Genomic DNA, 69,428 nt, shown 5'->3' on the forward strand with positions numbered 1-69,428 from the left:
CCTCAGCCCTAGCCTCCTGATTGGTGGGTGGTGTCACCTGACCAGGGCTGACCAATCAGGGAGAGGCGAACCTGGGCTGGCTGCTGATTGGTTGCTGGAGTCAGCTGACTAGGCTCAGCCAATCAGGGGCTGCCCCTCAGCCCTAGCCTCCTGATTGGCAGATGGTGTCACCTGACCAGGGCTGACCAATCAGAGAGAGGCTAACCTGGGCTGGCTGCTGATTGGTTGCTGGAGTCAGCTGACTAGGCTCATCCAATCAGGGGCTGCCCCTCAGCCCTAGCCTCCTGATTGGCAGATGGTGTCACCTGACCAGGGCTGACCAATCAGGGAGAGGCGAACCTGGGCTGGCTGCTGATTGGTTGCTGGAGTCAGCTGACTAGGCTCAGCCAATCAGGGGCTGCCCCTCAGCTGACACCAATCAGGGAGATTTATTGGCACTTTATTATTATTTATTAATTATTATGAATTATTAAATTGTTAAAGGAATCATTAATAATGAGTTGAATTTATGGGCAACAATGTAATTGCAACATGGTTGGTTACCACCCGTTTTACCATGGCTGCAGACGGATTTGAACTCACGAACAACGGAATGGAAGTCCAACACCTTAACCACTACTCCAGGTCAGAGATGATTACCCTAAGGCTCACCACGTAGACCATCTTGTCTCTGCCCGTACAAGCCACCATTCTTTTGTTTATTTAGTGTGTTTGTTTGGAAGTCAGGCCAGCTATAGGACTGGGGTGAAAAACTAAATGATTATTTTTCTGACCCACATATGTCTGGTCTCTGTAGCCTAATGGCTAAGATGTTTGGCTTGGTGTCTTGAGGACATGAGTTCAATTCCCCGAGGCTCCAACTGTGACTGTTTTGTTTTTAAGTAAGTACATATATTCGTTAAGGCTTATTTTTTACGTGAATTACCATGTAGACCAAAATTTAAGACATCTTGTCTCTACCCCTACAAGCCACCATTCTTTAGTTTATTTAGTGTATTTGTTTGGAAGTCTGACCAGCTAAAGCACCGTATTGGGGTGAAAACCTAACAGATTATTTTTCTCCACCCCTTATGCCCTGTCTCTGTGGCCTAATGGCTAAGTTGTTGAGCTTCATGTCTTGAGGTCCTGAGTTCAATTCCCCTAAGCTGTCTGTTTTGTTTTTAAGTAAGCACATAGATTCACTAAGGTTTATTTTTTACGTGAATTACCACGTAGTCCAAAATTTAAGCCATCTTGTCTCTACCCCTACAAGCCACCATTCTTTAGTTTATTTAGTGTATTTGTTTGGAAGTCTGACCAGCTAAAGCACCGTATTGGGGTGAAAAACTAACAGATTATTTTTCTCCACCCCTTATGCCCTGTCTATGTAGCCTAATGGTTAAGGTGTTGGACTTGAGGTCTTAAGTTCAATTCCCTTAGGCTGTGTCTGTGTCTGTTTTTTTTTTTGTTTTTAAGTAAGCACATAGACCAAAACATAAGCCATCTTGTCTTTGCCCTTACAAGCCACCCTTCTTTATTTAGTGCATTTGTTCGGGAGTCAGGCTAACTAAAGGACTGTAAAAACTAAAGGATTGTTTCTGTAGGGCCTTATACCTGTTCTTTGTGGTGCAATGGTTGAGATGTTGGATTTTGTTTTTGAGGTTCTGGGTTTAATTCACTCCAATTGATTTATTTGGTGTGTTTGAAGGCAAGCTAGAAGATTGCAATGAAGTAAAAAACCAATGGATTGTTTGCAGGGGACAGGTTTGCTAGTGTCTGTAGTGTACATGCTACCCTTCTTTCGTTTATTAATGTTTATATTTATTTATCGTTTATTAATAATTATACAATGTTTTGTTCAGTATAGCATAGGTATGTAATCAAAGTACAGATTTGAAACATAAGAAAATCCAAAATGCCCGTAAGTACCATGTTAGATCAAATTTGAACCATTGTATGGTTTATACACTGATAAATATGTGAGTGTCACCAACACTCCCCCAATGAGGGAGAGGCGAACCTGGGCTGGCTGCTGATTGGTTGCTGGAGTCAAATGACTAGGCTCAGCCAATCAGGGGCTGCCCCTCAGCCCTAGCCTAATGATTGGCAGAGGGTGTCACCTGACCAGGGCTGACCAATCAGAGAGAGGCGAACCTGGGCTGGCTGCTGATTGGTTGCTGGAGTCAGCTGACTAGGCTCAGCCAATCAGGGGCTGCCTATCAGCTTTAGCCTCCTGATTGGCGGGTGGTGTCACCTGACCAGGGCTGAAAAATCAGGGAGAGGGGAACCTGGGCTGGCTGCTGATTGGTTGCTGGAGTCAGCTGACTAGGCTCAGCCAATCAGGGGCTGCCCCTCAGCCCTAGCCTCCTGATTGGTGGGTAGTGTCACCTGACCAGGGCTGACCAATCAGGGAGAGGAGAACCTGGGCTGGCTGCTGATTGGTTGCTGGAGTCAGCTGACTAGGCTCAGCCAATCAGGGGCTGCCTATCAGCCCTAGCCTCCTGATTGGCGGGTGGCGTCACCTGACCAGGGCTGACCAATCAGGGAGAGGCGAACCTGGGCTGGCTGCTGATTGGTTGCTGGAGTCAGCTGACTAGGCTCAGCCAATCAGGGGCTGCCCCTCAGCCCTAGCCTCCTGATTGGTGGGTGGTGTCACCTGACCAGGGCTGACCAATCAGGGAGAGGCGAACCGGCCCTGGCTTTTGATTGGTTGCTGGAGTCAGCTGACTAGGCTCAGCCAATCAGGGGCTGCCCCTCAGCCCTAGCCTCCTGATTGGTGGGTGGTGTCACCTGACCAGGGCTGACCAATCAGGGAGAGGCGAACCTGGGCTGGCTGCTGATTGGTTGCTGGAGTCAGCTGACTAGGCTCAGCCAATCAGGGGCTGCCTATCAGCTTTAGCCTCCTGATTGGCGGGTGGTGTCACCTGACCAGGGCTGACCAATCAGGGAGAGGCGAACCGGCCCTGGCTTTTGATTGGTTGCTGGAGTCAGCTGACTAGGCTCAGCCAATCAGGGGCTGCCCCTCAGCCCTAGCCTCCTGATTGGTGGGTGGTGTCACCTGACCAGGGCTGACCAATCAGGGAGAGGCGAACCTGGGCTGGCTGCTGATTGGTTGCTGGAGTCAGCTGACTAGGCTCAGCCAATCAGGGGCTGCCCCTCAGCCCTAGCCCTAGCCTCCTGATTGGCGGGTGGTGTCACCTGACCAGGGCTGACCAATCAGGGGCTGCCCCTCAGCCCTAGCTTCCTGATTGGTGGGTAGTGTCACCTGACCAGGGCAGACCAATCAGGGAGAGGCGAACCTGGGCTGGCTGCTGATTGGTTGCTGGAGTCAGCTGACTAGGCTCAGCCATTCAGGGGCTGCCCCTCAGCCCTAGCCTCCTGATTGGCGGATGGTGTCACCTGACCAGGGCTGACCAATCAGAGAGAGGCGAACCTGGGCTGGCTGCTGATTGGTTTCTGGAGTCAGCTGACTAGGCTCAGCCAATCAGGGGCTGCCCCTCAGCCCTAGCCTCCTGATTGGTGGGTGGTGTCACCTGACCAGGGCTGACCAATCAGGGAGAGGCGAACCTGGGCTGGCTGCTGATTGGTTGCTGGAGTCAGCTGACTAGGCTCAGCCAATCAGGGGCTGCCCCTCAGCCCTAGCCTCCTGATTGGCAGATGGTGTCACCTGACCAGGGCTGACCAATCAGAGAGAGGCAAACCTGGGCTGGCTGCTGATTGGTTGCTGGAGTCAGCTGACTAGGCTCAGCCAATCAGGGGCTGTCCCTCAGCCCTAGCCTCCTGATTGGCGGGTGGTGTTACCTGACCAGGGCTGACCAATCAGGGAGAGGCGAACCTGGGCTGGCTGCTGATTGGTTTCTGGAGTCAGCTGACTAGGCTCAGCCAATCAGGGGCTGCCTATCAGCCCTAGCCTCCTGATTGGCGGGTGGTTTCACCTGACCAGGGCTGACCAATCAGGGAGAGGCGAACCTGGGCTGGCTGCTGATTGGTTGCTGGAGTCAGCTGACTAGGCTCAGCCAATCAGGGGCTGACTAGGCTCAGCCAATCAGGGGCTGCCCCTCAGCCCTAGCCTCCTGATTGGCAGATGGTGTCACCTGACCAGGGCTGACCAATCAGAGAGCGGCGAACCTGGACTGGCTGCTGGAGTCAGCTGACAGGGAGATTTATTGGCACTTTATTATTATTTATTAGTTATTATGAATTATTAAAAGAATCATTAATAATGAGTTGACTTTATGGGCAACAATGTAATCGCAACATGGTTAGTTACCACGCTGTAGCCGGATTCGAACTCACGAACAACGGAATGGAAGTCCAACAACTTAACCACTACTCCAAGTCAGAGATGATTACCCTAATGCTCACCACGTAGACCATCTTGTCTCTGCCCGTACAAGCCACCATTCTTTTGTTTATTTAGTGTGTTTGTTTGGAAGTCAGGCCAGCTAAAGGACTGGGGTAGTGTACATGCTACCCTTCTTTCGTTTATTAATTGCGTTTGTGTGGGAGACACGCTAATTACTATTCCTATATGGATATGTAGAGTAATGGTTAAGGTGCTAAGCGAGAGTCCTTAAGGTCCTCGGTTCAATTCCTTTGTGCTCCATCTTGAGCTCTCAGCTCTCTTTTACATTGTGGTTTTTGTTGTTGTTTGGTGAGGGAAAAAAAAAGCTATTGTTAGCAACCAGGTAGACCAAAACACAAGCCACCAGTTCATGCATTTAAATTGAATGATTTAGTCAAAGGGATTTGGGTCACTCTGTCAGCATTAGCCATTTTCCCCACATTTGGATATTTACATCATCATTCACAGGCCATACAAAATCATCAACTTAAAAATTACCCCTGCATTGTATATTTATCCCACCAGACAGCCTCACATTGTGTATTGATTTATGTGATGCCCCTCAGCCAGCCCTCCATGTAAATGAATGCCCCATTGCCCCCCACACCCTTGTGTATTGTCCTCATCCATTTTCTTTGAGAAATCCAGGTGCTGTGGTTGCAGTTGGATGTGTCTGATTGGCTGGACCTGGTCAAGTGACTCCAGCAGCCAACCAGGCATTAAGATTGAGACCCAGGGGGATTTAAGCTTCACTTGCAGCCCTTAGTTCTTTTAGTTTCTCCTCTTTTGAAAGAAACATTCCTCCTGTGAGTTGTTAAATGACTTTAAGGATTTCAAGTATTGATCCTGATCCTGAGCCTGCCTTATTCTTATCTATAATGGTAAGTTGAACATTTCCTTTCACTGTAACTCATCTAGTACTCAGTTTCCTCAGAGATTTGTGTTGCTTCTTTACATGTAGAGATACATATAGTTTATTGGTTTTGAATTGCCGTTTCAGCGTTTCTCTCCTTTTTTTTTTTTTTCTTCTTTACTTTTTTTTCTTTTCGCCATTGTCTTCCTCCTTTTTCCCAAGGCATCCTACTCTTCTTAAAAAAAAAAACAAAATACTGTCTGCGCTTCTCACCCTAATAAAGTTGGCAACAAATATATAAACATAATATAAATGAGAGGTTTTGGTTATATGAATTGGCCAAAGCATAATTAAGCTCACCCGCCACGTCAAGGCACACTCTCAATAGGGTGAGATCCTACTCCCACCTCCTACATAGTGGGCACACAAAGCAGTTTATACTGCTACCAAAACCTTATTAATGTGTTGGGGGAGGTGCAATTAAACCTCCTCCCTATTAACCCCTGGACAGCAAGCTGCAACCAGACTGATGAGGAGCCAACAACCTCAAATATGTGGCGGGTGAGCTTAATTATGCTTTGGCCAATTCATATAACCAAAACCTCTCATTTATATTATGTTTATATATTTGTTGCCAACTTTATTAGGGTGAGAAGCGCAGACAGTATTTTGTTTTTTTGTATACATTGTACAGCCAACACACTGTATTTGCAGCATGCTCACACTGTTTGGTAGGCCTCATATTATACATTTGTATTTTTTGAGCCTGAGACTAGCTTAGCGCACCGACATTTTTTCTCATCCTACTCTTCTAGCCTATCCTCTCTCATTGTTTTCCTCCTATTACCCATATTCTCTAGTTTGCAATTCACTTTTTACCCTTTTTTTGGCTTATAACTTTTTGTTGTTGAGGTTTTTTTTGTTGTTGTTAGAATCTTGTTGGATCAGCATGAGTTAATATTCATTGTACATATTCCAGATAATGAAACATGTCACATAAATTATACAATGTTTTGTTCAGTATAGCATAGGTATGTAATCAAAGTACAGATTTGAAACATAAGAAAATCCAAAATGCCCGTAAGTACCATGTTACATCAAATTTGAACCATTGTATGGTTTATACACTGATAAATATGTGAGTGTCACCAACACTGCCCCTCAGCCCTAGCCTCCTGATTGGCGGGTGGTGTCACCTGACAAGGGATGACCAATCAGAGAGAGGCGAACCTGGGCTGGCTGCTGATTGGTTGCTGGAGTCAGCTGACTAGGCTCAGCCAATCAGGGGCTGCCCCTCAGCCCTAGCCTCTTGATTGGAGGGTGGTGTCACCTGGCCAGGGCTGACCAATCAGGGACCAATTGCGTGTAGACAACCCCTGCTGCTACCAGGCACTTCTGCCGAGGGCTTCTATGACAAGCACCGGAAGGTTATGTCACACCGGCGCTCCCTCTTAAAAGCCCCGGCAGAAGGGGTGGGCAGCAATGGAGGTTGTCTGCGCGCATCGTGCAGACGTCCACCGGCTGCCAGGGAGGAGGATCCAGGTACCCTGCAGTGCCCTAGAAGCGAGTGCCCAAAACCAGTACTGTCTGCAAAAACTGGGACTGTTTGGAGGTATGACTGTAGGATAATTCTCAGGGATGAAACAGGAACTAGTCTACATGTTGCTCACAATATAAGCCACCTGACATCTCCCTTACTGGGATGTTTTCAATAAAATCTTTGACTGAATACTGATCTAAGTTAAGTAGTGTACATGAATTACATACAATTCTCAGGGGATGCTAGTGGTGAGAAAATTCTGAGCATTTGATTACTGGCAACATAGATGTTTGTATGTTTTGGATGTCCGAACATCTCTTACACTCCCACAGGCACCTCTCTGACCCCAGCTAGAAATATAACATGATTTTCTGTTAAGTTTTGTTTCTTGCTGTGTGTAGTTGCTCTGTGACTAAGCCCGCAGTAGTCATAGCAGAGATTATTATTTTTTAATATATATAGTGGAGATGTATACAATTCATGTGATTGTCAGGGAATTTGGTAGTTAATTTATCATGTATAGAAACATACAATCTGTCAACAGATAAAGACCATACTGGCAATCTAGTCTGCCCAATTTCACAATACTTTCCTTAATCCCTGGCTTTATTTCATATCTAAGCTCCCCATACATCAAATTCAAACTTCTGACCCTGACCTACAGAGCCCTTAACAGCTCTATATCCCCCTATTTCTCTACCCTCTTCATTCCTCTCATGGAATCTCATATAGCTTGCTTTCATGTTGACTGTTGCTTAGGCCCACTCAAGTTGACTGCAAATAAGTAACTGAGTAACAATCATTAAAATGAACGTAACTATGTTTGAAGTTGACTTCCAACTTACAGTGGGTTGTTATGAAAAGCACAAAATACTAATTTATGCACAGAAGTTGCTGTTAAGTCTAGTTGACACTTCAGTTAAAAAAGGCTCAACTCAACAAAATGAACTCCTAGGATGAAGGCAAGTTGACCCAGAACATCACTAAACTGAGCTCCCCAACTCAAGACCAACTCAAGACCAAGACAACTGACCTCACTGACTGATGGATTTGAATGATTCTTAGTACAATCAATATAAAAGTACCAGAGCAGAGTAATCTGTCAATTCTAGTCTTGAATATATGTAATGTAAGAAGCGCTGCATAAATTGTTGGCACTATACAAATAAAATATAATAATAATACCAGAGTTTAACTAAGCTGTAGCTGAGTTACTTCAACTCAGCAGCAATTTAACTCATTTCACCAGACATAACAGCAACTTGTCTTTCTATGAATATACAGGTTGCTTTTTGAATGTACTTTGTCAAGTTTAGTTACTTTTATAACTTGAATGACTAATCATGCCTTTGTGAATTAACCTAATTTTAAACCAAAAAACAAATGTTTTCTACCATTTTGTGACAACGTGAGGCAGGGAGTACAGAGCAGGGAGTACAGAAGGTATTCACTACACTTTGATGCCACCTGCTGGCATTATCTGGTTATGTGTCACTTATTTACGTTTAGTTTGAATATTATTATTATTTTATATAGTGCCATCATATCCTGCAGTGTTGTACATAACAAGTAGTGCATCACATAACAATTTGTGTTTACAGGAACAAAAAATGAAAAGGTCCCTGCTCAAATCAGCATATATTACTGGAAATTATATATTTCATTAGGAATGTGGTATAATCTGTAAAACAAATATTAGCTCACTTTATGTTAATGGTATTCTCATACTGCCATTTTTCCAGACATATTTTTTTACAGTCCTGATTAGATGCTAAATGTGTTGCAATTACATTGCGTTTGTGAACATTTTCTAATTGCTTTTTTATTATTTGCGAAGTGAAAACATTGGGGACATATTGGAGGTTTAAAACAAAATAACTGATGTTTTATTTATTGCAAATTTAGTTTTTGGTAGTTTTTACCTTCGGCGTCCACCAAGCCGGCAACCGCCTGCCTGCCCGCCAACCTCCTGCGGCATCCACTGCGCATCGCACCGCCAATCTAACACGCCGCCTGCGGCATCCGCCACGCACCGCGTTCCGTTACGGGGTAGGCCATGTGCTGAGGACAGGGGGGAGCATGTCCTGGCCTCCGTGGACCCTATCTCATTGGCAGAGATAGGGGAGGCAGAGAGAAAGGTTGGTAATCCCTTAGGGGAATTGCATAGCTCTACAGGTAAGGACACAGGTGAGGACAGGAACACCTGGGAGCCAGAAGAAGGGGCTCTACCTGTGGACCAATATAAAAACCCTGCACACACTTTCATCAGTGCTCTGCTCAGACCCAGTCCCTTCTGTGTTTAGCCTATGCTACTTGATTGACTTCCCGGCACCCGACTTTGGAATCGTTTTCTGGACTTTGTGTTTGTCTCCTATCCTGACCCGGCTCGTTACCCTTTGTTGCACCATTGCCACCTGCCCTAATCCTGTTTTGCCTCTCGGACTTCGCTTCAGAATCTGGCCTCCTGTTTGACCACCCTGCTCTATACTCCCAACCTGCCTTGCTCAAACCTGACACCTAGGCTCCTCTAATTTAAGAATATTAGCATCACTACTAGAGGCTTCTGAACTTTTTTACTTGTTAATCTACATATTGTTACCAGACTGGAGATGGGGTGCAAAAATTGTCCCAGGGCCCCCAAATTCAGTAGGTGGTCTGTGCCATCATTGGCCCCAAGCAACTTGTCTGTGCTTTCTTTTACCCTTGCGTCCCCCTTTCAACATACACTCTGGCACACATATGTAAACACACAAATTACACACACTTACTCACTAAGACTCCATCTCACCCCCACTTACACATACATTTTCATACACACAATTACACATCTGTACTCACACACAGACAATTACACATCCATGCTCTCACAAAACACAATTACACATCCATGCTCACACACACACAACTGTACATTCATGCTTACAAACACACAATTACACATCCGTGCTAACACTCAACTACATATCCATGCTCATAAACACAATTACACATCCATGCTCACAAACACACAAGTCTTTAAAGTGGGGGTGCGGCCTATATTCGAGGTCTAGCGCACGTCCCGGGCGTCGGGCAAGTAGCAGGGTTAGGATACAGATCCCCCGCAGCGGTGCAGAGGACCTGCATCCTACTCTCTGATACGCTCAGACAGCCTCCCCTGCCATCACTTCCCACGGGGGAAGTACCGGCACGGGAGGTTGTCTAAGCGCATCGCGCAGACGTTCACCGGCAGTGGCGATGTGCGTAAACAGCCTCCGCTGCCGGCACATCTGCACGATGTGTTTTAACAATCTCCCTTGCCGGGAATTCCCACGGGGGGAGTCCCGGCAAGGGAGATTGTTAAAGCACATCGTGCAGACGTGCCGGCAGCGGAGGTTGTTAACGATTGCATCGCCGCAGCCGGTGAACGTCTGCGCGATGTACGCTAACAATCTTCCTTGCCGGCACTTCCCACGGCGGAAGTGCCAGCACCGGAAGTTGAGTATGCGTACTGCGTAGCTGTCCCCCGCCGGCCCTGCAAGACCCCGGGGAGTTTGATTGCTTTCTCTGATGTTTTATTGCACTGTAGTCGATGAGACTACAGTGCAAAAAAACGCCAGAGAAAGCACAGAACAGAACTGTGCTCCCAATCGCTACATTCTGCCTTGGGATTTTTACATACCAAGTGCATTATTTTACATTTATCAAATTAAACTGCAACTACTATTCTCTCTGCTATACAGTATTGGATATTCAGTCAGATCTGGGCAGAATGCCCAGAATTTCAGCTGAAAATCTTAAAATTTTAACCCTTTAACAGCCTGTCATGCACATTTTATGCAGCAACTAACAAATGTCACAAATGTGTTGCAAAAATGGCTCTAATACTGGTTGTCATGAAAACTTTGACTTTTTATTTTTTAAAGATACACTTAATTGAGTCACCTGCATTGAAGCAGGGATATCAACCATTGCATACTGGGAGCAAACACACCCATTGGGAGTCTTATATATGATCACCGCAGGGTAAAATAGGAAGGAGTCGGCCCCAGACTCTGGGAATCTGCCCCTTCGTCCTGAGACCCTGAGATTGGGGCAAAAATCCTGAGAGCTATGGTCAAACCATGACAACTCCCAGGTATGCCCATGATCCTGTACTATTTGAGAAGCTAGTTCCTGTGACTTGAAAGGCTTTTGGAGATCAGAATTAGGCAGATATTGCATCGCACCTGATGCACTGTGTGATGTAATCATGCAAATATATATATATATATATATATATATGCTACCAATGCCATCAAACTTCCTTCCCCAAACTTGATGCAAACACAGCAAAATGCATCTGTATTTTCGAGACTACTTTTGCTTCACATACAGCACTATAGCTCAGGCTATACTGCTGTGTAATGTCCTGCTATGAAAGGTGACACACAATTTCAGCAAACACTGAATGTATTGCATATAAATCACACTGGGGAAAAACAGGAACTAAGGAACACCCATGCAAAACTTTATGTAAGTTTTTTTGCTCTTCTGCTTTAAGTAAAACAACAACATACTTAGCCCACATTGGTAAGTAACCTAATAACAATATAAATATGCCACATTCAGTGCCGTCTTAATGCATGGGCACACTGGGCTGTTGCTCAGCAATGTGATTCCCCACAGAGCCCCTAGAACAGTAGCATATCTATAGGGGGGACGAGGGATGAGGCTGTCTCACCTGGGATGGTCTTCAGGGCCACCATGCCAAGGGAGGTGTGAAATTGTGATTTCCCCAACCAGCCCTGCTCATCAGGCAGCAGTGAAACTCGTGGATGGAAGACAGAAGATGGAAAACAGAAGATGGAAGAGGAGAAAGGTGAGAGATGGGAAGAAAGGTGGGTAGAATATTGGGAGAAAGGGGTGCTGTAAGGGCAAGTATGACCCATTATGTTTGGGTATATGGGCAGTGTATTTGTGTGTATATGGGTAGTGCATATGTGTGTGTAATGTATATTTGCAGTGCATACGTCTGTGTAAGGGCAGTGTATGTGTGTGTGTATGGGTAGGTGTATGTAAGGGCAGTGTGTGTGCATATGTGTGTGTAAGGACAATGTACTGTATATGGGCGTTGCACACGTGTGTGTAGGGGCAAGCAAGTTTAAGGGCAGTGTACCAGTAGATTATTAAACCTTGTCTGGTATGTCCCTGGAAACACTCTTGAAGTGTGACTTTCAAGTTGAAGAGCATGTGTCACTCTAGAGAAGGGTTGATTAAAATAATAAGTGCATATCATACAGTATATGTAAAGGGGTGGCTGAAAGGATCAGCTGCCCAGTTTGCTATAGGGAGCTGGGTACCCTGCAGTACTACGCCACAAACCCTGGTAACCAACAAATTGTGACCTGTGTATATCAGTATAGCAGCGATTTTAGTAACATCTGTACTGTTACAGTTGTATATTAAAAAAAAGGAGATAGATTTGAATATTTTAGTACTTCAAATATTTTAGTCTCACTTCAGTTTTTCAGTATGATTTATATAGATACAAAATGAATTAAATTTTCTGTACAAAAGGAAAAATATCCGACATAAGGTCTTTTTTTTCTCAACATACTCATACCCAAGCTTTTATGCATAGAGCTAGGCCACAGTTTCATTTGATATTGATTCCACTCATCTGTATGAGATGAACTCATAAATAAATCATCCACTAACAAAAAAATTGACTCATTATTCTTGTATTTTATTTTTAGTTTATCAGATGTGTATAATTAATAATATAATGTAACTTAAAGATCTTTTAAAAATAAAGGTGTGGCATATCAAGATGTAATTGACTTAAAAGTGCTCAATTATGCAAATTATGTTGAATTAGTGTTTTTAGATGGGCCTGCTCAGATGTACTGCAGGATAAATGTTCCCATTATATGAATTATATGTAATTATTACGGAGAAAAATGTTGTTAGCTGTAAATAATAAAGAAGCACAACAGACTAAATGTAATGACCTTATTTTCTGTTGTAATCTTAGGGATCAAATGATCATTTACAAAAAAGAAAATGCTTAATTTACCCTCTAACAGAACCCATCAATATTTGAACTAGAAATCATAGCACGGTTAGGGCATGACATGTTTGAAATGGGAGAGAGCAGAGGGAGTAAATCAGTTGAGAATTTCTGAAGAGTGAGAGAGCTGAGGTCAGGCGAGGATGTTGGGAGGAAAGGGAATGAGTGAGAGGCAAGGTGAGAGCAAGATAGGAAGTGGTGGTCAGAAAGGGGGAAAGGGGGATTAGAGAATAAGTAGTCTTATCACCATATCAACTGATGAAACGTACCTGATGCCACTGATTGCTATAACAATAAGACCAGCTTTCAAACTGTACCAGAAATAATTTTATACATAACATCTGTATTAAAAGTTTTTGTTTTTTTAAATTGTACTGATTATGTCATAAGTAATAAAGTGCCCAGTGATAACAAAGGTCAGTGAGGTTCTCGTTTCATAGGACCTATCATTCATAGACGGCTTAATATTTGGTACGCTTTATGTGAAGAACATCACCTTTATTGCTCAAGCCAAATTGCTAGCAAATGCATTGATCAAAAACATTTTTACCTTCTGTCCCACTGAGTGAAATGCATTAACAACCCGCTCACCTAGACAATAAACACAGATGTAAGCATAATGTATTTTGATATATTTATGCAACACATGATGTTTTGGCAGGAAAATGTATGGCTTGCTTTTTGCGGGTGATCCTACGATACCTGCTCTTAAAGGTCCAATTTCATTAACCAAATAATTGCATCAAAACAATGGATATATATCAAAGGTATTATTATATGATATGAAATGAATAACACTTGTCTTGTTTTCTGAATGATACTTGGTCAACAAATTTCACAAAAATGTAGGGCACACAGTTTCTTGTTGAAAGCTTCCGGCGTCCAGCTTTGGAACTGGTAAATCCGCTGATCTCAGTTAAGATTTTTTAGAATCCAGTCAATGTAGCTGGACACATCAGTGTACACGCCAGGCTTATTTTCCTCACCGCAGCCAGACCCCCAGCTTACGATACCATGTAACTCAATTTTTCCATCTACCTCACATACAAGAGGACCACCAGAGTCTCCCTACGGAAATACAACACAAGATACATTGTAATCAAGGCATACATGTGTAATAAAATTAGCAATCATAAATTGTAATGCTATTTACTGTTGGGTCAAACACTTGTTGAAGGACATTTTCTAATAAGTTCTTAGAGTATTCTTGTGCACGCTCTCAATTCATTCATCTGGTGGTTTGGTTCAGCATTGCAACCATGGGCCACGTCGCCATATTATTATTAAACCTTTTTCCTTTAGGTGGGAATTATATTTTAAATCTAGCAATAAATTATTTGTTTCTCTATGATATGCTACTGAAATTTGACAATTAAACATCCTCATTTCCACGTCCCCTCACCCTTTGTATCCTATATCTCTTTAATTATTTTCAAATGACTTTATTTACAAACTATGTGAGTGATGTGCTTATGTGGAATAAAATGCAAGTTTGACCTAGTCGGTCACTGCTTGAGGGGTTTAGCTGTCAAATCTCTATTGGAAGCTAAGGGGTTGTCATAGAATAAGGAAAACTGAATAATGCATTAATGGTTTTTGCTGGAGGGTATAATCGTTATTTCCCTACTCAGTATGGGAACTGTCATGTTTACAACAACAAATTAGACCACAAGCCAAGGCATCTCACATTTACATTTACAAACATAGGGTTAGATTTAATACTGTCTACTGTAAAAGCAGGAGAAAAATGACCCGTGCTAATGCATGGATTCTGGGGTCACTTAATGCTCTCAAAATGTACTTGATTACTGCGAGTTTAAGGACAAATTGTCATTTTTTTCTTCTTAGTTTTGTTGTTCCATGGAACTCCCATGTATTGTATTGTTGTATTCGCCAGGGTTCTGTAGAGTGGAAGGTGTTCAAAGAAAGGTCAGGTGACTAGAAAAGGAGGCTCTTTTCCCATTGAGATATCAAGAGATTAAGGACCCACCACTAATCCAAAGAGTTTAACCCCTTCGTGACAAAGGCTGATTTTACTTTTTGTACCCTTAGTGACAATGGCCTTTTTAACATTTCTGCGCTGCTTGTGTTTAGCTGTAATTTTCTTCTTTCCCGTTTACTGAACCCACACACATTAGATATTGTTTTTTTCAGGACAAGAAGGGCTTTCTTTAGATGACATTGTTTTGATTGTATCATATTATTTACTATTAAAAAAAGTATAAAATATGGTGAAAAATTTAGAAAAAAATGACTGTTTCTAACTTTTAGTTGAAAAATCTTTTACTCATCTATAAAAGGTAATGAAAAAACCTGCTAAATAGATGCTACTATTTGTCCTGAGTTTGGAAATACCCAATGTTTTTATGTTTTTTTGCTTTTTTCTACCCATTATGGGGCAATAAGTACAGGTAGCGTTTTGCTATTTCAAAGCCATTTTTTCCAAATCTGGTAATTCTTCCCCCCATGTGCCATTTCGGGTATCTTTGAACCCGGCCAATGCAATTTACCCCATCAAATCATATATTTTTGAAAACTAGAAACCCCAGGGTATTTCAAATGCTGGTATTTTAACTCTTTCCATGCACTTATTCTACCAGCAGCCTATGTCAAACTTTATGGTAGTCATTTTTTTGCATTTGTTTTGCCACACACATTTTATTTCAGGTATGAATTAAAATGTTCTCGTTTATGTCACTAACACAAAACACCCCAATATGTGTTCAGCAACATCTCCTGAGCGCAGTGATACCCCACATGAATGATTTTGCCTGGCTGTTTGGGGGCAAAAGGGCCACATTTGGGGCATGCACATTTTTCTATGTTGAACTTTGGCATTTGGGGATCCACTGCCCATGCCCTATTTGGTACATCTTTGAGCCGGGCCATTTCAGTGTGCCCAATAAACCCATATATTTTTGAAAACTAGACACCCCAGGGTATTTCAAATGCTAGTATTTTAACTCTTTCCATGCACCATATCTACCACCAGTCTTTGTCAAACTTTGTGGTAGTCATTTTTTTGCATTTGTTTTGTCACACACATTTTATTTCAGGTATGAATTAAAATGTTCTCGTTTATGTCACTATCACAAAACACCCCAATATGTGTTCAGCAACATCTCCTGAGCGCAGTGATACCCCACATGAATGATTTTGCCTGGCTGTTTGGGGGCAAAAGGGCCACATTTGGGGCATGCGCATTTTTCAATGTTGAACTTTGGCATTTGGGGATCCACTGCCCATGCCCTATTTGGTACATCTTTGAGCCGGGCAATTTCAGTGTGCCCAACAAAACCATATATTTTTGAAAACTAGACACCCCAGGGTATTTTAAATGCTGGTATTTTAACTCTTTGCATGCACACATTTTACCACCAGCATTTTTTCAAAGTTTGCAGTAGTATTTTTGTGTGTGTATTTTTCCCACACACACCTACTTTATGTATGAATTTACAGCTCCTGGTATATGCCGCTGTCACACGACACCCCATAATGTGTTCAGCAACATCTCCTGAATGCAGTGATACCCCACATGCATGGGTTTGTCATTTTTTGGGGGAACTAAAAGGCCACATTTGGTACGTGTGCATTTTTCTAATTGGAAATTAGATGTGTGGCCATCCTTCCCCCGGTGTTAATTGGGACATTGTTGAACCCGGCCAATTCAATTTACCCCATCAAATCATACCTTTTTTAAAAGTAGACACCCCACGGGCATTTAATATGCCAGTATTTTAACTCTTTCCATTAGAATTGAGCTAATATGCTAATTTTAGGATTTGCTCACAAAAATATATTTTTGATATATATATATTTTTTTTTTTTTTTGCCTTTTTTTAATTTTTTTTTTAACATTTTTTTTCAACTTGGAGGTTCCCCTGATAGTGACATCAGTGGGAAATGATTTTTACATTTTACTGTTTTTTTACTATTTTTTTCTAATTATTATTAATTTTATTTTTTAATTTATTTTTACTAATCACACTGTGATTAGAAAGCTGGGCTCCATTGACTTGCATGGTGAATGCAGTACCTGTATTCAACCTGCAAGTGGAGCCAGAGTTCTCTAGATGGTCTGGAGACTGTCTAGCGAACTTTAAAACTTGTTTGTTTCTCTTGCAGGGCGGCGGCCATCTTGGTTGATGGCGAAGATCACCGGCAGCTGCGGCTGTGACCGCTCTCCGGAGCGGTCACAGCCCATCGAAAGGTAAGTGTTTGGTGTCGCTGGATGCCTCCTGATCGAGGCATTCCAGCGACACCATTTAAGTTTAGGAGGCGATCGTTGATCGCCTCCTAAACGCTTTTAAAACGGGCGTCCGCCGCCATACAAAGTATGGCGGATGTTGACGCCCCGTGGAGGGGCCAGAGATGGCCCCTTCGTGCCAATCGCGACGTTGCTGAATGCCTCGAGGTTGAGGCATTCAGCAACGCTTTTTGGGTGCAGAAAGCGAAAGTAGATCGCTTTCTGCACCCGTTTAAAGACGTGCCGGTCCTGGCACGTCAATTGTCGTAAAGCACATGCTTTTCCGTGTCGTGCCAGGACCGGCAATTGTCGTTAAGGGGTTAAACAGTAAACAAGGTCTGTCCAAACCTTGACCTTATGATCATAGAAAACTGACACGAGTGCTTAAACATAAGTGTGACTCCTGTTGTCCCCGGAATCACTTCCAGCACCAGTCAGCATGCGCACCTTGGAACCCTGCTATGTGTACCCAATAAGTAGACACAACTACCTTGGACTGAGTACAGCAGGAATGAACAGTTTATTGTAGTAAAACATAGACTGATATAGCCACAGAACTTCATTAACATAAATTAACAGATACATGTATTCAACCCAACCTTTAATCCCCTTTAGCTACTGAATATCCCCCTGGTAGCCATCCGGTAATGGGATTACTTTACACAATGGAGTTCCTGCCTGTTTGGCAGTCAGGCTGGAGCCATCCCTGAGTACCTTGGGCCCCTGTATGACAGCTCATTCTGTCACAATAAGTGTGAGATTTGTTGGCTTTCCTATAATTTGCCTCATGTCAAAGGTCTAGACTTTATGAACTGGATCAGTCTGATATACTTTTGTTAATTTTACCTCTGTACAAAATGTAAGAAGCCCCTCACCATGGACTCTTTATAGAGTAAGATATTTTGCTTTGATTGTTTTTGGTTGAGTGAGTGTTAGCCAGATATGCAAGTTTAGTTTCTGTTTGATTGTGCACACTAGTATGTTGAGCAAGTCAATATAACAGATCTGTTAATATATTCTTATAATTATTATTTTTCTGAAAGTTGAATTACATAAAAACAACATGGAAACATTTAAGATACCTTTTAAGTTTTCATGGCAACAACCTTTGAGTGACAACATTTTTACCTGAATTAACTGTCAAAGGTCTGGGCATTCTGCAGTACTAAATGGTGTATCTATTTACACTTATTTACAGATGAATTAAACACATATGTACTGATGTACAGTCATGATAAATCTTTGTCACAATTGCTAGCACCACCATTGTCGCTGCCTGTGCCCTGATAAACGTTCCTCTGATTGACTGTCTGTGCAGACAGGGAGATTTCAGGACAGACAAGCAGTGGAAAATGGGAAAAGGTAAAACAGAAGACCTCACCATATCTTACAGCTGAAACTAAGGAGCTCATATGCAGCTGCACCCTGCCTATTTTCTTATTGCAACTAGAAACATCTCCTTCTAGTTAGAAGAATGACACTGCTGATCACACAGGATACTCCAACCGTGGCTAGGAGCCACTGAGCAAGCTAAATATCAGAATACCTCCCACATGCAAACGTACCCACTCGGGTAACAGTTATCCACACACTCAGTTAAAAAAATCCTGCAGTTATCAACCATTTAAGTAAACGCAAAATATTCTCCCAATATCCTAATAAATTGTATCTGTTGCTCAAAGGTGAAACATGTTAGCAGATGTGTTGAAGTAAGCCCTTAGCTCAGAGCATTTAAAGAACCCATGCATCCTCTCTATGGTCTCATGATGACAATGAGCTCACCTGGCATGCATCGACCCCTCCTGCCATGACACCAGCGCACATCATCCCCGACAGCATCTTATTACCATGAACATCAGGAGACTGGCATTGTGTGTTAGGGATTATTGGTATACGGGCTTCCTGAAGGAACAATGCATATTCATCCGCCCCTGAGGATAGAAATGTATGAAGAAATGATCACTTCATTGTGGAAGTACAAAATGTACTTGCTGTATAGTCTTACTATTAGTTCTGGTATCTCCTTACCATGGTACTGGTGGCCCCACCCGACCACTGTACATTGCTTCACTCTGTCAGCCACATTTTGAGGAAGACAAATAGGTTGCACAAATTGTGTGAATTCAGCACAGGCATCTGTTGTTGACTTCAGCCTCACAAGAGCTTGGAGAGAAGAAAAGCGCATGGTGAAAATTGTATAACTCGGAACATCATTTGCACAGGTGTCTCTGAAGGGGCTTGGCAGAACCTATCATGGGGTCTTGTGCACAAATATGAGGAATATATTAAACATTCTAAGTTCTATACCTAAAAATATGAAGTGAGCCCATTCAGTTGGAATTGTTCTTGTACCTAATACCACTGCAATTGGATTAAGCAAATACAATGTTTTTTATGAATTCACTGGGTTATGGCCCACCATAATTTGATAATTACAGTATATAATTGCCTGTGAGAAGGAAGTAAGAGTGAGTCAAGTGGGGTGGAGAAATTGGGCTTGTAGCAACAAAGAATGGGCTACATACTGACTATAGCAGAACATCTGAATAACATGAAAAGATGGCTGTGCAGCTTAATCATTTGAACATTGGGGTTTACATATGTTAAGTGATTCTGTTGCAAAGTGGTTTTATCACCATAGCAATCAATGGCATTGTCTAATCAGCAGAAACATTCTGTTTATTTCTATGGTGATAAAACCACCTTCCAAAATTTGTACCAGAAGCACTTAACATAAACAAGAGCACCTTCAATTCTCGCCTCTTACCGATATCATGCTGAAAGGTATTTTCGTCATACTTCTCATGGAGGATATATCTCTCCACTTGGAATGTCCTTGTCCGTGTGTCTGTTGTGTTGAACAAGCTCTGCCCTAATACCACAGTGATCTCCTTCACATTTGGCCTACAAAAATATTTTTACAAACAATTAAATGTACTATTCAGAAATGTTGAGAAGTATATTGAAAAAAATCATTTGTGTGCCAAGTTGTGATTTAGTAATGGACAGTACTGTTTACTATTCAATAGGTTTAAATATGTAGCACTCTGGGAAAACATTGAGAAGAGCCTAAAAGGGTAACGAAGATTTAAGTATAATAACGAATAACAATAAATTAAAAATTAAAATGAGCTTCCTCGGATGCTGTGCTCCATTGTATAGTTTAGAATGTGATAATACCTGAGGTCTCTGTTGTTTTATTGTCTGTTTTACGTGGATAATGGAAGTTATAATTTACTTCAGATAAAATGTAGTGGTTTATGTAATATTAATCGTTCAAAATGAAAATGTGAATTTAAAATGCTTTCACTTTTCTGATGATGTTATTTTTTCAAAGTTCCCTTTTGCTGACTGCTCTGAGGAAATTCAAAAAGTGTTCTATTATTCCACTTGCTTGTAGCTTCTAAACAGCAGAGGAGGACTGGGCTTGTTCAGCCCATCCAAGTGGTCCATTGACAAAAAGCCAAAAAACACATTTGGCAGACAATACACTCAATGAACATTATCCTGTCCATCTCAAAATATGTTTATGGAAATGGAGCGCATAAAAGCTGAACAGAAAGGGCCAGTATAGATGAATATGTTGCCAAAGTCCCTGTTAGTGTATATGTCATTGCATCTATGTGTACTAAAACACAAAAAAGGCATAAAGTCTTAAATCCTGAGCAGCCCATAGTGGGCAATTGTGCCCCCACTCCCCTTCCCAGGGCTCGACTGCTAAGTAGAGTAAGAAGCAGCACTATGTTCAAAAATGAAAACAAAATCTATTGAAAGCTCTCCGATTTATCACCTTGACAAATCTGCCCAAATCTTATAGCAGCTATTAAATATGGTGTGCCAAGCAACACAATGTGAAGAGTTTTATAAACAGAGTTTGGGAATGGATTATCTACAACATGAATACTTATGAGGCTGGATCGATTTTGATTCCTCAAACGCCACTGACTGTACGTTCTTAATGTCATCTTCTGAACTTGGCAACTCACAGAACTATCCAGTTATAGTTATAGCAAGTTGACATAGTACTATATAAAAGTCATATGGCTTACACATTTGGCTCTAGTGTATATACATGATACCTCAGATATAGACAGAAGATCCTCACCGTTGTTCTAAACAGTGAGCTGCAGTTAGAATCCAGCAAGAGGAGATGAGTGACCCACCACAGAAGTGACTGCTGATATACAGAGCTGCTACATAAGGATGGGATGCAGGAAGTGCAACGAGTCCCCCTACAATGCGTGGGGTTATGGAAGGAGTTTTCTGAAACTTCTTCTCACAGCTTGTTGGCATGCCTCTGCTTCTGTCCATCTTGGCGGTTGTATTTGGTGGGGGATCATATCTGCTGGTTGAAGAGGTTGGTCCTAGAGAAGGGGTTTCTGGTTTACTGGTCTGTGGTTGTAAAGTGCTAGCTGGGAAAACACAGCAGAAGCTTAGTATTCACATGGAGATATACCATGTCCTTCCCATACAATGCAATTAGAAAATGGTGTTCTATACACACAGTCTACAAACAAGCAGGAGACTTCTGTTCATAGGGTGTTCATGCCAGTTTTGTCTTGTGGCTAGGAAGCAGCAAGATCGGGCCTCTGATGACACTCTTGAGTCCTCACTTCCCTTTCTCCCCTGTCGGTCCCTTCTGGCGTACTAACTATAGATACTCGTACATGACAAAATAACTGTAAGTCATCAACCTTTGCAAAACACTACATATGGAGGTATTCCGGGTGTGGTTTTAGGTGTCCCTACAACTATTATTGTTCTGCCACTAAAGACGAATATATCAATGTTTTCGAGCTTTCATTTTGTTTATTTTTTGTTTATATTTCATTTTGTTGTATCTGTTACCAGTGTGTATTGTACCTGTGATCACATTGCACTTTGGGATGAGACAATGTTCCCAGCTCAGTCTCTCTTCAATTAGTATGAAGCACCAAGGCTGTGTATCTCCATCAGGATTCCTACAACACACAGAGTCGATCTGTAGGTAATGTGTTTCCCTAAAGTAACATCTACTAGTTATTATAGTAACATTATAAAAACGATTTCTGGCATAAGATGTGCCTATCACAGTTGTGAAAGCCAAGCAGACTGTTCCCAAGCAACTAATGACCATGAATACGAGGTAAGAAGAAAAACTTTAAAGAATATAATTTATTCTGATAAGCACCTGCAATATGGATGTGGTCCAATGCCATAGTCCTTTGCTTTAAAGCCACTGTAATGGGAAACCTCGTGATGAATTATATCAGAGTCCCAAGGCAAGCAGGATAGTCCTGTCACTGTTACACTGGCAGTGCCCCTGTAGCTGGTTCCATTTCCGCTGTAACATATTTCACTGGGACCTGAAAAAAGATATTTCCTCATACGTTCTCAAAATAATTTCCATGACAGTTTGGGCATTCAGTAGTACTAGAAATAATGTGTCCAAAAGCTTCATTTAGCTATAAACATGTTCACAAATGAACATTCTCCAGCAACCCTAATTCCAGTATTTGGGGGTTTTCCCAGCTTCTTTGACTGTACTATCCAGTTCCATCACATCATATCTATTTCCCATATACATATATTTAAAAGTCATTTCTTTTTTCCAAGTGAGACAGTACCCAGTATTTTTTTTATTATTTAATTGTATTTCTAACCAGACAATCTGCATGCTCTTTTGGCAACTGATTCCTAGTATATGTCAAAACTTACGTATTTCACAGTGAGGGCCTATATGTCCCTGGACACAGCCGCACACTGTGGTCCTCTTATCTTGAATGCAGTGCCCTCCATTGAGGCATGGGTTTATAGCACAAGCTGCAAAACCAGAGCGCATAATATAATACAAGCAATGAACGAGGCAATAAGGAAGCATCATAAAACTATTTTCAGTTACCTTTCCCTTTTGTTGGCTTACAAACGCTCCCCTTCTGACCACATGTACATTCCTCTAGGATGGGAGGTGTGTATCTCAGCCATTTCTCTTTAGGCTCAAAGTACTGTTGAAGTGTTTTATCAAAACACTTATCTAGAAGAAGAGGAAGAAGAATTGTATTTTTAAAATTGTTTGGATTGGAGTGTGACACTCGGCCTACATCACAACTTGTTTGGGATGTGAGTGAGCGAGCAGGCTAGCCCAAGAAAATGTTGTACCTTTTACTCTAGACAATCAACCCCACTCATTAATTGTTTGTCCCTTGGCTTCTCATATGGACTTCATTTATAAAACTGTTTCATTACATTCATTGCACTCTATAGAATGCTAAGTAAAAATTCACCAGAATCAGATCCGTGATTTTATTCTTTCCCCTAAAGGTCACATAAAAACTACAGAGGAACTTTTTTAGGCATTTTTGCAGTTTCTATGGCAACAGCCAATTAGTGCCTTTTTTACACATGCCACATCTATGTTCACAGCAAAAATTTTGATTGAGTTAAAGTTTTTGATGATTAAATAATTATTTTTAGGAAACATTTGGGTGTTCAGCTCCAATAGAAATTAAGTTTCAGATGCTGTATTTGATTATGAAGGTGATTCATAATTGTACATCTTTCATTGTAATAAGTTTACTTAGAGGTATATTTTCTGAACAAGTTTACAGGTGAGCTGAACACTTCACCAGATCCAAAGTTCCAAGATGAGCTTGTCTTGCTGGAAGGGTTAAACTGGCCCTGTATAATGCATAGCCCTTCTTGGAAGGCGCTTACCTGGGTGAGCCGTTCATAAAGCATAGAATAATGCTGAAATGCTCAACTTTCCTGAAAACTCCTTTAGTGAATTGACCCAATTCTATTTAATAAAGCAAGTAAGATGCGCTTTAGCTGTTAAGTCTCACCTATTAGGCAGTGGCGACCTGTATAGGGTTCTTTGCATACACAATGGTAACCTTTTAACTTGCTCTCACAAACCCCTCTGGGTTCACATGGATCATCATCCTCACAGTGGTCTGGGAATACAGAATTTGTAAAGACAGAATCTAAGAAGTAAGCCAGGTTTATGGTTGCAAAGAAAATCATGCAATACACATAACACATGTTATCCTTCCCTGCAGCAGACGAAGGGCAGCTCACATAAACAATGCGAGCTGCATGAAGAAAGGACTCCACATGATGTAAGAGGGAGGGAACGCTGTGGGATTGGGAAAGAGATAGGACGATTTGGGGCTGTGAAATAGGGGCAGCTGATGCAGAATGAGGACTTTGAAAGGGGCGAGAGCTTAGCGAGAGGGAAAGCGATGAGGTGGAGAGAGAGAGAGAGAACTGTTTGAGGGAGAGAAGGAGAGTGTGTGTGCATGAATGTGTATGCAGTTAGAGAGTTTGTGTATGTATATGGTGTTAGTGTATGTCGTTAGCATGTGTGTGTGTCAGTATATGCTGTTAGAATGTGTGGGCGTATTACCATATTGTGTCTAGTTATTAATGTATAGTGTGAAAGTGTGTCAGGGGTTAACCTAGGGTTAGTGGAGCATGGGAGAGGGAAAGAGAGGGTGGGGGAGAGAGAGTGTGGGTATGTAATTGTATGATGTTAAAGTGAGTGTGGGCATTAGTGTATGGTGTTAGAGTGAGTGTGGGGGTGTAAGTGTATGGTGGTATAGTGAGTGTGTGTTTGAGCAACTAAGGTCATTCATTTGAGGGGGGTATGTTTCACTGCCCACCTTCCAGCTACACAGGGCACTGTAGAGACACAGACATCCAAGTACTCCTGTAGTCTGTTGATGAATGGCCCTGCTTTGAGTAGGAAAGCCACAAGCACACAGTTGAAAAGCAGCTGGGTAATGGTATATGGGACAAACTATAAATCCCACATTTATTAAATAATATGTACTATTACATGCATTTAGACGTTTGGTTGATGTGCACTTTAAGACATTTAAAAACAAGGAAAGCATGTCGAATATAGCACATTAACAATGAGAAATTTGACAAAAAATGTCTCTTGGTACCTGTCACTTTGTGCTTCTCAATACAATATGACCAACGTTGGTCTAGATCATAATTCCGAGTGAGAGAGCACCTAAGAAAAATAGTTGTCAAAAGGGCATAGAACAATGATATACAGAGATGGTATAATATAGCCTATCCTGCCAATAAAAGTCCAAAACTAATTCCTAATGCTAATACCAGTATATGACTTTTATTTAATTGGTTTAATGTGAAAATTGCCCGGGGGCCTTTTGATTTCTAGTTACGCCCCTGCCTATCCCCTTCTAAAGATGTCAGAATCATGTTACCCAAAGGAGAGGAGTTCACTGATTATGTTTCCTGCAGGGAGGCCGAGGTCTGTTGGACAATGTTGTGTTTGAATGGAGAATCAACACATACATAGAGAGAAAAAAGAGACAGAAGTAATAGGAGAAAAGAAAGATCAAAGAGAAAATAAAGATAAGAGAAAAAAGAGAGAGATAAAAGAAAATGGAAGAAACAGGAAGAGAGAGAGAGGAGTGAGAGAAAAGAAGAAAGACAGAGAAAAAGAAAAGCTGGGGAAAAAAGAAGGAAGAGTGAAGAGGAAGAGAAAAAATTGAGGGAAAAGGAGACAAAGGGGAAAAAGATTAAGAGAGAGATGAAAGAGGAAGGGAAACATTTTGTGTACATAACCTATGTAGTGTTCAACATGCAGCCTTACCATGGTTTAGGTCCATGCTTCCCTCTTCTGATACAAGATCTGTATACCATACGGCCATAAATGAATGGAAAGTGACACAGCTCCCCACTCTCTGTTAGAACTGTGTGTGGACAATGGATTCTCAGTTATAGATTCTCCGTTATAGAACAACCTGAATTATGAGTTGGTACACTAGACACTGATATACTAAGACACAGAGGACTGTGTATATTGTCAAATAATGTTATGTCTCACCAAGTGCGGACTCATGTTTCTTTTCTTTGGGTTTCTGTATGGTAAATAAAACATAGAATGTCCCATTTAAAGTTTAAAGTAAACACTCAAAGCAAATATCGAAACACTGTTGCTTTTTGTTCCAGTGAGATGGCAGAATATTATTTGCAAACAGGCCAGGACAAAAGCAAGAATAAATCAATTTGAATTTCTTCTTTGGTAAAACACTCAGCGTCGTGCTTGGTAAGTGGTTTTCTGCTGGCGACTGTCTACAATACACAAATCTACGGCAAACTGTTTAAGAACATATAATACAGTGGAAAACTACACCGCACTTTGGTATCGATTGCTCATTACTCACATGGTTAAACACAGTTCAATAAGTCTTGCCTGTAACTTCTGTGTAATCTCCTTCTCGGTGTTATTCATACCATATCAAAAAATTACTTTAAAATCTAAAAAATACCGTTCTTATCTAATTTTGGGTTGTTTTTTTTAGAGGAAATTTAATAAACCCCAGACTGTTTGCACTCACGTGTTTGGCCTGTGTAACAACCAGGATAACAAGCAGGATAAGCAGAGAGAAGAGATTCATGATGTCCACAGGAGGCGATTAAAGCAAACTCATAAAGACAAAGGTTATAAGTGGGAGAGGGACTGGGTTGTACGTGGGCAAAAAGGGCATTCACCCTTTACCTCTGCCATACAGTGCAACTCCTCTGAGGGCGAAGGGCAGAGCTACCCCAGAGCCATTGGAGTAGCCAGGCATATTGATCAGCTCCTGGTTTAGGGTTCCAGTTTGTAGTAGCAATTTATGATTAACTATCTGCAGTGCATTAACCTCACGTCATCACCGCTTCCCAACTGATGTATGGACATATATTTATAGTAAAAAAAAAAAAAAAAAAAAAAGATCATATTAACAAATCAATGTTCAAAACAAAATGAAAGCTTTGGTGCAGGACCCATTTATATACAGACACATATATACAATGTTATGTATGAACAGTAAATTCATCTGTATTCTATATCATCACTCTAAGTCTCCTAATATATCCTCAATCCTCTACAACCTCTAAAAACACCATACATTATATAAAATCCAATTGTAAAGTTCTGTTTGAAAAAAGATTTTTCAAAAACTACATATTAAAAGTGATTTCAGATAAAGTAAAACTAAAGTTGTTTTTAAGTAGTCTTGTCTGTTTTGGTGTGCACCTTCCAGTACGTTTCAGTAACTAGGTTTGGTGATAAATGTCCAGCTTCTCTCCTAGCATTCTAGGACCGGTGATAAAGTTGACTTTTTATAAAGAAACCTCCATAAACACTGAATGCATATTAAAGAACTAAATCACATAGATTGTTTCATCTATGATAGGTGATCCTACGTATAGGAGACCGGACATTAGCTATTCCTTTAGATATGGATCTGACAATAGAGCGGGCCAGGAACGGTTCATGATCTGTAACTATACAAGATATGCTATTGTCAGAACATTCAATATCTTTGTACAGTATGTATGACATACACTCTCAGGCTGTCTGTGTTTTTAAAAAAAATCTGATATGTTTGTATAATTACGCCTTGCTCTCAAATATTGCCTAATAGGTATGCTCTGTATTACGCAAAATAATTTGGGCATCATATGACCTTATCTGTATTTTTTAAATAATATCCTGACTGTATAGATAACTTGGGTATCTTAACAGACAGTGATGTCGCATATAGAAACACCAAAATTTAAAGATGGCTTCCAATAGACAGCATGTCAATCATCGGGATTTTGATACTTATTAATGAAGTATTTGTCCAAGTGCATGTTAATGAACTTATTATTTGACTTTTTTCTTTTGTATTTGTTGGGTTGTTTTTTTTTTGTTACTGTATTTTGATTTTACATTTATGAAGACTATGTTTTCCATCGCGATTATTTCTGGGGCAAGCTGTATTTGTTGTACATTTGTTGTATTGCAGTTGTATTAAGTATGGGATGAAGAATCCCCAACACTTTTTATACACTGTAAGTATTGTTAAGGTGAGCATCACAGTACAAAGCTATTAAAATATTGACTTCCACGGCGTACATTGTAGAACTTTACTTGTACCTAACTTAACCTCAGCGCGAAATCGCCAATGCTACTAAACTACCTCATTTTCTTTTCCTATGGTGATTAAGGAAGGTTTTAAACTAAGATCTGGCTTTTCTAAATGCCTGTTTATTATTAGGGACAATGTTGTCATAAAGAAGACTTTTCTTGGCACAGGTATGAAATAAGGAACCCTGCAAAGATCTTATCAGCACTTCAAGTTATTTATTTTTTTACTTTTTCTTTGGAAAGAACATGCCAACTGTTTATTATGACAATTATGAAAAACACTCAAAGCCAGATAAGCTTTGGGTTCATAAATCCAAATGTTTACCAAACCCATGCAATCTTGATAACAGCTAGTTAGTTTAAGGCAAAGCCATAGCTTATAATCAGGAGATATAGAGAAGGGTTTGTAAGCAGTACATAAGGGACAATAAATATCTAAATGTAACAGATGGGAACCAATCAGAATAACAAGAGATCAGATACTACACATGGAATACGGTATATAGACTCTAAACTCTAAATGCAAGAGTAGGGAATATGATCACAATATTATGTGATAGTGTACTGCACACTGCTGTATATAGTGAGTAATCAAATGTAAAATAATCACCACAGTGATTTACCTGTCCTCTGTACCATTAATCATGCTAGGATTTGGCTTCCATACTTCTGACTCAGGACCCTCTGTGATCATTGGAGAATTAGCTTGCAGTCTGTGCATTGACACACTGGGATTTTGATATAATGGGATGGGGCATAGAGCTCCTGTATCTCCCCTTCCTGAAACAGAGCAGCACAACAGCTCCCGACTGCTGCTGCCTCTGCTCAAACATGCAACTTCTGCAAGTTCCCTCCAGATTCCCCCTCCTTTCCCCACAGACATATGTATGATGTTCTATGGCAGAAGGAGAAGAGGAGAGTGATGGACTCTTCAGCTTGTTTCTACCTGATTTATCATGTATCCTCCACCACACATACTCTAGACACTGGAGGGGGGCTCATATGCCTACCTGCAGAGCAAACTACTTGGCTCTTCTTTCCATGATCACATTAGTCTGCCCTTGAAAGAAAGCTTGCCAGTAGCACAGATGGGTCATGGCTGGGTTTAATCGTGTACCCAGAAGCTAGGGAGGAATGCATTGGGAGCATGTGAATGCGCACGCTCTCCACCTGTGCATATGCAGATTCTCTGCTTTAATTGCAGACTGATGTTGAACCAGCTCTGCCTTGTACTTGGGATGTCTCCTTTTGAGTTGCCTTCTACTGCTGCTCAGAACTTGGCACTGCCCGTACCGACCACCTGCACCTGCCGCGACCACCGCCGCGCCTTACGCCTACTGCACGGAATAAAGCATGTACACCTACTCCCTCTACAGAGAGGAGAAAAGGCGCAAGGCCGCGCAAAATGTCATCCGTTTGCGCCAAATCGCTATAAAAATGCACCATAAAAATGCACCAAACACAACACTCATTGCTTGGTTATACCAGCTCCCCTATGGTTGTGTCCTGCTGTCCTCCTGTCCCTTTTACCCATATCCTGTTCCTGTACCGCTCCATTAATGCCTGTCTCTGGTATTTTGACTCCTGGACAGTCTTCTGACTTTGAATGTTTGTCGCCTGCCATAACCCGTGCCTGTTTTACCGTATACGAGATTGTTGCTGTCTGTCCTGACCCATGCCTGTTATATCGTTTACGAGATTGTCACCGCCTGTCCTAATCCGTGCCTGTTATACCGTTTACGAGAGTGTCGCTGTCTGCCCTGACCCGTGTCCTCCTTATCAGAATACGTATTGTTCCTGCTTTGGGTATCCATTACCTAACCTTCTACGCTGATAGCACCCTTGGTCCATCTGCTGGGGATGCCTCTTCTTCTTGTTTGTCCTTTTCCTCTTGGTGGCCAAGAAATTGGCCTCTTCTGGCTTGAAGCCATCTTCCTAGGTTTTCTTCCAAGTCTGTTTCTTTCTTCTAACATCACCGTCATGATGTCCTTATCTTCTAATGATGCAAGGATTTTTATTCACAACTTCATTCTCTTCACACGATAACTCCACAGACAGCAGTTTTCTCAGCTCCTCCGCCATCACTTCATCCATCTCACAATCTGGACAGCAATAGCAATGAATAAGATCCAAGCAGCTTCTCATTCTTCCTGTCACACGATCACAAAGCCTGTTCAGCAGCTCTTCCCTGGTGCCACCCACGGCTTTTCTGTACAGAATTCTAGTAGGTGGCCATGGGCACTGCATTGGCGCCTCAAAAAAAGCATCTATTTATACCTTATTTTCCCGCCACTAGCGCCATGTGAGCTATGCCTCCTGACCTGGGTGGGCAAAAAAGCATGGGCAGTGCGTGCGCAAACCAGAAACTTCTTATAAACATATATTTTATTATTCTATCTATTATGAAGCTTTTACTTTTGACCTTTACACCAACTCACTAACCTTTCCCTAAAGTATGCATCCCCACAACCACATGGTGCCCTGTACCAATATGCACATAGGCTTTTTCGCAAATCCTCCACATTTGGACCAGGTCAGGTAATGTTGACAGCTTGTGGGAAATTCTTTGTGACATGGAAAGCCATCTGTCTGAGAAGTGCCCTGTGTTAATAACATCTCCAGGATATTTTATTCAGCTTTGTGTTTGAGGTGAAAACCATCAGTTGATTCAGGTGGAGACCTACCCATCTGGGGCATAACACCTATCTAGAGAGCTGCCGCTCTTCTTGGAAAAAGGTACCATACAAAGAGTGCGAGCAACACCTGAATGTTCCCATGGATATGCTGTCTCTTCCTCAACGTGTAACGGGATCAGGGACCAGGTCAGGAAAGATTTCAATCCGACAAACATTTAGCATCATGGTCTACATATCCATCTTTGAGTCATCTACTGGGTGCCTTGGACCTTACTCTTTACCTGTGTTTAAAAGAGTATCTGCGACTTACCTTGGTTAATCAGAATTATTCAGCACTTGTTTCTGATTTCGCAATTGTTTTTTTTCAATTTTTTTTTCAATCGGTTATTGATATAATTAAAGATTAGCAGACTATTTTATTTCTGTAAAGTTGAATTCAGTGGCAGGATTACGTCCCTTTACCTGGACCCTCCACCATTCTGCTTACGACTCCTTCTTACGCTTCCACCAAAAGGGGCGGAATAACAGCAAGAAGTGGCGCAAATCGTAAGAACAGTAAACTGCTGTTCTCTTCCATTGGCTTCTAATAATCATATATTCTTTCTACATTTAAAAATTGTTGCATATTTTGGACTGTAAAATGTATTTCATTAAAACAATTATTTTTTTCCTAGTTTATTTTGCAATTAAACACAATTCCTCCTATGTCTTTAAATACATTGCCTGATATAGGATGATATTCACACAATCTATATCATTTGGTGTTCTGAAGGAATATTCTCCAGAAAGGAATCTGATATCATAGGATATCGTGATGATGCGAAGTATTTTTATGTCCACGTGAATGTTATTGTATGATTCCACTCCTCCCACTTATCACACTTAGGCATGTAATACACCACAACTAGACTGCACCACTAATTGTGTTTTACACGGATTGCTGCCGTTAATGTAACGCTCATATACTATTGTTGAGTTATTACGCCACCAGCACAATGACAGCTCGGCAAATAGCAGCTCTTACGTGACGTTATCAGCCCAAATTACTTTCCCCTTCGCTTCAGTATCGTATATCAAAAGGATGCCTCACTCGGCGGTTCCGCAAACAGATAAGAGCTGTGAGAAATGGCATTCCGAACGTCCAATTAGCTTCCAGATAAAGATCTAAGTCCCGCCTATCTAAACTCTTCCCCAATCAGATCTCTAACCCTCAACGGTGCACACGATAATACGAGTTGTAGATACGGCCAAAAGAAAGGGTGCTGATTGAAAACTATAGCCAATGAGATGCGAGTCCGGGGGCGCGGCGGGCTCGTGATTGGCTGCGGTGGGTGGGTTCTGTCACTAGCAGCAGGGTGTTTGGAGTCTGGTGGAAAGTGAGTGGCCGCCCGAGGCTTGGAGCCCCTGGCCAGGCCGCCTTATGGAGCTCGAGAATATAGTAGCCAACACCGTGCTGCTGAAAGCCAGGGAGGGTATGTATGTGACTGTCATAGGGTAATGATACATGCAGATACCACGAGTCCTGTTAAAGTTATATGTGCACGTAGGTGTGTGTATCATGTCAAATATACAGGTTTGCTATATGACGTGTGTATATATATAATATGTGTGTGTGTATGTATGTATGTATGTATATATATATATATATATATATATATATATATATATATATATATATATATATATATATATATATATGTATTGCATGTGCCCATACTGTGTGGAACAGAACTAGCTGTGCTGTATTCTTTTATCACAGAAAAAAACTAATAAGGTGTGAGTATTGACTATGGTTGTACAGTGTGTACGTATATATATATATATATGTGTGTGCGCGCAAAGATGAATGTATAATATATGTGTATATGTCTATTGTGTGTGTCCAAATCCTTGTATAATTTCCAAAGGCAGCTTGCTTGGTTTATATCAGTAGACATATTATACTGAGTCTCGCTTATATGGAAAGCATGACTGAGATTAAGGAGATATCATTAAAAAGATAATTAGCAGATCAGAGAGCTCTTCTGCATCTTACTAGCTAAGTGCCTCTCTGCCTCGTAACTTTTTCAGCAACATAAATTATCCTAACGTGACCTCGGTTTAGCCAACAATCTCTATGTTTAATTCTGAGGCAAACTTTTCTGTAGCACACTGTGTATACTAATAACTTATCAAGCTTATGTATATATATATTAGTGTGTGTACTATGAGACTTATTGGATGGCGAAACAAAAGTATACCGATCACCTCGCACAAAACGATGCCTCTTAGGCCTGCAGTCATTTCCATTCTATTTGCATGTGAATTTGATTTCTGATGTACGTGATTCTGCATGAGACTAGCACAGTCTGAAATTTCCATACATAAACACGGGCACTGCTTGCCTTTTTGTTGAACCAGGTGGCCGTTTATATTGCTTCTTTTTTTTTTTTTTTTCTCTCTGCAGGTGGCGGAGGAAACCGGAAAGGCAAAAGTAAAAAATGGCGACAGATGCTACAGTTTCCCCATATTAGCGAATGCGAGGAGTTGAGGAGGAGCCTCGGTGAGTCCCTTGGGTTTTAAGCACCCATATTATATAATAATTTTCTTGACGTATGATAATTGATAAACTTCCTGCCTTACCAAGCTGTTGGCTAAGATTATTGCATAGCTTCCGTTTGCCTTGGTGTTCTGACCACATCCTTTAAGGTTTCGTAGTGAATCTGCTTATATAGAAGTTTATAAACTGGCGTAGGTGGGTTAAGTAACCCTTACTGTGTTTTGTTGCTGCCTAGCTGCGCGGTTTCTGTGCAGGATATATAATTTACCCTGATCCGTGTAACTGCATGACCTTATGTCCTCAAAACTGGCTGTGTGCGAAAATGCCCCATGGCTTTCTGTGAGTTCTCAGGGCACGCTGTTTGTTATTCTAAATGTCAAAGTTGCATCTGTTTGCCTGGGCCTGTTCTCTCTAGCCTTTTGTTCTTCCTACACCAATGTGAATTCATTTTAGCAGGCACATATATCCTCATCTCTTATTGGTGCATTCCCCATTCCTATAAAATTTTATTAATTTCTCATTTTTGTTTAATAAGCGCTTTTTTTTGTTGTTGTTGTTCCCCTGTAGAAAGAGATTATCACAGTCTGTGTGACAAGCAGCCAATCGGACGTCTCCTGTTTCGTCAGTTTTGCGAAACCCGGCCCGAGCTCCTACGCTGCGTCCGATTTCTTGATGCCGTGGTAAGAGAATATGAAGTAGGGAACCTTGCACCTGAGGCACAGCCACTATGTGAATGACCTTAACTTTCGCTCTATTCTTTTATATCTGCGAAGGCTGATTATGAAGTTTCGCCTGATGAGAAGCGCAAAGAATGCGGGAAGCTGCTGATTGAGAAGTATCTTAGTAGTGAGGTAAGAGAGTAAGATCATTGAAGTATTGTGGCTTATCTTGTTGTTTGTCTCCTTTGACATTATCTTCAACCTGTCACTCGGCACTGCCCTTCTGTGGCTTTTACAGAAAGTTTTGTTGAGCTGAAATAACTCTCTTCACCTTGTGTTAGAGAGCCAGATAAGTGGTTCTTGTGCAGGAATAAATACATTTAACTATAAATTGTATCTGAAACATTATTTTATACACCATATTCTTGAAATATTGAATAACCCATCACAAATTCTTACAACTTTGTAACTGATGTAATTTTCATTATTGAGTCATGTATTTTTTTTAACTTTCTTTTATGTATTTATTTTTTTCTATATATAAACATTTTCTATATCAGACAGTCATATAGTAACTTTAAAATAGTTGTGTATGATTTCACTTTTGAGGAGATTGTGTTCTATACTTGACCTCATAAGGTGACTTTCAGGTCATCCAGGTTTAAGTCAAAAATGTACTGCAGGGTTTTTATTATATAAGATAAGAATTATGCACATCCCACTTTTTTTATAAACAGTTCCTGAAAATAAAATTTATATGGACCTTTTTATTCTATCATATTTACCTCCATCTATGTCAGATGTGCCGAATATATATACACGTTCCTCTAGCACCTTGCTAGCCTACTTAGGTCAGCACCAGTAGGCTAGGGCTCCAGTATATGAAAATGGGAGCGGCTTGGGCACGGAGCCTATTGCTTAGTATAGAAATACTTTGTTTTGGGATGACTGCAGTACTCTCGGTAGCTTAGTTGTAAATAATTCACAATGGCGCACATTGCTTGCTAGTGTTCCCATCCTGACACTGCTTAGGCAAGCCAGAAAGTAAAGTACAATACAACCAAAAGACCGACGCATAAAACCGACATATTTAAAAAGCATAATGTCAGCATGCTGGAGGCAATGTTCACCAGTTTTCACAAGTAGTTCTTGTATTTGTTACACTACTTTGTCAAGGATAAAGCATTATTGTCGAATAATCTCTATTTCTGGACTTTGTATGTGTCTTGCACTAAGTATTATTAATGCAGAAAAGTTAGTGTGTGTGTGTCATTATTACATGTAGACAGTGCATTGTGAGGAGTAGGGCAGAATGACATATTGGTGACATATTATCTGATTTTATTCACCATCACACAGTGTTCTGTTCAAGGTTTACTTCCCTTTCCTTATCCTCACCATTAATTGGGGAACTGAGATGACTGAATTTTAAAGACAGGGAAGAACAGCTCTGTTTTCTTTAGGTAACCGTAATGTCTCTGTTTTGTTTTTGGTGTCTTTTGCGCTCAATTAGTGTGAACTATTCAGTAACTAAGGTTAGCAGTTTCTGAAAAGAAATGAGAGCTGGACCTTTGGCTGAATGGGGTTTAATAAATGAACAAGTTCTTCTATTGGATCTTCTTTTCCAGAGTGAAGATTACATTCCAGAAGTTCCTGAGCAGCTGGTCAGTGGCTGTGTGGAGAGCCTAGAAAGTGAACCGTTCAAAGAACTTTTTAAAGACTGTTCAAAGTAAGTAGGGCTGTGTGCAATGATTCTATGTGCTGTGTAATGTGTCTGCATCACAATGTGCTTGTTCTTCATTCCACCTAATAACCAGGCTGCCATGATAGAGATATCGGTTGCTAGGTGTTTGCCATATCTTATGTCTTATCTTGGTACATGTGTGCCTTTTTTAAATCCATGTGTGGCCCTTTCTGCAGGCTTGTCCATGACTTCCTGAGCATGGCCCCATTTTCTGATTACTTGGACAGTGTCTATTACAATCGCTTTCTGCAGTGGAAATGGCTTGAGAGGTAAGCTGACAACACGATGGCCTGTGTATATATGAATTCCTGGGTTTTGTGAAACGCCAGATGATTGAATACATGATTTACCCCTCTTCGCCTTAGGAGCCCAGCTACAAAGAACACATTTCGACAGTACAGAGTTCTTGGCAAGGGAGGCTTTGGAGAAGTAAGAAATCTTCTTGTTTTGTTTTCCCTCTCCTTGTGAACATGTACTTTCCTCCAGTCTATTATCAGTTACTCTCAATTATCCTCTTCACTACTTATCACAGATATATTGTTTGCCTGCTTCCTAGCTAAACACACCGCCTATTCTTATCTAGATGAACTGTGAATGTATTTTCCTGAAGTTAATTTGGTTCTTCATCTATATAAAAATGGATGGCCCTGCTTTAAGTCACAGTTTGACCACGGTGGTGTTTCTTCTGTCTAATTTGGTCATGAGCATAAATGCATATATTGTATGAGCAAATATGTTACTGTCTTCATATTGTATGTGGTTTAAGATTTTCAGAAACCCAGTCCTGTAAGGACTTAACTTTCTGAATAAGGTTTATTTGTATATGTATAGTATAGAATTCTGAGTCAAAACATGGTAAAAAATGAACTCGAAAGGCTAAAAATGTAATCTGACAAATACACAGATCTTTAAATCTCAAATGCAGCAAAAACACACGATAACCAATATCAATAAAAACAGACTTAAAAGCTTATGTTACTAAAACAAGAAAATGGAAAGGTAAATCGGAGATGGCGGCACTGTGGTCTACCACTATGTTCCAGTCCTGACCTAATTAGCGTTTCCCATTAGTTTCTAAACATGTTTATTTTATCTATGGAGAAAGTTAATTGCATATTCTAGAACTCGGCGTTCATAATACCAAGAATACATTTATAGAAGCACTTCTTGAACCGGACAAATCCCTTGCTGATTTTAAAAGCAGTTAGGCTGTGTCTTTTTTTTTTTTCTTGTTTTATTTTTTTTTTTTTTTTTTTTTTTTTTTTTTTTACGCTTTCCTCTTGTTATTTAGTCGGTGCCATTGTCCTTTCAGCAAACCTGTTACAAACATTCTGCCAATCATTGGAAAGTTGAGAAGCCAAGCAACTCTGCAGAGGGTTTCACTTAGAGATAACATAAGTTACCAAAAGTTGACACAGCTAAGCCTCCGCTCGTTCTTGTATATATGTTTCAAATCATTTTAAGATGTTGGAGAATGTATACAAATATAAATGAAGAACAGTAAAAGGTTTCCTTCTGTCTAAATATTGACCAAGTAAAGCTTTTGCTTTTCAAATAAATGAAACTGGAATTAAATTAATGTTGATTTGGAAAACCAGCATGGCAAACATGTATGCTTTTGGTAATACCGTATTTGCTCGATTTTATAAGACAGATACTCTGAATAATACCCCTTTGACTTATAATCGAGGTAGTCTTTAGGGCTGAAACAATTAATCCATAAAATCGATAATAATCGATAATGAAAATCGTTGTCAACGAATCTCATCATCGATTAATCGGATCGATTTTTATCGATTATAAAAAGAGGTTTTTTCAGAGCAAATGCTCTGAAAAACTCCTCTCCTTATAATAATCCGATCTCAAACAGAGATCGGATTATAACACCGGAATCCAGATCCCCCGCAACGCTGCAGGGGACCTGGATTCCCCTCACTGTCGGCCGGTCTCTCACTTCCGTCTCTCTCCCCCCTCCCATCTGCCTCCTCCCCCCTCCCATCTGCCTCCTCCCCCCTCCCATACATCACTCTGCCTCTCTACCCGGCACCGTTACTGACAGACACTTTCCCTGCAGCTTCATAGAAGACTCAGTGTAAGTGAAGGTGAGTAACGGAGTCTGTCTGTGCGATGCTGACAGAGAATCATCCTCTCTGTCATCCGGTGAGGGTCTGCATCGCACAGACAGCCTCCGTTACTGCCCTTCACTTACACTGTGGCTTCTATGAAGCTGCAATGAAAGTGCCTTCAGTAACGGAGCCGGGTAGAGAGGCAGAGCGGTGTATGGGAGGGGGAAGGAGTCAGAGGGGTGTATGGGAGCCACCCTCCAATACACCACTCTGGCTCCTCCCCCTCTGCCTCTCTACCCGGCTCCCTGGTGTCTTGTCAGAAACGGAGGTGCACAGGAGGCAGAGTGGAGTATGGGAGGGGGGAGGACGCAAAGTGATGTATGGGAGGGGGAGGAGCCAATGTGATGTATGGGAGGGGGAGGAGGCAGAGTGGAGTATGGGAGGGGGAGGAGCCAGAGTGGTGTATGGGAGGGGGAGGAGCCAGAGTGGTGTATGGGAGGAGGCAGAGTGGAGTATAGGAAGGGGAGGAGCCAAAGTGATGTATGGGAGGGGAGGAGGCAGAGTGGTATATGGGAGGGGGAGGAGGCAAAGTGATGTATGGGAGGGGAGGAGCCAAAGTGATGTATGGGCGGGGGAGGAGGCAGAGTGGTGTATGGGAGGGGGGAGGAGGCAGAGTGGAGTATGAGAGGGGGAGGGGCCAGAGTGGTGTATGGGAGGGGGAGGAGCCAGAGTGGTGTATGGGGGGTATTATGAATTTTTAGGGCATAAGGCATATGGATATTAGGCATATCAGGGGGGCATAAACATATCTGGGGGTAAAAGGTATATCAGGGGGCTCAGTGGCATATAGGGGGTATAAGACATATGGATATTAGGCATATCAGGGGGGCATAAAACAAATCTGGGGGTAAAAGGTATATCAGGGGGCTCAGTTGCATATCACTGGCATATAAGGAGTATAAGGCATATAAGGAGTATGAGGCATATCAGGGGGCACAGTGGAATCTGGCATAAAAGAGGTAGAAGGCATATATGGGGGCAGAGTGGCAAGCTGGGGGTCAGATGTGCATAACTGGGGGCAGTTTGGTAAATAAAAAAAATTTAAACAAGGCTTTTTTCTCAGTTTTTATTAAATATGAAAAATAGTTAACATATGAATTAATATTTACTAATAACTTTGTATTAACCCCTTAGTTCCCCTATAGACGTACCGGGACGTCCAAAAAACGCCCACAAAGAAACCCTTATGGACGTCCCGGTACGTCCAGCCTTTCGTGCAGCATCAGGGACACATCCCTGCCGCTGCACGGGAGACCAGGCTGTCGTTTGACAGCCTGGACTCCCCCCTGGCAGCAGAAGCCGGCTTTCTGCTGCCCAATCTCCCGTAACAGCTTCCGGCATGAAAGCCGGTAAGCTGTTACGGTTGAAAGTGCCCGATCGCGCAGTTGCAAATGCGCGATCGGGCATTTCCTTCCGGGTTACGTCACTGCTGATGTAACCCGGAAGGTCATCGGAGGACAGGATATCCCCTGCGGGGATATTCTGCCCTCCGATGAGGCACAGAGACGCTGCGATCTCTATGCAGGTCTGTGAGGACCTGCATAGAGATCACAGTGTGATCGGTGCAGGGGGATCGCGGGGAGGGGAGTGAGAAACCATCTCTCTCACCCCCCCTCCCGTCCTGTAAGAGAAAAGCAGAAAAAAAAAACGGTTAGTCATTTAAAAATAATATTAAATAAATCATTAAAATATTAATATAAATAATACAAAAAAAAATTATAATGTGGGCTGTGATGTCATTGTGACATCACTGGCATGTTCAGGAGGTCCCTAGGAGGACCTCTAACCATTACTGTGTAAAAATAATATATAAAAAATAAAAAAATTAAAATTAAAAAAAAAATTAAAAAAAAATATATAAAAAAAGATAATAAAAAAATTCTTAAAAAAACCTTACTTCCCATTGCCCTAGCATAACATCTAGCCAGTATAACCCTCCTGCCCCTGTTCACAACCCCCAAACCCGTTAAGCCATAGGCATAAAAATTATACAAAATTGTACACCTAATAGAACGCTCCCTGGTGCTGGGAAAGTCTGGAAAATCTATATAAATTAGGTATTTCTGAAATCAGGACACCTGAATTAAACATGGAGGGGATTTTCCATCACTTTACCTAATTTTGTGAGGATTCAGAGGGAAAATGTAAAAAAAATTAGTTTAATTTTCTAATCTTCGCTAGTTTTTACTAAATTTCTCATTCTAAATTGCCAGCTAATCATCCAACTATGGTATCAAACGAAAGTTCTATCTCTCCTTGAAAAAACGATATATAGTTTATATGGGTACACTATTCACAGGAAAAGAGAATCATCGCTAAACCGACATACCCCAAAAATGGCAAAATTGCTCTGGGCTTTGAGGTACCAAAAACCCCTGGGATTGAAGGGGTTAAAACCTAGTTTGAGAAGCACCGTGTTTGGGTTCTTGTAGCTTTTATTATTATGTCAGTAAAATAAGAAGGTGAATAGAGAGAGGCCATTGCAATAAAGAGATGAAAGTGTAAATTGTACGTTTTTTATTGAAATTTTTCTTCAATTTAAAATAATGTATTTTTTTATCCGATTAATCGATTAATCGAAAAAATTATCGGCCAACTAATTGATTATTAAAATAATCGTTAGTTGCAGCCCTAGTAGTCTTATAACCAGACCTCAAATAGAGGTCTGACTATGAGACTAAGATTCAGATCACTCGCAGCGCTGCAGGGAACCTGGATCCTCCTGGTAACCTCAGCTGCTGCCGGCACTTACACCGGGCTTCTATCACTGAGCGCCGGTGAATTCTCTTCTCTGGCAGCCGGCGAACGTCTGCACGATGGTTGCAGACAACTCTTGCTGCTGCCGGCCCTTCCGCCTGGGCGTCTATGAAGGAGCACCAGTGTCGCATGACTTTCCGGTGCTCAGTAATAGAAGCCCCAGCGGAACCAACAGTGGCCTCCACCTGCTGCCCCCACTAGACACCAGAGAGTCGGAAGCACTGGAAAGTCGGGGGGGGGGGCATATGGCTTTTCTGGAGGCAGAGTGCTCCATGATATGCCTTATACCCCCTATATGCCACTCTGCCACCAGAAATGCCTTATACCCCCTAAATGCCACTCTGGCATATAGGGGGTGAAAACCCATATCATGGGGCAGAGTGGCATATAGGGGGTGTAAGGCAAGCCTGGGGGCAGATGTGCATAACGGGGGGGCAGGTTAGCAAATAAAATATATTATGCTATATTATAGCATATATATAATTTTAAATATGAAAAAATGGGTTACATGAATTAATATTTACTAGTAAAACTTTTTTCCTATAGGGTCATCTTATATTCAGGCCTTTTTTTTCTCCTTAATATTCAGATTTGGGTTGCCAAACAAACACCACAACCTCTGGATAGAGTTAAGTTTAGTTATGTTAATAGCTGTGATAGTGACTGAGACATTTATTTTTTCAAACATAACCTTTGACGGTTTGGAAAAATGAGAAACTCATTTTCTTGTGATAAGCTTTTATGTTGCTGCACTTTACATCAAGTTCAGTGATATAAGGAAAGTGGTGTTTGCTATTATGACAGCCTGAGCCCCTAATGAACCTTGTCTTAAATTAGATCACTCTTGTGTTTCCACTATATAACCCATGACTGCTTCTGCCAATGTTGTAACAATTGGAGAACGTTGAAAGGCCATTTCCTTTTTACTAAATCGAGAACACAGCATACGTGATTTGGCTATGGTTCCACTTTTTTTGGTATGGGTAAGAGACGATTTTGCCCATTAGATAAAGCTTTTCTGACGTTATGGTTCCAGTTCGGGTCAGGTTTTGAGTACTGTAGTAAGGTACCTGCCGGGACACTTTTAGTGCTGCATGGACAGTAGGAGACCCAATATGTTTCCTGGCTTTTATTGCATCAAATGAGACAAAGAAAACCTTACTCATATTTAGGGGTCTTACTATACAGTAGCCTTCCCTGACTACCAAAGAACTGGCCAGCTAAGCTGGTTCCCAGCATAAAATATAACAAAATGGACTTCTAACAGACTCTCAAAAGTTGTCTGTCTTACCAGCCCACCTTGGAGCCCACACTGGAACTCAGGTACACCTCCTGTTCCTTCCAAGATGTACACAAAATACAGTGGGCATTTATCTCACAGTGCATAAGTATTGACATAAGTATTGAGACACACCATGATTTGAATTCTAGCTGGCTTTTGATTAGCTACAAATGCCAAGAAGCCAATTGGTTTGCAGATGCATATATAATATATGTGACTTAATAGAGTAGTGGTTAAGTGATGTTGGAGACTGGGGTTTGAATCCCAGCTGGAGGCTGCCTTGCCTTACACTTCCAGTAAGGGTTCTTGGGCAAGACTTCTTAATGCATAATGGCTACCTTAATAATATGAGAACACAACCCAGATGAAAAGAGACCCACAGTTGCAAGGGGACCTAGAAGAACAGCAGCAGAAGTCGGAACTTCGTTGCTGCCCCTGCCATTAAAGTGCACAGCAGCTGAGATGAGACGTAAGATCGTGGATAAACCACCTACAGTCAACCCTTACGTGATTACTAAGGCTCAATGGAGAAGGACCTTCGCTTAGTATGCGAGAAGATGCTAATAGATGCCTCACAACCATCCCTACTACCACCATAACTTCAGCCCAATGAACTGATTTATGCAACAGCTGTAAACCTGTAACTGTTTGGCTACACACTTGGAAAGGACAAGAGAACATATCCTCCATTGAAAATGAGATTAGAAGCCAAGATCAAGGCAACCCGGAGGTACGTTAGGCAGCTGGTAGGACTACAGAAGGGTGTAAAGATTAACAAGACTTGCCTGCTAGAAAAATACAAGGGCCTGATTGTTCTCCAAAGAACCATCCAAGGTGTACTTGCAATTGCAGTGCAATACAGTAACCTCAGACCCACCAGTAGCAGAAACTGAGCAGAACTGGAAGGATATATGAGAGAGAGAAAAAACAACACCAATCCAAAGTGGCTGTGGGACTTCAGAGCAGACCACAGCGATCTCTCAGAACAGGAACCAGTCACCATCACAGTAGCAGACATCATACAGCAAGTCAATAACATGAAGAGGTGGACAGCACTTGGCCCAGACATGCTCCATACTTACTGGCTGAAGAAACTGACATTAGTACATCAGTGCCTTGCAGCACAGATGAACCATCTGCTAGCAGCGCGCTCCCACCTAGAGGATTCTGAGGCAGTCCAACACATAGTGACAGGGATGTAAGATCCTTGCAGGAGCAGCATACACTAAACGGCACAACCAACATCTCCACGGAGTATGGGCTAAACCCTCCAAAGTCCAAATGGGAGATTCCACAGACGGTTGTGTAGAATAGCAGGTCTAAGATCTTGTGGGACCTCCAGATCCAGGGAAACAAGCAGGGACTGGCCAATCAACCCGAGATTGTGGTAGTAGACAAGGACCAGAGGGCGGACAGATGTAGTGGTGCCAAGTGACAGCAACATCAGAAAAGAGTATGGGAAGCTTGAGAAGTCCCAGGGCCTGAAAGCAGAACTAGAGAAGATGTGGAGAGTAATGGTTAAAGTGGTCCCAGTACTCATAGGAGCACTTGGAGCTGTGACTCTGATAGCTTCCAAGGACAACATCAGAACACTCTGATAAAGAACCTACCGCATACCACCCGTAGGGATGAGAAGGGAATATATATATATTAGTGAGTTCTGGATGTGCAAATATAGAATGCTGTGATTGCAATTCTACCTGGTGCTGAAGTTTGTGGATGCACAGATGTGCAGCCCAGCCAGTTGTCTACTTGCCCCGGTCACCCAGACTGCTGTTACAATGCAGAATGCTGTGTGTGCATTTTTATATTTTTTAATGTGATGCCGAAGTTCCCCTGCTTGTTGGTTTTATTTCTTTGCTGTCCGTGCTTGATGGGGTAATTATACTAGAGGTGAATTTTTTTTATTTTTTTTTAACTAACATTTCAGCAATACATCTGCTAGCCTTTTTTATGGGTTTGGTTTTTTGTTTATTTTATTTTTTTCCCCTCTTGCCACAAAAGCACACCTCCTCGTTTCATGTTGTGTACAGCAATGAGGAGATGCGATACACCTGTGTGCTGCAGCATTGTGTGTGTTTGACTTTCAGGTGTGTGCCTGTCAAGTACGAGCGACGGGGAAAATGTATGCCTGCAAGAAGCTGGAGAAAAAACGAATAAAGAAAAGGAAAGGGGAGTCGATGGCTCTGAATGAAAAACAAATTCTTGAGAGAGTCAACAGCAGGTTTGTAGTAAGTACAGATCCATCCAGAGGTCAGTTTAGAAAAGTGGGCATAAAATATCAATATCTCATTCTCCTCATTTAATTTAAGTAGACATTTCATGTGTACCCAGGAAATTAAAAGTTTAAAGGACTCCGTTCATGCCTATGCCTTTATTTCCTGCTTTAAAATATAGTTACAGGAGTCAAGCAACAGACAAATGCGGGGCTCATGAAAGATTCTCAGAAAAGTTAACCAGCAGCAAGCCATGAATCCTAGTATATAATTTATTTCTTCCTGACTGTCCATGTTACCTTGGAATTAAGTTACATATTTAGAGAAGGTTCTTAATGCCGTCTTTCTCCTTGACATTGAGAGTGCCCAAGTGAGAATACCATTAGAACCCCGTTTCTGGTGAATGCCCCCAGCTCTGTTCTGCATAGTACCAAGTTATGGTGAGCTTCAGGAAAAGTGTTTCCATGAATGCTGTCCAGCAATTAAATTAAATGAAGCAGTCAGGCCTGCTTTTCCTAACGTGGCCTTACTTGCACATAACATCGCTCCGCATGTGCTCAGTTTTAGATGATCACATGTGGTACAAGTTTAGTTATATTGTAATAATAGTGTTTATTGCATCCTTAATCTGTGCGCAATATATCTGGTTAAAATTGTGCTTTTTTTTGGTTATTTCCTAAACCCATTATAGTATATAAATAAACTCATACCCTGGCTAAGGCACTCGCGTGTTTTTTTTTTTATAGGCTTCCAATCTGGTGGCATGTCCTATGTGTAGATTGGTATAAAAGCTGGTCAGAGTGGTACAAACCAGGAACAAATATGATTCTTTTTCCTGACTGATATTCACTAAAATTGTAGCAGCAAAAGACAGGGACATGTATCACATTCTTTAATACCCCCTTGCATAATGTTTACCTTTTAATTTTTATTTTATTTCTGCTTAACATTGTAATTAAAACAAGGAAATTTTAAATTGTTCAATATTTGCTTAAAACAATATGCAGAGCTGAAGTTGTTTTTTCTTTTGTGCTAATATTCTAATGTATTAACATTCAGGTTAGTCTGGCATATGCGTATGAGACCAAAGATGCCCTGTGCCTGGTGCTCACGTTGATGAATGGAGGGGATTTGAAGTTTCACATTTATCACATGGGTGATTCTGGATTTAATGAAGATCGAGCAATATTTTATGCTGCTGAAATCTGCTGTGGCCTTCAAGATCTACACCAGGAAAGAATAGTGTACAGGTACGGCTTACCATAAGGTTCAAGAAGGTGATATGACCAAACATAGTAACTTCTGGGCTCCGGCTACCCGCGTCAAACCCAGAGAGTTCCCAGGTATGGATTTGTCCCAGAGAGAAGAATGGAAACACCATGGCGTGTCACATTATTTTCTAATAAGTCTACAGCTGTCTTATCCACCATAGTCTATGTATGAGGTTACACTGCAAAATAAGCGTGCATGACCATAGCTGCCAACAGTCCTGTTTTTGGGGGGTTCTTGTCCTGGCATAAAAGTTACATTAGACTGCACAGACAGCATTGCATTTTAACTATGCATGTCTAAGACACACACAGCCTGTGCAAAAGAGCTGCAATCTACCCAATATCTGTGTTGGGTAGCCTAGAGCTCAATGCCGCAGGGTCATGCAAAGTGCGTGGCCCTGTCCCTTTAGGCAATGACGCCTTTGTCCCGGGATCCAGGAAGTAATGTTAGTGAGTATGCATAACCATACCTGGAAATTCTCAGGGGTTGACATGGAATCTCTAGGTGAAGTGCTGCTGGGGTAATTTTCCTCTTTTCAGGCATGAAAGTGGTGTTTAGTGAACCCCACTCCCAACTACCTTAAGGCTAGCTGAGGATAGCCACATCAGTTGCAAAGCCAGCCCTGCCTCCACACTAAGCCACCCTCTGAGACAAGGGAGAGCACCCGGTGGCCTACCTGTGTGTTTCAGGCAGGTACATGGCTGTTATAGAAACCATGGTCAGCTGGCTGAGTGATTTTAATCCATGGGCAACATTTTCCAGGGCTCACTGTGGTGGCAAACCTTACAGGGTGTCGGGAATAAAAACCACACAATGGAAGCTACCGTGAAAACCTATAGTGTAAAATGTGCTGTAATTTTGTGTGCATAAAGGATGTAACTGTGTGTGTCTCTATACATTTGTGCTAGGTTTATTAACGCTTTAATCTTGCACTACAAAGAGATCCAGTGTCAGTGCTGGTAAAATAGGGATGGTAATTCATGCACTTTCGCTTGTGGTTGCCTTAGATATGGGTGCAAACATTACGAGTTAGCTTTATTATTAATGATTAGTGAGAATGGTAAGAAACCACTTTGAGCCATTCCTCCTTCATATAAAAGGGGGTATAGGTGAAAAATCAAGGATTATATATTTTGCTAAAGCAATGTAAAAGGATAAATAATGTATTACTGTGTGTGCATTGAAGTCCTAAATGCCAGAAAATACTCCAGGGGCGATATACAATTGGCACATTTCAAGTATTCACAGGCATTGCTGCATTAGTTGAAATTTAAATCTTAACTATTTACTAAATAGATAGAGAATGGGTACACAAATGCCCTTATGCTCACAATTTAGCGAATGAACCAAACACTGGTGTAATTTTTCTCAATTGGAAATGAATTACAAAAACAAAGTACCGTATTTGCTCGATTATAAGACGAGGTTTTTTTCTGAAAAATACCCCTCGTCTTCTAATCGGGGTCGTCTTCTAATCAGACCTCAAATAGAGGTCTGATTAGGAGACTAAGATCCAGATCCCCCGCACCGCTGCAGGGGACCTGGATCCTCCTCCGGGGAACTCTGATCTCTGACAGCCGGGGAAAGTATACGCGACGGACGCATACAAACCCCCGCTGCCAACTCCACCTCCTTCCGGCTGCTGCGGAAGGCGACCTCAACCCGCTGCCCCGGCTGGAAGCACCGGTGAGAGAGGGGGGGGGAGAGAGTGTGTGTGTGTGTTAGTTAAATGGGGGTATAGGGTGTGTGTGTGTGTGTGTGTTAAATGGGGGCATAGGGCATTTCTGGAGTGGCGTTAAGGGGGCATTTAATAGAGCACTCTGCCTCCTGAAATGCCTTATACCTCCCTATATGCCACTCTGCCCCATAATATGCCTTTTAACCCCCTAAATGCCAGAGTGGCATATAGGGGTAAAAGGCATTTCTGGAGGCAGAGTGCTCTATACAATGCCTTTTAACTCCCTTAATGCCACTCTGCCTCCTGGAATGCCTTATACCTCCCTATATGCCACTCTGCCCCATAATATGCATTTTAACCCCCTAAATGCCAGAATGGGATATAGGGGTATAAGGCATTTCTGGAGGCAGAGTGGCACATAGGGGGTCAAAAGGCATACCATGGGGCACAGTGGCATATAGAGGGTTAAAAAGCATATCATGGGCCACAGTGCCATATTGGTGTGGCAAGCCTGGGGGCAGATGTGCGTAACTGGGGGGCAGGTTGGAAAATACAAGGAAATAAAAACAAAAAAAATATTTTTCTCAATCATAGCTTTTATTAAAAAAAATAGTTTACATGAATTAACATTTACTGGTAAAACTTTTTTCCTTTGGGGTCGTCTTATATTCAGGCTTTTTCTTTTTTTCCTAAGTTAATATTCAGATTTTGGGGGGTCGTCTTATAATCAGGGTCGTCTTATAATCGAGCAAATACGGTAATACTTCTTGTACTAGTTTGTTTTGGATGTTGTTTTTTTTCTTGCTCAGTCTAAATATTAAATCACTTCCACTTAGGGGCGCTCGTGTAAGATCAAAAAAAGAAAAGGAAGAAAAAAACAATGATGTTGTAGATTGCTGCCACTATCATTTTTTGGAAGTGATTTGGTACTATCCAACATTTGGGGAGTGTTGGTGGGTGGCAGCTGTGAGACAATAAGGAGGAAGTGTGTGTATATATTATATATATTTTTTATATATATTTTTTACATTTGTATTTATTATTTTTACTACTTGTTGTTTGGTTCACTTTCTTTTCAGTCTAAATATTGACCACTTTTTTTGCAGAGACCTGAAACCAGAAAATATTTTGCTGGATGATGATGGTAAGTTTTCAGATCATTAAAGGGAACAGAGATTTAACTTATGCAGACCGCCTCTGAATATACCAACTGTGGTGTTTTTGTGAATAACTATACTTTATGACATCACATTTTTATGTGAGAAAGTAGCTTAGGGTTGCTTGTCAGTTCTTTGGACTTGCTTTGTGTATTACTTTATCTGTCTGCTTACCGGTATTTTGTCTTTTTCATCCCTCTTGTTACGACTCTTTGCGTGTATGCCTTGAGATATACCGTATTTATCGGCGTATAACACGCACTGGTGTATAATACGCACTGGTGTATAACACGCACCCCCATTTTAACAAGGAAATTTGAGTAAGAAAAAATAATTTTAACTTGGAAGCTATGAACTTAATGTTGGAATAATATTTATTACATTATAACATTTATTATAACATTTATACCACTTATAAGGCAAATATGAAAGAAAAAGCACCTCTTTGAACAAAAAAAACTTCATCAGAATCACTGCTATCTGGGAAACAAGACGCGCACACAAACTCAGACACACACACACAGTAAGACACTCAGACACACACACACTCAGACACACACACACTCTGACACACACACAGACACAAACAGACTCAGACACACACTCCCTAACCCCCCTTCTCAGGATCTCCCCTCTCTCCCTAACCCCCCCCCCCGGTCACTTACCTTCAACTCCTGTGTTGGAAGCGTGAGGCGTTTGTCTCGGGTGCTGGCGCTTCACTGCTGAGCGCTGGCGTCTGACGTCATATGCCGGCGCCCAGCGTGAAGCGCCGGCACCCGAGACAAACCCCTCACGCTTCCAACACAGGAGTTGAAGCGCTGAGGCAGGCGGCGGCCTGCAGAGGAGTCCTGGATTTCTGTCAGTCAGGGGGGCCCGAGAGTTGCCGAGCGGTCGTCTTCAGCAACCGCTCGGCACCCCTTGGGCACCCCTGACTGGCAGAGCTCCAGGGCCCGGTCGCAGTTGCGACCCCGGTAGTTCCGCCACTGGCTCTAGGATTTATCGGCGTATAACACGCAGGTAGGGTTTCAGCTTCATATTTTAGTTAAAAAAGTGCGTGTTATACGCCGATAAATACGGTATTTATAAAGCTGCTCTCTGCTTTGAATTTCTAGCTATTTTATACATTCAGAATGGCAGCTTTCAGAAAGTTGTGAAACTTCCTCTTTAACTGTTCTGCAATCAGTGAATAACGTTGTGTGTTTCAGTGGGTAACAGTGTTATGGTTTTTGTGGGGGGGGGGGTTTAATATAAACCGTTGTACTCTTCAGTCATGTTTATACTTATTTTCTGTTGAAGGACACATTAGGATTTCAGACCTTGGACTTGCGGTGCACATCCCGGAAGATCAGACCATCAAGGGCAGAGTGGGCACTGTAGGCTATATGGGTAAGTGAGACAGAAGTGATAACATGCGGGGCTGATAAACAGTTTGGTGAAAAACCTCCCTGCTTTTCATATATATATATATATTTGTTTGTTTTTGTTTCAGCGCCTGAAGTAGTGAAGAACGAGAGATACACATTCAGCCCTGACTGGTGGGCCCTCGGCTGCTTATTGTACGAGATGATTGAGGGGCAGTCCCCTTTCCAGCAGAGGAAAAGGAAGATTAAGCGTGAAGAAGTGGAGCGCATGGTGAAGGAGGGACAGGAGGAGTATTCTGATAAGTTCTCTCCAGATGCAAAATCGCTTTGTACCATGGTGAGCAGAAAAACCTAGCATAATACAACATCCGTCAGTTTCACCAAAATGAAAGTGTATGTACAGTGGTAGGGAACTTCCGAATCCTCAGAATATGTACTAATGATTGTAATCTTTATAATTGTTCGAGGGACAGTTTGTGGAAAGTTTTTTTTCACCTGTATTACCTCTTACTACTCTTTGGTATGTGCAAGGTAAGACTATAAAGAAATGGTATGTACCAGTCCTATCTTCAGGAAGTAAATTCCAAGGTAGGATCTTTAATGGGTTTTTTTTTTATTGTTATAAAGTTAATGTGATTTGCCTTCACATTAAATCCAGCACAGAATCAATGTCACAGACCCCCTGATAAAATATAGGTTTTTATATTTCGGTTAACACGTGTTACATCTGTAGGCAGGACGTTAAGTATAATCTTGTATAGTTACAGATGTTACATTTTTTTAAATATGTTTTATCACAGGTATAAAGGCAAAAAAAACAAATGACATATTTTCTAGGAAGCGCAAAACCATTTATTCTGCCTTAGATGTTTTATGCTTTCTCTTCAGAAAATTAAATTGTATAAATTGTTCGAGGCTACAAATGTATGAATGTAATATAATATATACATACAAATATTGACCAGACCTTATGGTTAAGTACCCCACCTACCTAATGGTGTCCAGAAAGGGCTTTAAATTGCAGGAGAGTTTCAGTGGGTTAAAAGACAATGCAGGGCCACTGATTGAGCTCCCTGTTAAATAATACAGCAATGTTAGGATTAGACAGGACTTGTAAAGTTCAGGTACTTTGACGCAGTAGTGGGCTAAGCTATATATGTGGCCATATAGTGACGGAATCCAAATGTTTATACCTTAGGTGCATATTTAAATTGTTTGTCTGTGCTGATTCCTTGCTTTGTTGTACGTGTGTGTTGGTCATTTCAGCAGCACCCCAGAATATGAATGTTATATTTTTTAGGATGTACTTCTTGTATTGTTTTGAGTGTGGGGTTTTTTTTTTTTTGTTTTTTTTTTGGTCAGTGCTCACTGTCGCTTAACCCCTTCAGGACCGGGATTTTGATACTAACGTGTCGCTAAAGGACCGGAGCCGTTTTTGTGTTTTTGCCATGTCTTTCTTCAACTGTAATTTCTCTCTTATCAATTGGTGCACCCACACAAATCATATATTGTTTTTTTTAGGACAAGTAGGGCTTTCATTTGAAACCATATTAAGCTGGGTAGTACATTGTTTTGTTTGAAATAAACTGGAAAAAGTGGTGAAAAAATGAAAAAAACACATTTTTTTACAGTTTTGTATGCATACAAATTGTACACACATTGAACCAATGGGAAAAAATTATCCCAAATATATTCATTAAGTTGTCCTGATTTGGAAACCACCCAACATGGCCAGGATTTTCATCTATTTTGACCAGTATAGGGCAAATATTGCTAGGCATGCATCGTGTTTTTGAAATGTAATTTTTTGCAAATTTGGCATGGTAGTCTAATAACTGCAATAGTTGTCACAGATACTGATTATCCCCCCAAAATTATATGTTTATGAAAAGTAGATAAGTCAAGGTGTACAACTAGGGTCATTTTGACACTTTTCAAACAGGGATTTTATCGCCAGTTGCTGCCAAATTTTGAGGTATTTGTATATTTTTTTGGTTTTTTTTGCATATGTTGCAATGTTGCTTTAGATTTTATATTATATTTTGTATAGAATATGTGCAACTGCAGAAAAAAACACCAAATTGTGTTCACCAACATCCCCCGGTTCCAACAAGGCCTCACATGAATGGTTCATGCATTTTTTGAGGAAGCTATGAGGGCAAAACTGGAACATGTGCATTTTCGTTTTCATATTTGGAATTTTCAGAAATTGGTTTCCTGGGCCCATATTCCATTTGGGACATTTTGGAAGCCCCCCACTGTAAATTACCCCATAAAAGTATATATTTATGAACAGTAGACAAGTCAAGGTGTTCAACTAGGGTAGTTTTGACAGTTTTCAGCTAGCCATTTCTTCACTGATGTCTGCCAAACTTCACAGGGAAATTATTTTACTGCTTTTTTAACGCATACATTTCAATGTTGCACTGAATTTCTTGCACACCATAAGTGCAACAGTGGAAGAAAACACCACATTTTGTTCACCAAGATCCCCTGATTCCAACAAGACCTCACATGCATGGTTCATGCATTTTTTGAGGAAGCTATGAGGGCAAAACTGGAACATGTGCATTTACATTTTTTTAAATATTTTTTTTATCAGATTACTTGTAAGTGACAGGTTTAGGCCGCTGACATCAATCAGGGAGACCGATCAATAATCAGCGACTTAAAATGTCACCGACAAGTGATCAGGTAATAATTATGATTATTTCATTTATTAATAATTTGTGTTTTTTCATAATTACCCTAGATGACCCCTCTCTCTTTGTAGAGCAGGGTCATCCGTGGGCTGCCATAATGATCCGATCACTCCTATTGGCCAGGAGCGATCTGATCAGCATTTGACCTGGAAGCACCCTGGACTTTCAGGTCAGTGCTGTTATTTTTTTTTTTTATTATTATTTTATTATTTTTTTTTAAATTTTTTTTTTTTAATTTTTTTTTATTATTATTATTATTATTTTTTTAATTTTTTTTTAACTCTTTCAATGCTGATGCTCCATTGAAGCACAGCATTGACTGATATTTAGTCCCCACAAGCTTGTGGGGACTAATATTAACCCCTGCAATGCTGCGATGGGGGTCATACACAATCGCAGCATTGAAGGGGTTAATTGAGGAAGAGGGGGGGTAGGGGTTAACTGAGGAAGGGTGGGGGGGTCTGGTCTCCACACTCATGTGGAGACCAAAGAACCCTGTCTCCCTGTCCCTGAAGCTGCCTCTGGCAGCTGGGACACAATCTCCAATAGACTGGAGATTGTAGGGGAGGAATCTCTCTGATCAGTCCTACAGGACTGATCAGAGGACTTCTGGGGGGTCGTTTTTGCTGTTGCTGGTCTGCCTGGGCTTTCAGGCAGACCACCAGCAGCAGAGCACCCTACAAAACGGGAATTAACCCCTTCAATGCCGCGATCGCGGCATTCAATGCCGCGATCGCGGTATTGAAGGGGTTAACGCTGCACTGACGCTCTCATGGAGCGATCAGGCAGCAGGGGGGTGTTGGATCAGGTCCCCACACTTGTGTGGGGACCCATTCAACACCCCCCCCCTTCCCTGAAGCTGCCTGTGGCAGCTGAAACCGCGATTGCAGATCTTTCTGCAATCGCTGTTTCTGCCTACAAAATCACTCCGTGGGAGTGATCGTAGGCTTGGGGGCGGGCTTAGACAGGCTGTGCTGTCTGCCCAGGAGTCCTGGGCAGACAGCAGCAGCAGCGACCCCGCGATCACCGCGATTGTGGTGATGTGGGGGCGTTTTTTGGAGGAGACGTACCTGGTACGTCCCGGTCTACCGGTGACTGTTAACCAGGAAGTACCAGGTACGTCCCGGTACGGAAGGGGTTAAAGAATGTTGAAAAGTTTATTGAAATACTACAGTTGCCTAGAAAGTCATTTCATTCCTGCAAGGCCATCCTCTCTGCATTACTTCACAGCGGTCTGACACCTACAGCCACTCCCACCTGCCATTTCATGCTTGCGCACATGAAAAATGTAAGCTCTGCAGATCCTAATACACAGTGAGTGATGTGTGAGGGAGCGAGGTCCCTTTAAACTAGAAGACCACTTCCGGCCCCTTCTGCAATGTCAGAGATGTGCAGATGATCGGTGTTAAGAGGCACAGCACCTTTAAGACCTTTTGTGTGCTCAGACAAATATGTCTCTAACTCCTGTTGTTTGTCTTGCAAATTGTTGTTCTTATGCGGGCAACTACAAGCTGCCTAAAACCTGTCACGGGTAGGGATTTTTGTATAAATAGATCTGCCATACGCAGATGCTGCGTGCAGCCGTTTGATTTTTATGGCCAGCCATAACTGAGGTTGTTTGAGAGTCGTTAAGCAAATAACTTTACTAAAGCCGATGATTTGCAGATCACATGATGACACTGCAAGTGCGTCAGTTACACTCACAAATTCGTTCTCTTCCTTACCTAATGTATCAATTTGCTTTTAACATTATTAAAGCGATATATATAAATATACTTATTTATTGCTACAAACTCCATGTTTTCTTATGGGAATGTGAGAATCATTTATGTAAATCTACTTTTGTTTTTTGTCTTCCGGCATCAAGCTAATGGTATTTTTTTTTTTTTCTCCTCTCTATCATGTTAACCCCTCATTGGTATCACATTATCAAGTAACTAGAGGGTTTCTTTTGTCATTTTATTCGGACTATATTTCATTTTACTTATGAGCTTCTGATAATTGCCCCCTCTATAGTCTGCCCTTTTTGAATCCCGTTTTTTGGAATGCCTTTATTGCATAAGCCTTTACTGTGCTGTGGGTCTATTTCAGGTAGAAATATGTGAAAATATCTACTACGCCTTTTGTAATGCAGATTTTTTTTTCCACATTGCCCCTAAATCATCTATCCACTGGCTTTAAATTATACTGTCTTGTTCTGACACTCCCAATAAAATGAGCCCTGCTTGGCCTTCAGACTACAAGTTCTACCAGGGTACCACATAACATATCGCTAGATAGTTGCTCCATCATCTAAAGCGAACTAAAAGAAATAAAACGCATTGTTTTATTTTTCTTCTCCATGCTCTGTCACTTAAAACTGCATTAAAAGGTTTATTGAGATGCTACAGTTGCTTAGAAATAGAATCCTGCCATTCTATAAAGGTGCTCCTCCATGTTTTACATCAAAGCGGTCTGACTTTCTATAGCTACTCCCTGTACTCTTTAAACTAGAGGACCTTCAAGTAAATGCCCATTCTGGGATGTATGGAATTGGCAGGCAGCTAGAGCAGAGCAGTTCAGAGGGATCAAATTAAGGGAAAAATGGGTTGTTTCACCTAAACAAATAAGAAAAGACAGGTTAGCAGGGTCAGTCTTTCTGCTTTGCCCTCAGAAGTTTTAAAGTCTCAAATATGAACACAGAAAAGTTTAGGAAGCTTTTTCTTGTATTTTTCCCCTTTTGCTGAGTCGCATGATTACAGGCTACAATTCTATCAATCTCTGAGAAAATGTGACCGGCTTAAAGATTTGTTTCTCTGGCTATATTATTCAGTGGAGTAGGTGGAACAGCACTTTTAAATGTTGCAAGAAATGTTGTACATTTGCTTTCTACTTCCTATAATAAATTCTGTTTTCCCCCCAATGCTTGTGTTGCTGTTTGTAACAGATATACATGTCTTAAATTCGGCACAAGGTCATACTTGGAGGCATGACCTTGCTAAAATACAAAGCTGTCGTGGGCATTATTTCATTTTGTGTTGGTTTTAAAATGATTGTACATGTGAAATCACATGGTGCCTGCTAATTAATCATTCCAAACACTTAGATGAGTCTCTGTATAGAGTGGTTTAACCTTTGAGTTTTTCCCACCCACAGCTCTTGCATAAAGACCCCAAGCAGCGACTGGGGTGTCGTGGAAGCGGTGCTCAGGAGGTAAAAGAACACCCTCTGTTTAAAAATATCAATTTCAAAAGACTAGAAGCTGGAATGTTGGAACCCCCATTCAAACCAGATGTAAGTACTAGACTATTTGGGGAAGGAGACATGCAATCGCCATGGTGGTTGTGTTGGGCAAAGTGATGTTCATAGTTTAAGAAGTCCCACTACTGTCTTTTACCTTTTTTATTCCATGAGTAAATAGCAAAATATCAATTTCTCTTCAGCCTCAGGCCATTTATTGTAAAGATGTCCTTGATATAGAGCAATTCTCAACGGTAAAAGGGGTTGAGCTTGAGGAGACGGACACGAACTTCTACAGCAAGTTTGCCACCGGATGTGTGTGCATTCCATGGCAGAACGAGGTATTGTTAAACAGGTTCACTTATACCAAATACTACATTTTACTATAACTAAACCTATATAGAAATACCGTATTTGCTCGATTATAAGACGACCCCCAAAATTTGAATATTAATTTAGGAAGAAAAGCCTGAATATAATATGACCCAAAGGGAAAACGTTTTACTAGTAAATGTTTTTGTGTAACCTATGTTTTCTTATTTATTAAAAGCTATGGTTGAGAAATATATATATATATATATATATTGTGCCACTCTGCCCCATGGGGTATAAGGCATACCCCCTTTTAACCCCCTATATGCCACTCTGCCTCCAGAAATGCCTTATACCCCTATATGCCAGAGTGGCATATCATGGGGCACTCTGCCTTCAGAAATGCCTTATGCCCCCATATAACACCCCCCTCCCAACTTACCAGTGCTTTTGACTCCCTGGTGTCTAGTGGAGGCCAGCATTGGTTCCGCCGTGGGTTCTATGACTGAGCACCGGAAGGTCATGTGACGCCGGTTCTCCATCAAAGAAGCCCCGGCGGAAGTGCGGGGAATTCTCCTCTCTGGCAGGCGGGAGAAGGTCTACACTCGGTGATAGAAGCCCCGCTGGAAGTGCCGGCAGCAGCAGAGGTTACCATACAGGAGGATCCAGGTCCTCTGCAGCGCTGCGGGGGATCTGGATCTTAGTCTCATAGTCAGACTTCTATTTGAGGTCTGAGTATAAGACGAGGGGTATTTTTCAGAGCATTTACTCTGAAAAAAAACATTCTTATAATCAAACAAATACGATATTTAATGATTAAAATAGACATGTTGTGTAGCAATCCCATTGCCATCTTCCTTTTTTTAGTGTTGTCACTGTTACATCCCATTTGGTATTTGCTTCCATTTGTTTTAACGTAAGTTTCTGATTTGTTGTTGACCATTACAGCCTTTGTAAAGGTTGTGGGAAGAGAGGTCATTTCAGGAAAGGAAATTGATCGTAACTGTTAAATTTGCACTTATTTTTCACAGATCTCACCTTCCTTTCTACTTTTAAACAAAAAATCTCCTAAACAAGTGCATGGGTCAGCAAGCAAAGAAAACAGTGTATTAGTAGCTTTAAGTAAATGATTTTGGTTATTCTGCAAACTGTCAGCTACAGGACTGCAGAGTATGAAATGAGTGAGGGTCGGTACAAGCACTCACCTATGATGATCTCTCCTTCAGATGATTGACACCGACTGCTTTTGGGAGCTGAGTGCAATACCGGCCGACGGGACCATTCCACCTGATTTAGACTGGAGGGGTCTTCCATCCCCACAGCCAAAAAAAGGACTTCTGCAGCGTTTCCTCAGCAGGCGGGTAAAGACGGGATCTCCTGGGGTGGCTTGAGTTGTGACATTTAGATCCTAGGAGTTCATCCAGCTACTGTTAGTAATAGTGTGATTAAATCGCAGAGACATGGACTATGACTAGACCCAAAGCAAGTAAAGTTACATAGAATATTGGTAATAAGTAAGTGTGCATACAATCAGGCTTAAATAGAGACAAGCACTCTAGTCCTCTCATCATGTAAAAGGGGAACCTCACACTTTTTATTCTTTCTTATTGGCATATTTATTTTGTAATTAAGGCCTTTGTAGGTGGTTACTTAAAGCCTTGCATGGGTGTTTTGTTTGGCTTTCCCCATGCTAATAACCTGCAGTGATTTAATTTAACTCACTGCTGAAAGCAGGGAGCATGCCTCTTTCAGATAACCACTTCTAGTGGATGGGAGCCGAGCTCCAATTACACATTCTGTCTGAACACTGATGTTTGGATAGCATACACATGATTGGCTGCTGCTTCAATTAGTGATCGTGTGCAAAATGTTAACGTTCTAATGCTTCTTAAGCATAAAAATATGAGGTACAAAACCAGTGTGTAGCTGCAGAAACTAGCATCTGGATACCTGAACTAGACTCCAGGCAGGACCGTTGGATGTCTATACAACAGTTATTTGCACCCGTCGGTAATTCTCGTCGTGTAACTTGGTAAAACTTCTGTCGTGTTTTTGAAATGTACAAATGAAATATATAATAGTACCCTTTAGAGATCTTTATTGCTTTTTACAACAATAAAGGATAGCATTAGATCTGCTAAATTTTATGCCATTCTACTATTTTCAGTTTAATAACTGTAATACATATTTGGCCTTTTAAGACCTCACTTAAAAGCTGGAAGATGATGGAGATAAGGGCTGGCATCGGGGAACTGGTACTTCTAAATAAGTGAGCCACCTTTTCTGAGACTCTGACACTCTCCAATGTCCCTGCTCTGTAATTGCTCTAATTACCGTAAACTATGCAGTGCTGTAACATGTTCGTCCGTTCCCTCGCCTTCCTGGAATTCTCATACTCTGCTTGTGTCACTTTAGGACTGCTGTGGCAATTGCAGCGATGGTGAAGATGAACCGACTCGCCTGTAGCTCTCGTGGGACCTCAAAACTGATTAGAGTTCAACTGGTTTACATTTTTTTGCACACTTATAGCCATTAACCTCTCCTTAAAGGGGGTTACAGACCCCCACCCTGTATTGTGCCTCTAAACATCCCCCCATGGAGTTTAGGTGTTAAAACAATATTGTAATGTATTAATGCAAATCTATAAATATAGGAATGTATATTTTCTGAGGATATTGCCCCCACAGGCTTCTGTAACTCCTTCCCTCTGCCATTGGCCCAATGGACTAAAACATTCTCTCAGGAAAGGTGTAACATATGAAAGTATCTTAAAGGTGCATTAATGCTTCATTCTATTCCCAGGACTTGGTGGAGCAAGCTATATTTGCTTCAATGGCCTGCCTCTGAGGAGCACACTTTATGCACAGGAGTTGGAAGTGCATATTCACGCACTCCTAATGTTTTTCCTTACCTCACTCCTGCTAGGATAGGATTTGTGCTGCGCAGTGCATTGTTAGTGCGAATCATCTCACTGATTCAATTATGGGTTGTATGGAATATCTATTGTATACTCCTGGGTTTGGGAAGATACCCTATATTGTTTGTCACTGTAGGAGGAAATCTGTATTTTATTCAAACTTAAAAAAAAAATAGGTAAGACTGTTCCCTTTTAAGGGAATGTTCAGTTTCTCTTCTGGGTGTGCTAAGAGATGATTTTATTCTGTTTTTAATTTGTACACAAGTAGAAAAACAAGGTCATGAACACACCACCTTTTCCAAACACAAGTGTTAGGAATACCTTCAATATATTGTGCATTTCATTTTTTTTTAAAGTTACATTTGATATATTATAATCTATAATGTTGTGAAATTAAGAAAATAATGTGAAATACCCTTGTACAAAATTGAGAGAGAGAGAGAGAGAGAGAGAGAGAGATCATCCTGATCCATGATAATTTATTCAGTCTCACACTGGCAACCCTGCTCAATTTTACAGAACAAGTTTTTATGTCTGTCCTTTTCTACCTGCTAAATCATGTTCTTTTGTATTAAGTTATCCTGTTTGAACATTCATGGGTTTCCCATGAACCCTTCCAGGGAGCTCCGTCCATGCTATCAGCAATGCCTCATCTGAATCTATAGGGCACAAAATCATCCACTCGTGCTGCACAATTTGTGAGGACGCTGATATATTCCCCTCCTTTTCATCATTCCACTACATAGCTTCCTGTGCAAATGCATACTTTAATGCATGTTACTCAAGCCTACATGAGAGCTCCTCCAACTCCCAAGCAAGGGTGTGAAATATGTCTATACACTTGTTTTGATAGCATATGTGTTTGTATGTAATCACACCACTACCTCCTTCCTATACTGCTGCACTTATTTCTGGTTTGCCTGTTTTTTGGGGGAGTTTTTTTTCTGTTTTGGATTTTATACAATTTTCTTTATTAAAAAAATAAATACAAAGGTCAATGGCGTCTCTGTCAGTGTGCCTGTATGTTGCCAGTAGAGGGCCTCCTATGATGGTTGTGAGCTAGAAGGTTTCTGCCGTTATGCTGCATGTATGCCTTTTGACTGCAATACTAAGCATACTTCTGCACAACACCGTATCTCAATCACACTAACCTCTCCAACATAAAAAAGTGAAGGGATCTTTAATGGGATAAATGTAGAAGTGTTCAGGAATCTTAAAAAAGACAGGTACATGTTTTTCAACTTAATACGTGAAATGAGGGGCAAATAACAGTTTGTGCACTGGTATGTACACACACAATGTAATATAACCTAGCTATGTCATAAACAGGCTATTTGCAATGGCGGATAGTATTAATAACAAGCCATATGTGAAGCAGCAAATGTAACGCAATCCCCTTAGCAACCAATGACATGCTTGGTGGCCAGAATTGGTGTTTATACATAGCTCTCCTTATCTGGTGCTGCCTCTTAATATAAAACAATCTATGCAACTAATGGAAATATTCCATAGCATTTTTAGCACTTAATGCCCAGGAGCTGGATATTTCTAGAGTGAAAGTAGCATCTAAAACTCTAAAGACAAATTAAGCTGTAATTTTGTAAAATATTCTGCAATTTTTTTTTCTTCTAATCATATAACATTTTGAATGCAAAGAGCTCAGCTGGCATGTATGTCATCTTAAGCAGGGTAACTGAAGCTGTGCAAATGGTAGAAATAAGCATGTGTATGGTCTGGCACATTGATCAAAAACTTAAGCACTAGCTAAAACGTAAAATCTTCTACTATGTTACTTCATTTCTTGACTAAAAATGTTAAATCTTAAATATCCAGATCACCTCTGCTGCCACTTGAGCAGCAATAGTGCACTGTATGAAGGAAAACTTAAAGGGACACTCCAACCATCTTTAACACATTTAATGCATATGATAGTGGAGTGGGGCTTTTACTTGTTTGTGGAATTTCTTGTGTTTGGCCAAACGCAACTTGTACCATATTATATACTGCCAGTAAGCTTTAGCAAGGGTTCGGGAGTGTCTGAGACCCTATGTGAACAATAGGAGCTCTTGTCTGCCAGTGGGACAAAACATGAGACCACAAAGGAGGAATTGCAGGGGGGCAGTGTCTAAAGGAAAGTAATATAAATATAAGTGAATCACAGGAACTGAGGTGCAGAAAAATGGGCTAATGAGTCATAAAATGACATATTTTGCTGTAACAGAAGGCAGTTTGTTCACAGGAGAGCTGTATAAGAATAAGTGATTACAGGCAGCAATTAAACATGGTGTAGGTTCATTGCACATTTGGGGCTACATTTCTGCAAGTGGAGTTGGGTATTTGGCCAGAATGCCAAATGCTGAGAAGTACAGGCACATAGTTATTCATCATGCAACTACCATTAGGAAGGCCCAAAATGTATTCTGCACCAGAACAACCTCAAACATACAGCCAAAGCCGTAAGTAACTATCTTCTGTGTAAAGAAGAACAAGATGTTCTGAAAGTGATAGTATGGCCCACACAGAGCCCTGATCTTTGTCTGGAATTACATGGAGAGAAGCAACTGAGGCCGTCTAAATCCACAGAAGAACACAAAGTTAATTTTTATGAGCAAGGCTTTAAATTAGTGTTGAATCTTCACAAAGACCCTGGCATGGAAAGAGTTAAAATACTGGCATTTTAAATATCCATGGGTTGTCTAGTTTTCAAAAAAATGTATGGTTTGATGGGGTAAATAGAATTTGCCAGGTTCAAAGATGTTCCACATAGGACATGGGCACAGACTAACCAGGATTCCACAAAAAGCACACCTCCCAACTGTGGTGTTTGTGCTGCAAACAACAAAACAAACTTATGCATGGGTGGCATCACTGTACTCAGGAGATGTTGCTGAATACATATCAGGATATTGTTTGGCTGTGGCATATACCAGGGGCTGTAAATTCATACCTGAATTGAAAAGTGTGTGAAAAAAATACTAACGAAAACTGACAAAGGCTGATGATTAAATGATTGCATGAAAAGGGTTAAAATACCAGCATTTGAGATGTCTTGGTCTGTCTGGTTTTCAAACATATATGGTTTTATGGGGTAAATTAAATTGGCTGGGTTCAAAGATGTCCCTAACAACACATTCCAGGATGGCCTGATGTCACGATTCAAAGTTGAAACACTGAAATGTGCATGTCTCAACTGTTGACTTTTAGCCCCCAAACAACCACAGTTCCAGTGAAGGGCAATGTCAAGAGCGCTATATGTGTCCTATTTTGTGGCACTACTTTTTTTGTGGAAAGTCCTTTCCTGTTCCAGAATGTCTATAATCATTTATTGTTTTAAGTAGCGGAATCAGATTCTGCAGTGCTATCAAATTATAGACAGGCCATAACATAAAAAGATGACATACAGAAACAAAAGGGCTTACAATCTAGAGGGGTTAGGTCTATTATACAAAAGGTAAAAGTGCTGTTGTTAGGCATGGGCCAGCCACATTAGTATAAGTATTGCAGGAAAAAGACTAGGAAAAGTGAGCTAAAGGAATATCGGAAGGAGGGTCTTAAGAAGTAAGTTTGTAGGTGTCCTTCAAAAAAAAAAGCCCTTAAGACCCATTGGGAGGGAAAGACAGGAAGCTGGAGAAAGGCATTCCAGAGAATAGGGGCAACTTGACCTAAGGGTGGTCTCACTAGAATGTCGAGAATGGAATCCAAATTGAAGAGGATCAAGTAAGAAAACGCATTTGTTTTTTTTCTCTTTTCATTATTTAAATGCAAAGCAATAAGGCAAGCTGATTTTAAAAGCATTTGTTTTTCTTGTATGGGGGCAGCATTTCCAAGCAAAACTGTATGTTGCTGTATTAGTGGTCTCACAAAAAATCCAGTGCATTTTCAGTACAATTTGACTAAGAAACCAGTAGCATATACAATATATATCTTTATTTAGTGGGATATGTACGGGTATCCAACTGACCATGAACAGCTTTCTGCTTTTTTTCTTCACGCACTGGAAAGAATTCCCAAGTATGGTTTCGTTTTTCTTGGTAACTGTTACCATAGTAACATTGGGAACAGAGTGGCACATACATCTTTTTGTGTCTTTGTATACATAAATATATATTTATGTACACCTTTGTGTGTGATATGAACTGGCAAGTTCCAGATACCCCATTTAGTAATTTTTTGATCTCAGGGCTTTATCCTGTTTGATGTCTTCTCTTTTAATTTACTCTGTTTTCAGTGCTTTTTAATTAAATATCATTGATCCACATGCACGTGTATGGCAGACATTTTGCATAGGAAGATTTAAAGCCGCTACATTTCAATTGATCTAGATCCTAAACAGGGAGTAGTGTCAGTCTTTCCTTCTTTTCAAATCAATTTTCAGACATTTTTTTGACAATTCCTGTTGCTATAGTTTATCTGACACAACCTCTCCTGCACCATGGAGTGGAACACAGGGTTGGATTAAAACAATGGAGCAAAGGGGGCCTTTTCCCTAAGGATCTTTTTAATCTTACGTTTTTTTTGTTGTTGTTGTTTTTTCATTTGGGTTGATCTGCGAGGTGGGGGTGCGTGTGTGACATATTTTACTATGTGCCCACCAGCTGACCCAGAGAGTTCCCAGGTATCCCAATATGTCAATATCCTTATGAAGGTGGGGTCCATGGGGTCTTCAGCAGAAATGTATATGTGCGTGGGCCGCACTCATTTTTAAATATGGCCTTTAATAAGATATGCAGTTAGCAATCACACTCCTATCATGCCAAGTCAGCCAGTACATGCTGAAACCTAGCTAGCTGCCCCCCGTGTGTATTGATTCTGGCAGCAGTATGGGGTCTGCACATCACTTACAGCCTCTCTGTGCCATGCCCCCCCGACTTACACATCCATGCTATCACACACACACACACTCATTCATATACTCATTCACAGATTAATTCCCTCAATCACGCATACTCATTCATACACCCTACCACACCCCCTTACTTGCACTGCAGCTCTCTCGTTCTGGTGCTGCTCGCATACTTCCGCAGGGGCCGCTGCTTCCCTCTGAGTTGTTTTCATTCTGTGCGAGCAACTTTGCTTGTAACGCACAGAAGAAGCAGGAATGGAGCAGAGTCATGTGATGTGACGTAAATTCACGTGACTCTGCTGGGTTCCGCTTCCCCTGTGAGGTACAAAAGATGTGTGCGAGCAACCCACAGGTATGCAGCAGGGCTCTTGTGATCCTGCAATCCCTGTTGCAGTGGATGCAGATCTCACGCAGCCGCACCTCGAGGTCTGGCGAGCCACATGTTGGACGTCCCTGCTCTAGGTGATGTCTGACCAGAGATCTGTAAGGTAGCATAAGCATCTCTCTCTTTCTGCTAAAAATGCCTCTCGCTATACAACCCAGCATCCTCCTTGCTTACCTTTATGCTCTAAAAAAGAATTCCTTACTCGCTAATCCTTTTCTTCTGTTGTGACTGACAGAATAATGCCCTCACTGCTATATTTTGCCTTGGGATTTTTACATCCAAGTGTATTATTTTACATTAATCAACAAACAGCAGCTGCCACATTCTTCTAGTTTTTATTACTCATAGAAAGCGAAAGTTTCATCTCACAGCCTATTGATAACATATTTAAGGGGTTAAATTCCCATAATGTTTATCCTTAAATCTTTGTATTATTCAAACCTAATTCCTGCAGACCAAAACAGTGTTTGTGTCATCTATGTGTCCAATTATGTAACAATCTAGACTGCCTACATCAAGTCAACTGTTCACAGTGGAATATTGATCCACTTATAGTATATAGCGGTCTGGTTGTGAAGATTAATTAATCTCTTGCTGAGGTAGTCTAATGTTTTTTGCCAAAAATATCAATTGATGCAATACATTATTGGCAAAATATGATGCGTTAGTTATCCAAAACCACAAATTTGCACACTATAGCTACAATACTGGATATTACATATTACTTACAGATGCAGTACAAACATCATATAAATCAACAGAACCGAATTAACCCATTCCAGCATGTCACAGGATTGCTATCCCAACAATATGCATCAATAGTTCCATCTGCTACATGAATTCTGATGGACCATGTAACTCCAGTCATCTGGAGTTATGCAAAAGTTATTGTGGGTCCCTGCAAACATGCAACCTCCACTCATCAGCACAAACAAAAGGTTTGGATGAACACCATCCCTTAGTAAATACATTTGCTAGTGATTTGGCTTGTTAGTCATATTGAGGACCAGGATATATTTCATGATCCATCTAGAACTTGTATAGATTCTCACACAAACAGTGTTTTTATGTGAATTAGACAGTTGATATATTTCATGATCCATCTAGAACTTGTATAGATTCTCACACAAACAGTGTTTTTATGTGAATTAGACAGTTTACTGTGTGCATGGCATAATATACAAGACAACATAGTTCCTTCAAGCTCATGGCTGATGAGTCCTCTATAGCCAGTTGCTGCAGTACCATGAGTACCATTTGCCACCTGGACTAAATCTGGAAGGCATATTCTATAAAACCTAGGTGCACCTCCGGTACCAACATCAAAGTGCTAGGGGCAGAGCACTGAAGAATCTTGCAGAAACCTATTTTTTGGTGGGATTTTTCTAGTTTATCACTTGAATTGGTCAAAGTTGGTCCCCAGGTGGTCCTCTGTTACTGTTGAAAACTCTAACATAAAACCAACTGGCCTATATTGCTGCCTTTGTGTCACACTTGACTTTGCTCTCGTCTTCATCATTCAAATCTAGTCCCTCACTAAATCCTACTGCCTCCAGTCCGGATTATTGCAACTCAAAACTCCCCCTCTACCGCATTTCATCCCTCCAATTGTCCTCAACACTGCAGCTAGATTAATCTTTCACTGTCACTGTTTATCATCTGCTGCTCCACTGTGCCAATCACTCCATACCATCCAGAATCAAATTCAAATTCCTGTCATTGACCAACAGAGCCCCTAACAACTCTGCAACCCTTTATATCTCCACCCTCCTATCCAAATATACCACTAACCGCCCTCTGTTCTTCTCATGACCTGTGTCTCTCTTCTACCGTCATTACCTCTTCCCACCCACAGTATTCAGAATTTCACCTGTGTTATACCCCTTTTGTGGAATTCTCTTCCTCATTGTATCAGACTTTCTCCCTCGAAGGGAGGATTTCTCATCTCACTGTCAGAATCAGGGACATCTTACCAACATAGTAAGCCCTGCACAAAGCAATGCACTGAGGCCTACCCCCCCAAAAAAAAAAAAAATATGATGTGAGTAGAGAATTAAGCAACAGAAACAGAAGTATATATGTATGTGTGTGCATGTAAGGGATAGCAGTGGAGGGCTAGCTGCTTTGAGTCTGTCGGGCCGGATATGATGTCGTGCATTGACTGCCCATACACACACACACATACACTACCCTTATAAAACGCCTACCTATACGCACACATATGCACTGCCCATATACACACATGTACACTGCCTTTGCACACATACACTGTCCTTACAAACACCTCCCCATACACACACACATTTACATACACTGCCCATATGCACACATATACATACATATACACTGTCTGCCCACCAACATACTGTGTCACACCTGCCCTTACAGCACCTCCTCCTCCCCATCTTCTACCTCCTTCCCCCCCCCCGTCTCTTACCTTTTACCTCTTCCATCTTCTCATCTTTTGTCTACCATCCTGTTGCGGGAGCTCAAGGTCTGTCACTCCAGACTTGGTGCTCCCTGATCACTATGCGTGGTCCGAAGAGACAGACCTTGCACTCCCTTAATGTTGGGCCCGGTTACCCAGACCAATGCTCATGGTGCCTGGGTGCCCACTGCCCAATGGGCACGATCTTGCACCTGCCTCGATGCCGCCCTAAAGACCGACCCAAGGGAGACTGCCTCACCCCCCCCTTAGAATATGCTACTATTCTAGGGGCTCCGTGGTGAATCTCATTGCCGGCAACTGCCCAGTGTGCCATGCGTTAAGATGACACTGGTCACAATGCTAATTGCAAAGGAGAAATAAAGTTTATTCATACTTTTTGTTTCCTGTTTCTGCTTGTAATTCCCCTACTTTAAAGTTGTTGTTTTTAATTTTGTAGTTGTGCCACTTTTGTTCCCCTCATTGTAATGAGCATTCTGTGGCATAATGAACAAGCACTACCATGGTGTTGGATCAAGAGTGTACAAGCTGATCTTTTAACTTAAAATAATTGTCTTGCTTTATTTATTTTGCAGATACCCATAACACAACTTACATTAACTTCTGGAATTGACTCGGTATTTAAAGGGAGATTCTAGTGTGTCAAGCAGTGAACTGAGCAAAGGATGCTTATTAAACTACACTTTATGTACTTTAATATGCATTTATTAATCTTGTAAAGCAAAAAAAAAGTTTAGATTGATTTGAAGCTTCGGATTCAGACCTACAGCAGCCAATTAGTGCCAGGAAAGAGCTCCTAGTGATATCAATGGGAGCACATTCTGTGCTTGTGCTCAGGAGGGTCTCATTGAAATTGTGTACATCATGTACAAAAGAAATGAGTATAGTGAAACAGCTTTAGTCTATGCGCTTATATAATTGAACAGACTAGCACACAATAAAACAATAACAATTGGAAAAAAAGAAAGGAAAACGTATAAAAATGGAAACATTGTCATGACACGATTATTGAAATCAGTTTGAAAAGAGGAGCTAGAATATCACTGCTGTGAAATTAGACTTGCCTCTCAGTGCTCACATGGCTTGAATTAAACAATCAATGACGGCTTAAAAGGGCCACTTCTATTCCCTCTCCCTTTTTCCACAGTGTTGGAGACAAAGGAGCTGTCTGAAAGCATCAGAATCATTATCCCTAAACATAAGAATTCTAAAAGATACAAGTCCATCTCCAAATACATTGTAAACCCTGTTTGCAATGTTATTTAGAAGTTTGCTGCTCATGGAACTGTCAAGAACATCCCAGGGTGTGATGACGAGATGAAACTTGATCAGAGGAGTTTTTGAAGGTAGGAAACACCACATAAAACATCCACACAGCTTAAGGCTGACCTGGAGCAATTTGGGACAATGGTTTCAACCTGTACCATACACAGCACACTAAACCAAGAAGGGCTTTATGGGCGAAGGCCAAGGAGGACACCACTGCTGGAGGCAAAGCACAAAAAAGCATGACTGATCTTTGACAAAACCTACCTAGTGAAACCACAATCATTTTGGGAAATGAAACGGATGAAACAAAACTAGAGCTTGATGGCAATGCAGCAATATACTTATAGGTGATGAAATGAAGCCCTCCGGCAGGACAATGATCAAAAGCACACATCCAAAAACACAAAAGAATAGTTGAAAAGGAGGCTGTCATTGTTACAAAGGTTGTTCAGCCAAATATTAGGAAAGGGTGCTGCTAATGCTATACAGGTCGCATTTTATGTTTCTTTTGTAAAATCACTACATATCAGTTAAAAGAGCATCTTTTTGTATATCTTTGGACACGCCGTTTAATTATTCTGATAATACAAAGTATGTAGTTTTCCAACTACGCATATGCATATAATAGCTGGAGTGTCCTTTGGAGAATGTTTTTAGTCCATCAGAATAACTCTTCCGAGTGCACATACTGCAGGCTGCGAAAACCTAGCCTATTTAATGGTGCGACCAGCCCAGTAGGTAGCATGATGCTGTAACAGCAGTGCTATGGCACTTCAGGAAAAGATACCGGAAAAATCTCCGTGAGCAATGAAGAGAGTTTAATGAGATGTACCCCTGATGAGAAATACAGCGGAAATGGACAATCAGAAAGAAAGTAAGGGGCATGTTTTGAGTAGAACTATGGCTAGAGTGCTTAAATGCAGATAGCTGTAGCATTATTTTGTACAATCATACACCGCTTACAAACACATTGACATAACGTACTCCATTAGACTTGCTGCAAACCAGTTAAAACAGGCTCTATCGGTGATACTTGAAGGAAACCCTTAATAAAAACGACATGTTTCACTTTCTTTGTGGAGGATAAAACCAAAGGCTGGACACAAAGCATTAAAAGCACTGCAGTAAACCTTTGGTCCGTCTTCTAGAGTAATTTCCTACATACAATAAGACCCGCTATTAGAGCAATCTTCCCCCTCGCTACCCTGCCACCCGCCTTTTCCCACAGCAAGTGCTGACACATTGTGTGTCTGTGAGTGTCGTGATTTCCTGGTTACTCTGTTACCATGACAACACCTAGGTGCAGCGTAATGAATAGGAATTTAGCCGCACATGCCAACACATACACACTGCACGTGTGCGCACAAACATATAGACATATAAAGCGGAACGAACAGTCGGTACACCCACACTGACGTATGCTGTGTCCGGTACCCTTTCATGTTCATTTATAGGATGCCTCTTTGTACATATAGGTCTTTGCATACACAATCAGCCAGGAAGTCTTTTGTGCATGAATGGGGAGGAGCGGGGAAAAAAGGAGGAGGGAAATGTGGCTGAGAAGTGCTGGAGAAGAGAACTTAAGCACTGGGGACACAGACAGTTCATACTAACGTCAACCTCCCTCAGGGAAAATAGGAAACCCTGCTTATTGTGCGTGTGTGTTTAACCCTTAAGACTGGGGCTTCCAGTGCCTCACAGTGGTAAAGACACAAAAAAGGCGGGAGAGCTAGTGATTATAAAGGAGAGGAGATAGAAAGTAATCTGCCAAAGTGACCAATAAAATAGGCTAGTAAAAAAAATAAAACACGTAAAATAGTTGCTAGAAAAAGAGCAAGTGAACGTCCAAAATGTAACAGAACGAAAGACGATGTAATGCAGGGATGGAAAGGGCAAATTGCGTCGCATAGACAGGTTGGAATTAAGGCAGGGGAGACAGCCCAAATGAGCTAGTTACGAGGGAAAGGCAATGAGGTGGCCGCCAGAGATGTCTAGAACA

General features: G+C 41.3%; 2 protein-coding genes across 2 annotated transcripts; one reads left to right on the forward strand and one right to left on the reverse strand.

The window, feature by feature from the left end:
- Positions 1–13,222: 13,222 nt before the first annotated feature.
- Positions 13,223–26,513, reverse strand: F12 (coagulation factor XII). The gene is made up of 14 exons (XM_053461880.1): positions 26,348–26,513; positions 25,834–25,867; positions 25,600–25,699; positions 24,920–24,990; positions 23,813–23,923; positions 22,873–23,004; positions 22,689–22,793; positions 22,162–22,336; positions 21,855–21,952; positions 21,097–21,403; positions 19,759–19,895; positions 19,020–19,154; positions 18,774–18,922; positions 13,223–13,813 (listed from the first exon to the last, which is right to left on the reverse strand). Exons 1-14 carry the CDS (start codon positions 26,405–26,407, stop codon positions 13,658–13,660), a joined length of 1,770 nt encoding a protein of 589 aa, XP_053317855.1. The 5' UTR covers positions 26,408–26,513; the 3' UTR covers positions 13,223–13,657.
- A 5,359-nt stretch (positions 26,514–31,872) lies between these two features.
- Positions 31,873–58,646, forward strand: GRK6 (G protein-coupled receptor kinase 6). The gene is made up of 16 exons (XM_053461881.1): positions 31,873–32,017; positions 32,992–33,087; positions 33,652–33,764; positions 33,858–33,935; positions 35,372–35,472; positions 35,664–35,756; positions 35,853–35,916; positions 43,743–43,883; positions 44,928–45,118; positions 47,925–47,962; positions 49,272–49,361; positions 49,465–49,673; positions 55,174–55,311; positions 55,461–55,598; positions 56,796–56,930; positions 57,985–58,646. Exons 1-16 carry the CDS (start codon positions 31,966–31,968, stop codon positions 58,033–58,035), a joined length of 1,728 nt encoding a protein of 575 aa, XP_053317856.1. The 5' UTR covers positions 31,873–31,965; the 3' UTR covers positions 58,036–58,646.
- The last annotated feature ends 10,782 nt before the right edge of the window (positions 58,647–69,428 follow it).

The sequence above is a fragment of the Spea bombifrons genome, chromosome 4 (genome assembly GCF_027358695.1).
Source record: "Spea bombifrons isolate aSpeBom1 chromosome 4, aSpeBom1.2.pri, whole genome shotgun sequence".
Taxonomy (NCBI): Eukaryota; Metazoa; Chordata; class Amphibia; order Anura; family Pelobatidae; genus Spea; species Spea bombifrons.

What these genes read in the sequence shown, in the direction of transcription:
- F12 (XM_053461880.1), bottom strand. Translation starts at nt 26,407, where the DNA reads ATGAATCTCTTCTCTCTGCTTATCCTGCTTGTTATCCTGGTTGTTACA. An exon ending in GAAACATGAGTCCGCACTTG is followed by an intron (nt 25,700 to 25,833) that starts GTGAGACATAAC and finishes GTCCACACACAG; the next exon opens with TTCTAACAGAGAGTGGGGAG. An exon ending in GTGGGGCCACCAGTACCATG is followed by an intron (nt 18,923 to 19,019) that starts GTAAGGAGATAC and finishes TTCTATCCTCAG; the next exon opens with GGGCGGATGAATATGCATTG.
- GRK6 (XM_053461881.1), top strand. Translation starts at nt 31,966, where the DNA reads ATGGAGCTCGAGAATATAGTAGCCAACACCGTGCTGCTGAAAGCCAGG. An exon ending in AGAAGTATCTTAGTAGTGAG is followed by an intron (nt 33,936 to 35,371) that starts GTAAGAGAGTAA and finishes CTTCTTTTCCAG; the next exon opens with AGTGAAGATTACATTCCAGA. An exon ending in GAGTCAACAGCAGGTTTGTA is followed by an intron (nt 43,884 to 44,927) that starts GTAAGTACAGAT and finishes ATTAACATTCAG; the next exon opens with GTTAGTCTGGCATATGCGTA.